We start from the raw sequence: 72,089 nt of genomic DNA on the forward strand, positions 1-72,089 counted from the left end.
TACTACGATTAGCACCATCGGCATAACCAACAAATGGTTCCAAAGGTTCCCACATCTGTAACAAATGCAAAGCAGATTACTTAACCAAATAAAAAACTCTAAAAGACACACTCTCACACACACATGCAATTAAAGCATATATATAGTGATTTTTACTACACTCAATTAAGCATAGTAACGTTTGAGATACAACCCATTTCGGGGTTGTGACAATGGAATTCCATCATAATCCACCAACTCGTAGGCACCTTTTGCCAAAACACGCTTGACAATATAATGACCCATCCATAGTGGTTCAAATTTTCCTACTTCTAGTTTATCATCTTCCTGATCATAAGCAAGACTAGGTCTCCTTCTGAGAAAACGTGAGGCTTGACATTTCTATCATATTGCGCCTTGATTCGTTTCTTATGTGCTTCATTAGCCAATGTGGCTTCATGACGAGTTTCATCTAGATGGATGAGTTCTAAGAAATGCACTTCTTCTTCAGAAGTGTCAGGTAACAGGTCAATCGTGAGTTTGAGAGATGAAATTTCACATTGTATCGGCAAGATTGCCTCCAGACCATACACCAATTGAAAGGGTGTGAATCCAGTTGCATTTCTCATCGAGGTTCGATATGCCCACAAGGCAGAGTATAGGATTAAATTCCAGTTTTGTTTATGAACCCCTATCATTCTTTGAAGCATTCGCTTCAGGACTTTGTTGATGGCCTCAACTTGTCCATTAGCTTGCAGATAATAAGGAGTAGAACTATCATGTGAAAGTCCTAAATTGGCAGTTAGCTCAGCCATCATGTGATTGAGAAAATGTGACCCATGATCTGTAACTATAGCCTGTGGTACACCAAACCGCACAACCATGTGGTTTAAAAAGAAAAGTGCAGTCGTCTCGCCACTATTATTTAATGTCGGCATCGCCTCGGCCCATTTTGTGAAATAGTCAACGACGACTATAATGTACCCATGCCCCCCAGTCGAGGTGGGGTTACATGTCATGAAGTCAATGTCCCATTTGGCGAATGGTCCAATAGCGACGATAGGATGTAATAGTGCATGTGGTAATCTAGCTTTACGGTCATAGATCTGGCATGCATGACAGCTTCTGACAGAAATAATGCAATCTTTGAATATGGTAGGCCAGAAGTAATCAGCACGGAGAGTTCTCTGTGCGGTAGCATAACCAGATAAGTGTCCACCACAAGCACCTGAATGGAAATCATTCAAAACTTTCTCGGCCTCCTCATGAGTGAGGCACCTTCATAAAATCGTATCGATACCACGACGGTAAAGGGTGTCGCCAACGATCAGATAATATTTGGCTTGGTGTTGGATACGTCACTATTGTGAATGAGAGGTATCAGGCCGGAAAGTTTGGGTCTGGAGATAAATCAGTATAACTCCCTAGCATGCGTCAGATGACGAAATCAAGAATAGAGACTCATCCAAAATTGATGGTTCTGATGTTGAATCAATGGTATTCGAGGGAAGATCACAAAGAAGCTCGGCAAAAACTAGAGATTTCTTTGATTTGGATTTGATGAATTCCAAATCAAATTCCTACAAAATGATGATCCCCCAGCAATTGACATGACAAAATATATGTCATAGGGTTGCAATCCAAAATGACAATGGTCTTTCAGAGCAGGATATGGTGGCGAAATATCTGTACAGCTTGAACAGCAACCAGAGCTAAATTTTCGACGTAAAAATACTTAACTTCTGTATCATTGAGATTGCGGCTCAAATAATATATCGGATGTTCAATCCTATCTTCTTGTTGGACTAAAACCATTCCAATGGTTGTATCTGCAGTGGCGAGATACAAGAAGTAGTCATTTTAATAATTCGGGGAATACATTAATGAAGCTCTAATCAAGGTATCTTTAAGAGCATTAAAGGAATCTTGCGCAACCTGATCCCAATGGAAGGGTATCCTTTAGCCATTTCAACGTAATTGGGAATGAACCTCCTCAGAAAGTTAGCCTTCCCTTGGAGTCTCTGTAACTGTAGTAGATTGGAAGGTGGAGGCAAGTCAAGAATTTCCTGAACCTTAAGTGGATCAAGTCGAATTCCCTCCTTAGACACTACGAATCCAAGCAAACGACTAGAACCAACACAAAACACACATTTGTGTGGATTGAGTCGTATTTTGTAATGTCAGCACCATAAAAATATAGCTCTCTAATGTTGCGGGTAATCAAACCGCTTTCGTGAATGAGCAGGTAAATCATCAAGGTATGGTTGAACAATATGTTTGATGTCATGGAAGGCATATTTCATTACCCTCTGAAAATTTTCCCCTGCATTCTTTAAACCAAAAGGGAGTTTTGTATAAGCGAATGCGCCCCATGGACAAATAAAAGCAGTTTTAGACTGGTCCTTTGGGCGAATATTGATCTAATTATAGCCAGAAAATCCATCCATAAACACTACAACAAAACCAGCGATTAGCGTCCCTTTTTACTTCTTTTTTTGCATCTAGAGCCCATTTTTGGTGCTATTTGCATCCATTTATCAAATATGGTGCAAAACTTGACACAAAATTTGCATCAAGTTTTGCACCAAATCTTACACCAAGTTTAGCACCAGGTATTGCAATAGGTTTTGCACCACGTTTTGCACCAAATTTTATGCCAAGTTTTGTGTCATCCTTTACACCAGGTTTTGTTCCAGGTTTTGCATCAAGTTTGGCACCTAATTTTGTTTGACATACTTTTGCATCCACCTTTTGCACCTACACTTGCATCGACTTTTGCATCGACTTTTGCATCCTTTTTTGCATCCTTTTTTAAATCATTTTTTGCATCCATTTTTTCATCCATTTGTGCATCCCTTTTGCGCCAAGTTTTACATCGTGTTTTGTGTCTAGTTTTGCATAAAATTTTGCATCTACTTTTGTTGCATCCACTTTTCCCTCTTGTTTGGCATCCATATTTACATCCTCTTTTGCATCTATTATTGTACCCACTATTGCATCTAATATTTTTGTGCCACAATTAGCGCCTAGTTTGGCACCTCCTTTTGCACCCACTTTTGATTATAATTTTGCATCCACGTTTGCATCCTCATTTGCGTCTAGGTTTTCATCAACTACTACATCTATTTTTGCATCCCTTTTTGTATCCAATTTTCGACCGGGATTTGCATCGGGTTTTGTGTCTCGTTTTGCATCTACTTTTGCATCGACTTCTATTGCATCCACTTTTGCACACAATTTTGCATCCACTGTTGCACCCATTTTAAATTTCACTTTTTGCATCCCTTTTTACATCTTCATTTGCATCATACTTTGATTCTTTTTTTGCATCTATCATTACATCCACTTTTGTTATGCCACAATTTGCACCATGTTTTGCACTCACTGTTGTATCCACGTTTGCTTCCAATTTTGCATCCATGTTCACATCCTCTTTTGCATCAAATATTGCATCTATTTTTGCATCCACTTTTATGTTAGGTTTATGCATTGGGTTTTGCATCTCGTTTTGTATCTACTTTTGCATCTACTTACATTATATCCATTTTTTGCATCCAATTTTGTTTTGCCTGTTGCATCAATGTTTGCTTCCACTTTTACATCCATTTTTGCATCTTATTTTGCATATTTTTTGTCTATTGTTACATCCACTTTTGTTGCACCATATCTTGCACCTACCATTGCAACCACATTTGCTTCCACGTTTGCATCCCCTATTGCATCCACTTTTGTTTCATCCATTTTTGCATATACTTTTGTTTCCGTTGTTGCATCCACATTTGTTTCACCACAATTTGTGCCAAGTTTTACACCTACCATTGGACCCGTGTTTGCTTCCACTTTTGCCTTCATGTTTGCATCCAAGTTTGCATTGACAACTGCATCTACTTTTGCATCCACTTTTGTGTCAGGTTTTTCATGTTGTTGTGCATCTACTTATGTTGTATCCACTTTTCATCCAATTTTACTTCTATTGTTGCCCCCATTTCTATGTTCGCTTTTGCATCCCTTTTCCAACACTCATCATATTTTCTGCATTGATGATATTCCTTATGGCATTGACAATTATGAACAATTGATGACAATGTCAATAATATTGACAATGATGAAAATGAAGATGATGGCGATGACATGAATTGTGATTATGATGATAAAGACGATAGTGGTTACAATGACAATGATGATGATGGCAATGATTATGATGATGACGATGCTAATGACGTTGGCGAATCTTCCCAATTTTAGATGTTGTCATTGTCATAATCATAAGCATTATCTTTGGTGTCATGATCATCATTTTCATCTAGGTCATCATCAAAAACAATAATGGCATGAATGATGATGATGCATGATTACAACAATGTCGATAGAAATTACATTAATGATGATGATGGGGATGATAAAAATGACAATGACGATGATAATGGTGGTGATGATGATCATCATCGATCATCTGTCAAAAATAGAGTTGTTATTTCTCTTACGTATATCAATGTGTCCTAAACAACCCTTTTCTAGCACTGATCACATTTTTTGGGTTGATGATATATCTTACAACATCTACAATTATGAACAATTGCAAACAATGTCCATAATGATGATGATGATGGCATGAATGGTGATTATGATGATAATGTAATGATGGCAATAACAATGACAAGGATGACGGTGATGATGATGACAATGATTATGATAATGAGAATGACCTTACAATCTTATGGATTCGTGAACAATTACTAGTTTCAATACCATCTTCTGGATATGTATTACTATCATACTTTTTAAATTTTTTGTCTCTCTTGAGGTATCTTACTATAATGGTGTTGTCAACACTAGAAAGATATCTTGTTGTAATGGTGGTTCTAATGTTAGCACTAGCAAAGTTTAGTAGGGAGGATGCTACTACAAGAGGAATTCCTTCTAAGTGACTATGGCATTCAAAATGAGGCTTTATGGGCTGCTTGTTAACACATGTTCTCATGCTCATATAAAATTAATGTGAAAAGTTGCTTTAATTGGTTCCCATGCATAATTGATATTGATAATGGGGTGGTATAAAATTGTAATGGGCATATCCGTTAGTTAGCTATGATGGGTCAACAACATTGAAACCATCCAAGTGACATTTCACCTTGGAACAATCGTCGCTCGTGCGAAAACATGAAGTTTATGTAAATGAAAGTTGTGATTGTAGTGGAATTAAAACCATCGAGAAATATCAAAGAAGACGCTGCCTACTAGTTTTGAAAGACACCCAAGGCATTGAACAACTATTTGCGTTAGGATGTAGTGAGGGAATCGAAGGAAATTTGGCAGCCCTAAGTTGCCATTACTATTGCCAATCACACATTCAATAGTAACCATAAAAGGTAGCCACATATAAACAGAACCTCGAGGTGTTGACAGTCAGAATCTATTGTAATAGCTTTGACGTATATATAGTTTTGTGTTTAGATGAGAATGAAGTGGGCTTCATCCAGGGTTCGGCTCAATCCTCGTCCATTCCATGCAGTGGTGTTTAATTCGCCAAGAAAGAGAATATTACGTGAGTGTTCAGAGTTAAATCAACAGAAATCAAGGACGTGTGATTGTCAAATTATTGCTCCTCCCTTATGATTGAGCGCTTGATGCGATGGTCATTATCCTTGGGTGATACTTTTATTCCCCATTTTCTATTGAAAAAGTAGTGTTTTTCTGTTCGATTATGATAGGATTGGATGAACGCCGGTTTGGGTGGATGTAGACCCATGTTTTTTTGTGGTGATCTTCAAATGTCTTGAGGATAAGAAAAAAATCCTTGACCAAGGTCCATGGTTTTGGGGATGAGTTGGTCTTCTAGTGAAGCCATGGTTTCCCAACTTCAATCCTCTCACTATGTTGTCGATGACTACTCTAGTATGGGTAAGATTCCCAGTTTTCCCATTCACTTTACCCATCTAGATCTCTTAGAAAAAGTGGGCAATTTCTTAACACGGGGTTCAAAATTATTACAACAATATACTCATTAATCACTAAATATGTCATTTGTAGGAATTGTAGTTAGGTGGGGAGGATAACACTCCTATCCATTTTTAAAGCTACACCCAATTAATAAGTTCTCCATGTGCCACAATAAATGCAATTTTTATGACTATAGTGACACATCCCTCGAGATTTCCTTCCACACCAACACTTTTATCCATGAACTAAAGAGTGACTATTTCATTATTATATTATACATACATGTTAATATAAGCATTAAAATTTGTATTCCTTTGTAAAAAATGCTAGTCCAAGAGATACATTTGATCACCTTGTCTTGTATCCAATATCCAATGTTGACCCCTATATCCTTAGATCTAGAGTGAAGGTTTCATTTCTAATGTTGTGTTTGAGCTTAAATTCTAATTAAATATTTGGGTTAGCCAAGGTCATTACTTAACTTAATGGCTTTGCAATATACAATGTATCATATTTTTTTTAAGTTCAATTGGTGAGATATGTCTGGGGGATTGAACTTTCGATCACTTGGATACACAAGGGCTTGCCAACATGCTTTTTTCCAATTGTGCTACTACCCTCAGAAAATATACAATGTATCATATTAACATCCACTTAAACCAAATTGACTTTTGGGACACATGTCTCTTTGATGATGAAGGGAATCCAATTATGTGATGTCAAACACATTCCCTCACAAACACTCACAAAGACCCTACACTTTTTAGGGTTCGAACCTAGGTTGTATGTTATGAAACCAACTCACAAAAAGATAGAAAAGATAGATCAACAACTTAGAAATCAGCCTCTTCGAGGGGGCAACCTCCTTTACATCACACAAAAGAACAATTATTGGATGATACAAATGACAAAGCCTCATTTCTATATATAGGAGTCTAAGGGGTCACAATATAATCAAAGTCAACATAACAATAATAATAGAAGGGCACAAAAATAACAATAGTGGGCTTCTATGGGGCACAATAATAACAATATGGGGACAATAAGGGCACAACAATAACAGTAAGGGCCACAATGACACTAGTAATGGGGGAATCACTAGTGTTATAGGGACCTAACATTGTCTATATGGAAACACTGTATAATTTTGAATTTATTTATTGTAGATTTGTACATAGATGGATATTCCTTTCTTTGCATTTATCTTTTAGACTTCTTGCTTTCACCAATTGATTTAGAGCTTATGGAGTCTCAAGTAGCACCAATCCCCTTGCTTCTATTGGATTGAATAACATGATTTCTCTTTTGAAATCCATAATATCTCATTCACATGCTTCCTATTTCTCCCATAAGACTTTAGCACAGACTCCATGATCATGTTTGTGACCCTCTTAATAACGCACTCCTTGGAAGGGGCCATAAAATCTTTTATTAGGACTAAACTTGGATGTCTCTTCTTTCTTGCCCTTTGATTCTTCATTCAATCATACCACCCATCAACTTGTTATTTTTCCATTTTTCTTATAATGACCTTTGTTGTTGGGAAGGTGCCTTTCAAGTATTTTGTCTTTGCATATAGATACACATAAAGTATCATTATTTTAATCTAATGGACGTGGTTGTTAAAATCACCAATATTTAATTAAATATGCATTGTTATACCTTTGCTCAAGTCAACTTCAATTCAAATTCTAACACATGTGTGTATACCCTTCCTTGCTTAGTTTGTATATTGTTGTAAGTCCCCAATATATTTATGTTGGCTTTTGAAAGATCATCTCATCCCAAAATAAGTAGGGGGGATTCAATATTCAAATCCGGCAGAGTGGGGTTGAAGAAATGGATATTGAAGATGGATTCAATTATAGAAACTATCTTTTGAAAAAAGGTTAGTTTTGCCCCAAAAACAAAGTCCCTCCTTTGAGACCTTGCCACAACTTCCATAGTTGTGAAATTTTACAATAATAGAACCTCTAGAGTAGAGGTTTACCATATACTTAGAACTTAGGTTGGAATTGATTTGATTCTTGAACTCTTTAGATGATGACTAGAGATCATTAAATACATAGTTTGAAGCGTTTGCTTGTAGTTATTAATGAACTTGTTAACCATCCATAGATGAATACTTCCCTTGCACATGTGCTTGATTTTGTCAATAATGAAAGAATCCTACTATGTTTTTGGTATATTCGACAAGACTACATCTTTAAAATCAAGAAGATTCAATTCTTAATGCTTTGCAATCCTGTAAGAGGGAGGGACAATCGAAGTCACGCAGGAGGAGGTATTCCCTTTGTTTAGCGAAACTCTACAGAGATAAAGCACTAAATGCAAGATTAACCCCTTGTTTATGTGATAATTAGGGAATATATATCTATTCTCTCAAAGATTAGTCTTATATATTCAAAAAGAATTTCTCATTTATTCTAAATAACACTTAACACTGTTTATAGAATAATTTCTCACCATTACAATCACAATAATCATTTTTCAAGGCAAAAAATACATCAAAACTTTTTGAATATGCAAGTAGATAATCTCCACAAATGAAGATGAAAACATATTTTGAGCATGTTTAAAGTGGATTGAGAATCTCCCACTCGTCATTACCAAACCTTCTCCTTCATCATTGGCATCAGCTGCACTGCTGAGGTACTTTGGTTGGTTGTCATTGGACTTGAGAGCTTGAAGTTTCAAATGATTATAGTAACAGACAGCCAGAAAAGCCAGTCCACACCCACTCAAGTTTATGACTGTAACCTTTTCATTTATTACAGACAAAGATTATGTTATGAGCAGCCAGTCCTTGATAAGACCAGCAACATTCATAGTCAAGGTTGAAGTCTTTCCTATCAGAAGAAACACTGCAAGATTAAGAGCCAAGGCACAAGCAGAAATGTCATGTAATCCAAATCAAAGGAAGAGACCCTGATTATCAGAAATGGGTATTCTACTAAGGCCCAGGGGGTGCTGAGAAAAACAAGGCAACAAGGAGCAACAAAGATGTGATGGGATTCAACTTAATCCCTTTTGATGTTCGTGGAATTTGTATGAGAACCAATTGGGTAGTCTCACATGCAACTGCACTTAACTGGAGAATCACCTCCCATGCATTCATCTTGGCCTCCCCATAAGCTGAAATAGTAACTCCAATGGATATGGCCAACATATTGGCCTCGGGCTCACCTTTATAAGCTTCTTTCTTCAGGGAAACCACAATCAAATACACAGTAATGGGAATTAGAGCTTTCAGCATTTGAAATAATGATACTGAGAGGAAAACATAGGCAGAATTTGAAAACCAGAGACCCAAAGAATACACTTATCAATACTATGGGTTCAACGAGCTTGAAGACTCTTACAATAGCAACAACCAGTGTTGAGTAGAAGCCCATGTGAATCATGGTGGGACTGATCACACTAAAGTTGTCAAGCAATGGCAACTCCAATGGATATGGCTAACATATTGGCCATGGCCTCACCTTTATAAGATTCTTTCTTCAGGGGAACTGCAATCGAATGCATATCAAATGGGCACAAGAGCTTTCAACATTTGAAATATCGATACTTTGAGAGACATGCACCAAGGGTTGCATCATTTAGGATTTGTACTCAGTTTAGGTGTCATATTCAAGGGGAAGTTGTTATGCTTTCCACCACTTCATAGATTGTTAGAGTGATGAAACAAAAGAGGCTCCCTCTTGAGGCTAGATTATGTCATTCATATCAGCTGTGTTGTTGATGTCCTAGCTCAGCCAGGTCTTGCCAAAACTCTGTTGAGGTTCAAAATTTATTATAAACTGAAATTTCTTCACAAGAATTGACCTCATAAAATGCCATAATCACAAGATATGCCATACATGGCTGTGATTATGGCTCGCAAGACCCTTAGACTTTGAGCAATGAGGCTCGCAACATCACTTATGATTATGCACTCTACAATTCTGTGACCAGCTGAATGTCAAACAATTGAACCGCGATTTAAATCCTATTTTGTCAGCAATAAGTACTATACTTTGTCTTTATTTAGTGTAGAGAACCAAGCACTTATTCTGCTCATCTATAGAAGGGACAATGGTTGTTTGCCTATGAGGTATAAGGAAATCCTATCAGATGTTTTGTATTTTCGTATGGAATTGAATCATACTCCTGCACACTGTAACATTCATATATATCAACCTGTAGAGGCTTTAATAACACCTGGTATTCTGGTTAGTGATTTTATTGGACCTCATGTGCATATCCTACATGCACAGGATGGACTATTCATATGTTACAGGGTATTATTCTTATTATTTAGGGTGCACATCTTCAGGTGCTCAAGAACGATTACTAGAACAGTCAATTAATTCTACAATTTAAAGGATGAAAAAGGAGGTTATAGGAGTCTAGTTTTGGTTCTCATCCACAATGTCACACTAGTCTGCCTGGGCATGGTTCTCATGGTTTAATAGTGACTTGAGGAGTCATAATACCACAGATCACTAAACATGAACAGCTAAGGTAGCCCAAGGACAATAGCCATCTTTACACATTAATTAACAGGTCTTACATTAATTATCCTAGGGGGTTTTAATACTTCCAAATGCTTAAAAAACAGTTAGCAGAGCATTCACATTACACATTCCAGCAATCTTTTTTATAAACCAACCAAATGCAGTCAGGAGAGCCCTCCTTTTAAACTATACAACCTTATTGTTAGTATGATCAACCTTATTTTAATATATAGTGTGACAAACCGTATGTGACAGGCAGGTTAATAGTGTATGTGTTAGACTTGATTTTTCTTCTAGTTGATTATGAGACTCTGTACTCAAGGTCATAAGAAAAAAAAATCCAAAACTTTTTAGCTAGTGAAGTATAAGTTCCTGAAAGTTAAATAGTAACTATCTCTATCCAATTACCCACTGTGTAGGCAGGCATATCATTGATTTTAGCAAGCCTTAGCATTTTCCTGTCTACCTGGATAAGGAAGCAAAATACAAACGAATAACTATCTTATCCCTGGTTGAACAGGACAGGTAAAAACCATTGTTTCCTTAAATTAGTTTCATCTTTTACCCCTCTAATAAGTTATTGTGTCAGGTTTCTGAACTCATCCCTGACACACATGAAATTCACATGCAGTTTCAACAATGGTATTGATAAATTATAACAAATTCCTGTACAAGAACATTCTTATAGTCGTTGCCTCTCAATGCCAAGCAGATGTTGCAATGAGAATTTTGTCCAACCATCCAAAATAGTAAATACATAGCTCCTCCTTCTTCCTTAGTCTTATAGCTATTGCAATATGATTAACAGAGCAAAGATTTAACCGTGTCCTTAACATTAGCACTGAGATGATATACACTAAATCCTGCCATAGTCACTCTAGCTCTCCATTTTCCTGTAACTTCATACCTCTCAATCCTTTCTTCTCCCTCACAAGCAATTATGTTCACTGTGTTGAACTCGAATGAGGCATCCTCTCAAGAGGGGTTATTGGCCCACATAACAAAGGCACACACAACAAGAGGGTTATTGAGCCTACACAATGAAGGCATACAACACAAGAAGGTTATTGAACCTATATATCAAGTTTTCCTAGGTTGGAATTAACCACAAACCGCTCTCATTCCCTCCAGCTCCTCGCTTTATTGTAGCATAGCCTCACACACTAATGTGACCTTCCTTCTAGAAGGTCGGCTTGAAACTAGTGACATTGTCATGGGAATCTATCACTTGTAAACTCGGTCACAACTCCAGATACCTCAACAACTATTGGCATCTCGTCCATGGGTGGCTCCTCCTCAACAGATGGCTCTATGTGTGTAGGCTCTATCTTCTCCACCAAGGTGTCACTTGGGGCTATCAAAGAGGTCTCTAATAAAAGTGACTCACGTGCCACATCAGGTATATCAATGTGATCCTCACCATCCCGTGGGCTCTCAGCATCATGCTCAACCTCCTCCTCTAGCTCTTGATATATGAATCTAGGTCTCCACCAACAAAAGTGCCCCCTGGTCTCACCCTCTAATTTTCTATGTCCTCCCTGCTCCCTTGTAGGAGATCTGGTACCCTGATCGCTTTCCCCACATGATGTAGATGGTTGCACCCCCATGGTCTGCACACCCCTCACGTCTCTGTTGTAAGGGTGAGGATGGGTTTGGTCTGTCACCCTCCTCAACTGGGACAACCTCTCATCGTTCCAATGAATTCTACCCCAGAATTTCTGCATACTGGGTTTCCATTGAGCCATGGGTTTGTCTCCGATTTCCCTCGTCATTGTGCACTCATACCCAAAGCTTCCATGATCTTCTAGCTAGTTTCTCACAGCTGGGCTAGGATCATGCTCTGATACCACTGTAATGTTCCAAACTTAAATAAACAGTGATATGCAAATCAAAAACGATTTACAACACAAAATTTTAAACAATCAACAAATGCTCATAAAAACTCCAGAAGTAAGAACTAGCTTTGCCATTTTATTAATCAATGGAGCAAATACAATAGTATGGAGAAATGAACCTAGGCTTGCCTTAATGGCAAGTGTGACAGAACCCAGGTGATAATATTGTTGAAAATAGCAACAAGAAATGATAAAAATAGAATCCATAATATTCGAATTTTAATCTGTCCTTGAATTAAAATTGTGAATTAAATTCGAATTTAGTCTCACCGGCTGCTTGGAAATAATTAATTAATTGATTATGGATTAATTAGTTAGAGAAATTCAAGTTAGAAGTTTTTTTGCAGTCATGCAATAGTTAATCCTTAAAATAAGGAGATTATCCATTAATTAAGGAGATAAGATTGAGTTATATTTGAGTTGTAATTAGTTAGCTCAGTTTACTGAGTTAAGTCCAGTTAAATTAGTTCCAAACTATTTGAGGAACTAATTGTGAGTTCAGTCAGTTAATGCATGCATCCAACTAGTGTACTCCAGATAATTGAAGATTCTCTCATCAAAAACTCATGCATGTCTACTCTGAGAAAGACCCAGTTGAGCTAAATGTCAAGGACACATTACTATCAGTTGCATGAGTTTTCCTGTAAAGGAAACTCATCCATGCAGAAGGAATAAGGTTCCTTGAGGATTGCGCAGTTTTACAAGGTGTGAGATCAGTGTGAGTGATCAATGTTACACTTGGTAACAATAGGATCAACTAGGAGAAACAACGCAAGGAAATAGGAGGCTTGGAGGGTAGAGGAGAAAGTTTGTGAGAAGCCTTGTTTGCCTGTGAGCATCCATGAGGATTGTACTGAGAGCTGGCTAGCAGTGGGAGCTAAGGCTTTGTGTAATTCTGAGATATTTCCACCTTGTATGATAATACAGATAGTGGGGTTTTTAGCTGAGGCTTTCCCCTGAGTATTCTTATGTGTTTCATGTGCATTAATTCTTCTTCTGGTTATATGTGTTCCGCTTGATCTTGCTCAAATCTATTAAGCTTCCGCAAGTTTGATTATAGAAGTAGATTAAAGTATTTTGCGTTAGTTATATTGCATTATTAGGTTGATCTACAGTCAAAATTTCTACAAATACAATGATTGCAAATGTTGGAAACGACTGCTCCTCTAATTCTCTGCGATACTAAGAAAACTACACTACTTGCTGGAAAGGGACTGTAAGAAACTCCACCTACAATGCTTAGAAAATGCTGCAAATTTAACCTCAAGCTCCTTGAACAAAACCCACAAAAAGCAAAAAAGGGTTCGACCTATCTCCGAGCCAAAGTTAAACCCACAAAATGGTGTGAATTCCCCAGTTAACTGGTAATTCACCCTATTATAAGAATTAGGATTTCAGGCCCTAATAACATCTGGAAAATTCTGAAATTTTAACCATGGACTCCTGTCAAGAAACCCAAAAAAACCCACGAAGGAATTTCGCTGGTTTATACTTCTGAAATTCGACCCCCTTGGAGCCCAGCTTCAGCAGCAACTGCAAAACTCGGCCTGCTGGAATTTGCCTGTAAATCTTCTCGGAAATGGACCCAAAGTGTTGGACTAACCTCTGTTATGAATCCTTTGACTTCCCAGATGGGCTTTCGGCCTATGGCATCTGCTCCTTAGATCCAAGAAATCGCTGGATTGACCCTCTACGTTGTCCCCAAGCCCAATAATTCAAATTGCTGGGATATTGGCTCTGCTGGCTCCAAAAATCATAAGAAATGTTGGCCCTTTGCTTCTCTCCCAATTCTCTAACTCTCCCGGAAAATGCTTGATCACTGATAGCTCCAAACTCCCCCTGCGTATTCTCTAGCTAGCCAGAAATATGCACTCCCTGTTGTGGCTAAATGGTAGTGCTATAACACACTCTCAAACTCCTGAAATACTTATGGAACTGCCTCTCTAGGGCGGGCACGGATGGTCCCTCGAAGTAGAGGTTGAATCTCTTGCTTGAGAGATTCATGGCTAAACAGCCGGTTGACTCAACTAAATAGCAGGGCGAACAATCAAGTAATTTTGATTGCAAGGTGTAAGAATGAATCCAAATGAGAGCTCCCTCCTCCTTTTATCCTTGTGGGTCTTGCTTGTCTCATGTGGGCCCCTCCATCCAACACTTCGAATTCCCTCTAAGACATTTGAATGGCCTAGTTCAAATTCTCATGTGGGTGGCCCCCACCTGCCACTAGCAACCAAATTAAGTCAAATTTCCTCCTAAGTCCCTAAGTCGAAAATGTTGGGTTCTTTCCCTTAGCCAAAATTGTGCAAAAATGCGTGGAAACACCCTGTTACAAATTTGCTTGAGAAGGGACATGACAATTTTTATCATTAGAGTTCTCATTTTGACGTCATAATTTTAGTTAAGTCGATGACTATGTTTTCACCTACCAACCAATAACAGAATAAATAAAACCTACTTTAAAAAACAACATTTTAATACTAAATTTCTCAAACTATATCAATATAAGGTAATCTAAGGTATACAACTTTGAATGACACCCTATATATTAACTACTCAATCATTGAAAACAATCCCTATATATGTCCCATAAGAATATAATGATGTATCTTTCAAATGGGTTTAGGTGGTTTCAAGATGGTTGGAAGGTATGTTAATAATGTATCTTTCAAACAAACCATCCCTATATGTGTCCCATAAGAACATAATAATGTATCTTTCAAATGGGTTTAGGTGGTTTCAAGATGGTTGGAAGGTATGTTAATAATGTATCTTTCAAATGGGTTTAGATGGTTTGACAAGATGGTTGTAAGGTATGCTTTTGCATTCTCCCTTCCTAAGTTCAAATTCTCGATTAGACTCTAGTTCATTATGAAAATGCTATCGAAGTAGATGCCCCTTGTGAGTGAAACCTCCTTTATGAATACATCTTTAAACATATCAAACGTTGCTAAGTCATACATTTCTTGCTAAACACCTCGCATCACTTCAGTGGGAAATATGATGGTGGAAAAGAACTGAATAAGCTTGGGAAGAACGGGTGTGTACATTTTGCACGTCTAGGGTAGTGGAATCAGAAAAACATTTCATTTTGGAATGTGATGCATTCAAAGACATGAGAGAAAGTTATGGGAATATGTTAACATTGGTTTATTGGCACTGTCTTTTCAACGATGGGATTGTTCAAAGGTTGAGCAAGCTCATCATCAATTTGAATAAAAAAATGGAATTGCAAAAAACGAAAAACAAAATACTAATAGCCCCATAAATTATTTTTAGTCGATAAATATTAAAATATCATTTCATTTCCTTTCTCAAACCAAGTCATAATTTTCTTTCAAAATGTTGTCACTAAAATAAGTCTATAATTACCTTAGTATCTACCCATTATTGATTCCTCGATTTAAAAAAAATAAAAATGTTTCAAACAAATATACCGTTAAAGGGGCTTGAAGTGTTTGAGCATTTCCTCCCTACAATTATATTAAATGTAAATGATATGCCTAAAGCATCCGGTACGAGGGTTTTAATCCCCTTCACCTATTTTATCTCGAGTAGAACTCCGTGTCGGGAGGTCGCGATACAACTCGAAAGGAATTGGATTTAGGACTTGTTCACTCTGCGGAGAAACAGTGAAATTGCAAGGCAGGCTGGTATGGATGACAGAGGGAACGCCGCTCCAGCTGTGCAAGAAGGCGGTTATAGGGTCATTGTGAGAAACAATGAAATTATAATAGAGAGAGGGAACGCCGCTCCAGTTGTGCAAATTAAGCATGAAGGCGGTCTCAGCGTCTTTTTGAGAGACAACGAAACTATAATAGAGAGAGGGAACGCCGCTCCAGCTGTGCAAGAGGATCGGATCCGTTTGATGGTCAGAGGCCAGGTATTTGAATTATAACCTTGATAAAAATAAAAAGAGGCCGACGATGCTTTTTTGGGCGAGGAAAGATTTTTAATGGTATTCTCAGGGTTTTTTTTTTGGGTCTAAGGTTCTGAGAAGCTTTTCATAGGTTGCCAAAGCTATAAATTTGTCTGCTAACCTTTTGCCCATATAAATTTCTGTTTTAATATAGTATCTAAGTTCTGGTTATTAATTCTACCGGCTTAATATCTTAAAAAAAGGGTTTCTACCTTGCTTATATAACCATCATGAATGCTTCTGGTGATTTAGCTTTTCTGTTTTGCTCGCATAAATTCAAAGCTTGATCTCATATTTTGGTGACTTTCCCTTTTATTTTGGTATTCTTCGAGACTTGTGTTACATATTGTTTTTCTATTTGTTCAGGTTCCACCCAATTGTTAGCTTATTTTGATGCTTCCTATTATCACTCTGTCTCAAGCATGTCTTCCCTATTCTAGGAATACTAAAATGTAGTGTAGACTGCTTTCAACACTCGTGGAGAATCTCTTGGCTTAAAAAGCTGCGGATGGTGGGTATTTATTCCGACAGTCATCAAAGACTCGCACCTGATCCCAACTGCTTGAAACGGAGCATTGAATGGTGAAATTGCCCACGAGGGTAAAACATGTCTCAGAGGGATTTGAACCTCCGTGGGTGTATGAAACACCCCTCTTTACGGGAACCAAGCTCCTATTGATTATTGTTAACTAATTGCTAAATTTTTGTCTAATTGTTGCTTTTTGTGGACTTCTGTCGAGTAATTTTACTATGATGAATCAACTAATATTACTTGCTGCATTTTATTTTGCTTTTGATCGATATTTGGATGCCATGGAATATCTTTTTTCTTTTTCATCTGCTAACAGTTATGTGGTTAACACAATAATTTTATTTATCAGTAATCATCTGGAGATCCAATTCCTCAGTTTTTCTTTTCTTTGTTTCTTATTGGACCTAGATCTTGCCCTTCTAGGAGATATTTCTATAGAAGGCCAAGCAAATAATTTTAGATAAGATAATTGATATATATGGGATATGAAGGGCATGCTGCTACCCTCTTGAGCCTGGCAACGAGCTTTTTTAAATTTAAGGAAATAATTTGGATTTTCATGAATTTTAAGTGGGATAGATGTTAAATGGAAACTTTGTTCTTTTTTTTGTATTAAATGCTTGCTTCTAAGTTGCATAAATGTGTAAACATCTGAAAGTTTCTGAAACGCCTGAAAATGTGACCCCTTCAAAATGGAAATGTGGGGGAAACCCCATATTTTTTTTTTTAACTAGAACGAGAACATTTGTATCAATGAAAATCTGCTTTGTGAATGCAGCAGTTACATCAAAGGAGGAACTATTTCCATTTGTTAATTCACAATCCTATCCATCTTTGGAATGCCCACTATGTCAAAATTTTGAGTTCCTTTATTTCAAAACTATTATTCCTATATGTATATACTATACAGGCACCAAAAGAACATACAAAATTTGAAAGCATTTACAGACCAACATGCTAATTCTCGGGAGGAGGGGTGACATCGCCGGGTCCAAATCCCCTCTTCTGAGGGGACACTGTTACATCTAGATCAGGAGAATCTTGAGCTACATTGCTAATGACATTGCTTGAGAAAGTGGATTCGGAGGTCTGCTTGTCGAGTGGAGTTTGTAGGCCTTCAATTTGTTGACGAAGACTAGAGAGTTCATCCTCAATTCTGTGCATCAAAGTTCGATGTTCAACCAATAACTCCATAGGAGTGGTCATACTAGATGAGGCACAAGGCAAAGAAAGTATTCTTGGGTTAAGGGTTTCTAGATAGTGGATAGCTAGAGGAGGCAAGTCACGTATGTGCATTTCAATATCCAAATTTTGTTTAATTGAACAGCTACATAGGTTTATGGTAAGCCATTTGTGGCCATAAACCAAATTATTCCTCTTGAATGTTTTGGCCTTGGTACAATTCCAACCCTTCCACAAGGTGACAGGGGATTGCAGACCTGACTTGATAAGGAGGGATTAAGGATGAGTTTATTATGATTGGTAAGCCTGAGCCAAAATTATTAGAACTAAAATTGAAATTGAGACTAGATCAAAAATCAGTAAAAAAACAATAATGAAGAACTATTCAATCTGTCATGGGACTGTGCAGGTGGGTTTAGGTTCATCGAACATTGGTCTGGATTGGACTCAGTTGAAAAGGTGTTGAACTACTCGGTTGTGAATTGATTTAGGACCCTTCACTTGATAATTGCTTCAAATTGGTTGAACTTGATCCAATCTAAGTGGTTTTGATAACCTTGGTTTGAACTTTGAATGACTCTTTTTAGCACAAGGCGAGTGACCTAGTCTTCAATTTGTGAGTAAAAATGCTTTTGTTTGTGTTAATGCCTCTTGAAAAATTGAAATATGTTTATCCTTAGCTTTTCTAGTTCAAGAATAGCTTGATAGCCTTCTAGGCTCTTCACATGCTTTGATATGGATAGGGATCAAAGGCCCTTTGATAGGGATAATGATAGGTTTTGCCTTTGAGCAAAAGGATAGGGATCACTATAAGGAGTATTCATCGAAAGACAAACCAAAATTGAACCTTTGGCCTCTCTATTTCAAGAATAGCTTGATAGTCTTCTAGGCCCTTCATATGCTTTGAGTGACAAAGGCCTTTTTTATGTTAACCATGGTTGAGATGATAACATGAGTTTGTAGTTTTAAGTCATACCATGAATTCATGCCAATAGGACAATTTTACACAAGAACCTTCGAGGCCTCATTTCTCTAAGCCACTAATAATTCAATTTTTGCACAAGGCCTAAGCTTGGGTATGCGTTTTGATAATCCCCATGGTCCCTAATCATTGGAATGCAATAAAGTTCTGATTTTTCTGTAAAAGCTCTTACTACCCTCCATTTTTACTCGTAGCCACAAATTGTTTTCTCCACTGATTGAGCGGAATTGGCAAGAGGAAGAATATATATGAATTGTAGTAAGGATTTTAGTAGAGATTTGGGATTTGGTAGCTAGGGTTAATGGCTTGGTGAATCATTTTCAATTTTCTTTTGAACTCTTTGGATGACCATCTTGTATAATTATTTGAGGGACCTTTGAAAGTTGATTAGGATGCCCAGAAACTTAAATATTTGACTTGAATGTATTTGAATCCCTTACTGATCTGTCATTCAAATAGAAATGTTGGCTTTGTCTAAAACATTTGGTTTTGGTCCACTAAATTATAGTTCTAGAGGCTAAGCCAAATATTTGAAGACAATTTATCATGTAGGTTATTGATTTCTATTCCCCAAAAAATCATCAACAAAGTCCCCATTGACTGGTTGCCCAATTCACTATTCAGGAGACTGATACCTTTAGTTAATCCTTGGCCCTTGTGAGAGATGAAATAACACAAGGCCCCAACTTCCATCTCACTTAGACTATAGGAGCTGATGAGTATCCTTGTTCGAAAAATTGAAAGAGTGCAACTTGTTCAAATTTACTACTGTTCATTGAGAGACATTCTTTCCTTTCAGAAAATAGTTTCCATGACACTAGGGAAGTTGGGGCCAACATTGAGGCCCTCGAGCATAGCGAGGATGAAATGCCCCTCAACCCTGTTATATGCTTTTTGAAAGTTAATTTTGATGAATAAAGCGTTGAGGCTCGAGAATCTGAATCACTTGAATAAATCATTCCCCAGTGAAGGCTATTTGTTCTAGGTGTATGATCTTAGTAAAATGTGCTTGACATGCATGGCTAGGCCTTGGCTAGAATCTTGTAAGAGACATTGAGGTGGGTGATCAATCTCCAACTTGTGATAAGGTCCCTAGACTTGGGGATGAACCAAATGACACCTTTGTTTACATTGTTCCCTTAACGATTGTTATATAGGCGTTTTTCTACACTTGAAGCAAGTTTGGCATGATAATGTCCTAGGATGCCTTATAAAATTCACACAAAATTATCCAATCTAGATGTGTGTGACTGCAAAAAATGTTGCAAGTGAGCAGTTTTTAGGTGATAATAGATGATTTATCCTCTGCCATATTTGGCAAGGTAGTTTTCAAAAAATTTCAGATCAATGACTACTCAAACATCCTTTTTTGGTTTCAGGAACCCTGTGAGCTATATCCATACAAAGTCTACATGACTACCTTTGTTCCTCAATAAGGCCTAGAGATTGAAATTCCATGTTGTAGTAAGAGACAAATTGTTGTTGATATCCTCCTATTTGTTGGGCTTTCCATTTGGAATACTGATTGTAGATATCTTCTTTGTAATCAATTTTGATGTTGAACACTTTCAAAACTGAATAAAGAGATGAGAATTGTTGTTGAGGAGGAAGAAGACAGGAAAATACAAGAGGTATAAGTCTTTTAAGATAGCAGAGATTGAATAATATTATTAGTAAAGAAGTAGCTAAGAAATCAGGTTAAAGGAAACACAATATAATACTCAACGATAGGAAGAAAAAGGTAAAAGAGAGTATTATTAAACATTGAAAAATAATCATAAAGACAAGAAGATTAAAAAGTTTTAACTAAAATAAAATTAAAATTGAATTGATGTTGAAGGTGAGAACGAGTAAACAAGAAAATGTAACTAAAAATAATATTCTAATTAACAAAGTTTGACATTGATAATGAATGAAAACGTGAATGGAATAAATAAACCAAAAGCGTTAATCAACAAGTAAATGAGAAACACGTGGGAAAGTAGAAGGGTAATAAAACATAAAGAAGTACCTAAATAACTTGAAAAAAATATGTAATGAAAATAACTAGGAAGAAGGGGTCAAATAATAAGAAGATAGGTAGATACTGAAAAGAGGGAGAAAGGATAGAATTGTAAAGAAAAGGGAAATAGATTAAACAAAAGATAGGAGAAGACAGAATGGTTATGGAGAAATAAGAATGAGGAAAAGGATGAAGCAAAGAGATTGAAAAAATAATAAATCTATTGAAGGGATAAGGAAAGTGGGAGAGGGAGGAGTGAGGAACAAGGCAAGGGAACAAAGTATGTGAGATCTTTATGGGCAGAAATGTGATAGATGGTGGGCTGCTAAGGTTGAATGAGCTTGAAGCCATCTTCGCGATTCAGGTTATTGGGATTTCTTTTGTTCTTATAGTTTGTTAGTGTGATGGTTAATTTTGGCTAAATGTGTTGGTTAAGCCTAGTTTTATTTGCATTACCAGTATGGTAATGTCTTTTAGACCATGGTAAACAAATTGTTCACTCACTATAATTGTAAAAGTCCTAAGTAACTTCAACACCAAATGGCAAAACCTTATCAAAACATCAATCTTTGAATCCTACAATCTACAAACATATACTGCAGAAAAATAAAAACAATGAGTACACATATCTCAACTCTCAATCACATCTATCTTCTATGGAATATGGAAAGAAGAAAATACATCATAACAACTGAAAACCAAAAAATCGCTAACCAACACAGTGGCGTGCTGTGTGTTTTCTTTATAGAATAGGAAGGCAAAGGAAGATACAATATATCTGGTCACATGCATGAAGTGCTCAAGGTAACTCAAACAAACCCTAACCCCCATCCAATCACCTAGTGTGCCCAGCTGCATGGATCCATGTGACAGTTAAGTATACCTCAACTGGATGATGAACTGGAACATGCAAGCGTGGATCCATGTGACAGTTAAGTATACCTCAGTTGGATGATGAACTGGAACATGCAAGCATGGATCCCTTTCCTTATGAACTGCACCCTTGCTCAACGTAATTCAAACAAACCCTAACCCTCATCCAATCACCTAGTGTGCCCAGCTGCATGGATCTGTGACAGTTAAGTATACCTCAACTGGATGATGAACTGGAACATGCAAGCATGAATCCCTTTCCTTATGAACTGCACCCTTGCTCAAGGTAACTGAAACAAACCGTAACCCTCATCCAATCACCTAGTGTGCCCAGCTGCATGGATCTGTGTGACAGTTAAGTATACCTCAACTGGATGATGAACTGGAACATGCAAGCATGGATCCCTTTCCTTACGAACTGCACCCTCTACCCAAACTGGAGTTTTACCCATGCAGGTATTTGTGCCCTACCTAAGAATAGACATCTGAAAATTCATTAACAGTGAACAATGGACAAGAATAGGAGAAAAATTGTAGACCAAGTACTCAAGATTTTTCATTAATATCAGACTGTTTGGTAATTACAGTCAAACCTGAGATTCAATCTCAGGGGCTCCAACCACGTTTCACTGAAGTTTTTACACTATTGAATTCTGTCTCCTTGAAAAATGCTCCCTAGGCCTGAGCATGCATGTACATGCTGTCCACAATAGGATAGAAATGAGGTGTAACTCCTTCAATATGCCCCACGCTGTCCACAATAGGATAGAAATGAGGTGTAACTCTTTCAATGTGCCCCGCATCAGAAAATGCATATTATCCATAATCGAAGGTGTCACCATTACCATGGCTGCTTGCCGTCATCATTATCTTATAATAACCTCTGCAAGTTGTTGTTTTCCATTGAATGAATTAAGAATACACACTCTTTCAAATGCATGTGTCTTTTCCACCAGATTGCCCTGAGATTCACTGTTCACTCGCTGCTTGAGGAATCTGATCTGAGGTGTCATCATTACCATGGTTGCTTGCCCTCATCAATCTCCCATAATAACCTCTACAAGTTGTTGTTTTCCATTGAATGAATTAAGTATGTGCGCTCTTTCAAAAGCATGGGTCTCTTCCATCAGATTGCCCTGAGATTCCCTGTTCACTCACTGCATGTGGGATCTGATCCTGCATTGGTGTACACTTCCACATTCCTAGCTCTTGAAAATTTGCAAAAGGAGGTTTGAAAGAAGTGTTTATACTCTTGACCAAAATAGCAGACTCTCTGATCCCTAGCTGATGCAAACTTTAGCTGAATTGAGATCCCCTGCAATTCATGCAAAATATAGTTTCCTAGTTTCCTTGCAAGCTTTGTTTAAGGAATGAAAAACTGATTTAGAAGAAGAAATCATCTGTGCATGTGTATGCTAAATTTTAATATATTTTTCTGCTATTTACTGTTTTACAGCTAGTGTGTAATGGTAGCTGTGTTCAGAATTTATATTTCTCTGTTAATTAAATTCTGCAATTGATTTATTTGATTGAAGAACACAAGGACAGCGTCACTGAGGGGAGGAAAATTTATAATAACTTGTGATTATTAGGCATGGTGCATTGTTGTCATGGCTTGGGAGGTTTGCATCTGTCAAACAACTCTCAATTCAAATAGCCCTTGCAACCATGGCAACAAAGAGTCATTAGAATCAGTTTTGCAACCATGGTACTTTAAGATAGATTAACTGGATTTTTTGAAGCACCTACCACTTGAAGGGATGTGAGGAGGCATCTGGTGGACTTAGAGGGGTCCTAAAAGAATCCTTTGGTATGCAGGAGAAGTAACCCATACCTCGTTCAGATTTTACATTTTAGGTTTATTTTGCTTGAGCAATTTCTTTTTGTTAGCTCCACTGGTGGAGCCTTAATAATAAATATTAAGGATGTGGGTCCAAAGTTTGAACTGTAGTCACTGCTGTGATGATTCTGGTTCTGTTTCTTGGAGAATTAATGCTATTCTCAACCAAAAATAATTATGGTCACTATTCTCCCAAGGATATAGGTAACCTACGGTGCCAAGAGGGCTGAAATCAGGAAAAGTGACAATACATCTTACCTAGATTATCATATTGATATTTACTGTGACTAGATTGATTCATTATCCTTTTGGCTGTACTTACCCATGGGTTTTATTTTGCTCTTATTACATTCCTGAAAGATTTGCGGAAGATCTCAAAGCGCTCTTCTTTGTTTAATCTGTTTGTAATGATTGTTTTCCAAAATATGCTTGCAAAAATATGCTTGATCTCGCAATTGACTTTTGCCCCCACATTCAGCAGAGTGGAGATGATATTATCAAAAGTTCATTAGATAAGAAAGCAGAGCATCCTCATTCGGGTGCCTCACATAGTATATCATACAATTGGATCCTTTCATGAGCTTGACAATTCCAACAATGAGCCAATAGCTTGCCCCCCCCGCCCCTACTCATCAGGGTTAGAGGACATTGACATCATCCCATCACTCTCTTTTGCTTAGCACCAAGCTTTCCAGATTACCAGTATAGACTCTCCAATTGTATCTCTATGTTTATGCTACTTTTAGATTTCCAGTGCATTATATATATATATATATATATATATATATATAATCAGTTAAACTATGTTTAGGTTGAGATCAGCTCCAATGGTTGATGGAAGAATGATTTGTCTAATTGTAGGATGTTGTCAATAGGTTTGTGCAAGGCTCTGTCTCACTAAGTTCCTTACAAAATAATTTTTACCCTTCACAAGTGGCTCCCACTCTCAACCCCTCTCCATTAAATCGACCCCTCTCCATTAAATTTGAACATGACATTTCATGAGTTAAATCCAACACAAACTACTTGATCCACACTAGATAGGTTTATTCTATTGTTAAATTTGAAAATGACATTTTATGGGCTAAATCCGACACAAACTGCTTGATCCACACTTGATAGGTTTATTCTATTGATATATATATATATATATATATATATATATATATATATATATATATATATATATATATATCTATCTATATATATATATCTATATATATATATATATATATATATATATATATATATATATATATATATATATATATATATATTTGTTTTTGTTACACTTAAACTACACAATTGTCATTGTTATATTTTTTTAACTTTATTTTTTCTCACTTTAGGAGTTACTTTTAAAACAATGCATTTTATTTATTCTATTGTTGTATATATATTTTTGTTTTGGTTACACTTTAACTACACAATTGTCATTGTTATATTTTTAAACTTTATTTTTCTCACTTTAGGAGTTACTTTTAAAAAAACGCATTTTATTTATATTGGATATATTTTTTAATTCCATTGATTTGTTTGTATCATCATTGGTTGAAGATCAGCGAAAGTAATGTGGTGTCCGTGGCAGAAGATGAGCTAATGCGCATTCTCATATTGATGCGAAACTTTGTGCCTGGATATAAGCAAATTGTTGAGGGTGATTGGAAAGTGGCAGCAATTTCTTACAGGTCATATGATTTAGAAGGGAAAACTATTGGTTCTATTGGTGCAGGGCGTATTGGCAAAGAACTACTTAAGCGTTTGAAGGTATTCATTCTTAGGATCTAGTACTACTTCATGATGTTGCAAACTTCTTTTCAAAAATCAGTGCTCCATAATTCTTACGCATGCATGTTGTTTGTTTCAAAATTTCAATCTAATAATAATAAACATTACATGATGTTGAATTGAATTGCGTTCCTTTGTACAGCCCTTCAATTGTAAGCTTCTTTACCACGACCGTCTTTCTATTGGACCCGAATTGGAAAAGGAAACTGGAGCAACATTGGAGACAAATCTTGACGAAATGCTACCTAAATGTGATGTACTTGTCATTAATATGCATCTTTCTGACAAAACTAGGTGCGCCTTATCACAATTTCATAAATAATCTCTCCCATTATTCACTCAAACATCAATAGCACCTATATATTTTGTACAACTTGTGAACAAAAACCTAATTATTGTTTCTCTTGCCCTTTCCTTTTGGTTACAGTAGGGGAATGTTTAACAAGGAAGGTGTTCTCTACCAAGCCTAGCTTTTCTCTCAGAATCTTAACATCCCCTTTGCAAAGGGTTTCATTAGAATGACAACAACCCGCATTTAAAGCATTTCTCCACCCATCCTAATTAGAAATACAATTTTGGGTTCTCTACTAATTTTCTCCACACCCATTTAATCTAACAATGGACATAGAGCATGTATATTTATACTTGTGTGTTGGAAATACCATTTTATACTTTAATGTTTATTATTTTTGTTTTATTATTATTACTTGAATTTCTTCTTAACAAGTGGTTGTGTTTCTTTTGGTTTTAGTGAAAGTATGGGCTCCAATGTTGGCTCTCTTATTATGGAGTATAATTCATCTTTGAGAATTTTTCAATTATTAAAGTAGGTTAGTCAATTGCTTAAAATATTAAATTTATTTCAAAAAGTTTTTGTTACTTTATAGGTTAGACACTGGCTTGAAATATTAAACTTATTTCAAAATGTTTTTGTTACTTTATAGATAAGGCGTAGATTTCTTGGCTCTATGATGAAAATAATGAAGGGAAAATACATGTTAATATGTTACTTGTGCTCTTTTACTGAAAAATACACGGTGAGAGAAAAATGTATATTATGCTAATTGAGGAATGTTTTTCACTTGTCGAACTTATAGTATTGAATTTAACACACTAACACTTTACAACAATGAACTAACAATATTCATGATGAAAATAGCAATATGGAAGATTTATCTGCATAATGAAAAAGGCAATATGGAAGATTCTGATCACGTTCCAAGGCATTTCTTAAAATGTGGATGTGACAAAAGGTTGTTGTGGAAGTTGTTGTTTGTATATGGAAAATTTCTTGATCATTGTGTATAATCCTAATGTTGATAGATATGTCTACTAAATGCTTCCAGTTAATGGGGCATTGATTTGAGCATTCAATATATTTTTATTCTTTATCAAAGTATTCTTTTGTTGTATTTGTATTTTTCAATTTATGCCTTACGGCGTTTCCTTTGCAACATCTGGTGCAAATGCTAGTATATCTTACCTCATTTTATGGTTAACATTGTATAACAAAAACATGTGTTGTGTTATGTAATTAATACTAACATGTAATATTGATTTTTTTTGTCAGAATGCTATAGGTAATGATTGCCAAGACGATGATCCAAATTATGTTCAACATATATCAGGAGATGATGAGGATGAGGATGAGGATGATGGTGGTGAAGGAGGAGATGATGATGATAGTTGCGGTGTTGGTGATGATGTGGATCAGAGTAATGAGGATGGTCAAGATGATCATGAGGATGATCTTGGTGGTGGTAGCTAGGCATGCACATGCATTGTTTTTTATGAAGAAATTATTGTGTAGAATGACATTGTTATGTTTAGATGGGTGTTGTGATTTTACCCTATATCAATGAGACATTTTGATTTTGTAATCATACGATGAGTTTGATTTATGTATGTTGTTAATTTATCGTAGAATAACGATATTCATGAAATATTTTGATTTGTTAATCATATTTGAATTTTACTTGTTTTGATTAAAAATAATACTGATTTTATTAGTATTATGTTGCTATTTTATACATGTTTTGAAAATTGTTAATGACACATTGTTATTTTTTGGATGGATGTTGTCAATTTTTCTTAAATTTCTTTACAAATGATTTTGAATTGTGATATCTGCTTTAATGATATTTAGAAACTATCATATATTTCACTATGAATCTATAAAGGGGGTCATATATGTAAAGAAAAATATACTCTATATAAGAAGTCAAATGCGGATGTAACCATGGATGCAAAATTGAAAGTAAAATTGGATGTTAAACTAGGAATTAATACAAAATGCAAACAATTGACATACAAAGTGTTTTAAATTAGAAGTGAAAAATTGTGCAATAGTTGACACAAAGAAGGGAACAAAACATGGCATACAAAAGGATATCAAATTGGGCAAAAACAAGGACACATAAATGGGCACCAAATTAGATGCAAAAAAAGACAACAACTAGATGTAAAATAAGATGCAAAAAAAGACAACAACTAGATGTAAAATAAGATGCAAAGTTGAGCGTTAAAAAGAAGCAAAAAACGTTACAAATTAATATGCCAAATGATGATGCAAATAATGGTGTAAATTTGGGATGCAAACTTGGGTGCAAAAAAGGAAAAAAAAAAAAAAAAAAAATGTAAGAAAAGACATAAAACAAGATGCAAAATGGGGCTGAAAAAAGGTGAAACCAAGGATGCCATATTGGATGTAAAAAATGATTCTTAATCACATGCAAATTTAGGCTCGAACTCAGACACAAAATTATATGCAAATGTGGACACAAAATGAGGCAAAAAAAGATGCAAATTTGGATGGTGAAAACGATGTAAAACTAGACACCAAAAAAATGCAAAATTGGATGAAAAAGTCGGTGTAAATAATGGTGCAACATTGGACACAAGTAGACACAAAAAAATGGTGCAAAAAGGGGCATAAAATAGCTTAAAATTGGATGCAAAACTTGGTGCAAAAACAAATACAAAAGTAGACGTAAAAAATGGCTCTAAATTGAATGTACCATTAGACACAAAATAAGATGCAAAGGTGGACACAACACATGACTCAACATAAGATGCAAATATAAATGCAAATTTGGATGCTCAAAATGATGTAACATTAGATGCAAGAGATGGTGTTAAAAATGATGCAAAATTGGATGAAACAAATGACGCAAAATATGGTGCAAAATGAGATGGGAAAAATGGAGACAAATCAAACGTAAATGTGGATGTAAAAAATGGTCCAAAAAAAGATGCAAAAATGGGCACAAAAATGGATGCAAAATTTGGTGCTAAATCAAATTCAACACATGGTGCAAAGATAGGCACCAAAGCTGGTGCAAAAATAGAAGCAAAAACTAGTGTAAGACTAGATACAAAACCTTGCATAAGACTAGATGCAAAAACTGACACAAAATGGATGCATAAAAAGACGTTAAATTGGATTCAAAATACAGTGTAAACTTGATGCAAATGATGGTGCAAAAATGGAAGCGAAGTATGACACAAAATAGGAAGCAAAAGAGAATGAAAAATAGATGCAAAAAATGACACAAAACTAGAAGCAAAACCTGTCATAAAATAAGATGCAAATCTTGGTTCAAAATTTGACACAAAAAATGATGCATAGTTTGGTGTAAAAAATGATGCAAAATCTAGCGTGAAAAAGGATGCAAAATCAGGTGCAAAAAAGGACGCTTTAAAAATTGTACAATAGAGCCAGATTTAGCGCTAGGTTGCTCATCACAATTACAAAAAAAATGCACTAAAATCTGGCGCAAATCGCTGGTTTTGTTGTAGTGAAATGAGAATATTTCACATCCGGCACATTCATCAATAATCTGTTCGATAAAGGGAGTGGGATAATTGTCTTTTGGACAAGCCTGATTAACATCCCTATAATCGACGCACACTCATATTGTCCCTTGTTTCTTCATGACAGGACAATATTGGAAACCCAATCAGTAAGAGGTACAGGGTAAATGAAACCAGCATGCAAAAGTTTTTCAACTTCTATTTTAATAGCAACAGCCTTCTTCGGATGAACAGGATGGAGGCGTTGTCGTATTGGTTTGACATCAGGATACATTTTGATTTCATGTTCAACTATACTAGATTCAATTCCCGACATCTCCTCATATGACCATGCAAATATATCTCGAAATTCACGGAAGAGAGCACGGCAAATATCAAGTTCTAATGCAGAACAAGATTTGCCAACATGAATGTTTTCTACAATGTTAGGTTTGGTCGAAATATTGATAGAAATAGTTTCTTTGATATTTGACAAGTTTCGCTCGGAATCTATTGTATCTATGAAAACAAAATTCGAAAGGAAATCGACAACTGAAGGGTGATTAAGTTCATTTGAATAATATTCTATGTGATCTGGAAGATGGGAACGATGATGATAATCTTCCCATGGTTCTCCTTCCGTCATCATTGATTGGATGATTCCTTCATCAGTAGAAAATATACATGAAAAAGGATCGGAGGAAGTACCATATTCTAATGAACGATCTACCCATACAATTGACGAAGATGGATTTGGGTTCACCGCACAAGCCAGAAAGATTGATTGCTATGCAAGCTCAATAGGGCTTAGCAACATGATTTCATTACTACTATCAACTTCAAAACTATTGGTAATCTTCCTTAAGTTAGATGAAGTGGAAGATATCATGTTGCAAGTCTCAAATTTTGCCACTTCCGCCAAGTTTGATGGTGGTGGTAGTGAAAAAGTACCCATTAGGGAAGAATCTTTGAAGAGACCTACACCAATGTTTTGAAGAGACAGCGGGGGTCCGTTAACTAACAGAATGCTTCCAATAGCCTGGGAACTAGAGGCAAAGAAGGTGAGTTGGTCGATAACTATGATTCCACCCTTATGAGGGAATGAAATCATACGAAAGTATGTTGAAACCACAGCATCCATAGCATAAACCCACGGTCTTCCTAGCAAAATGTTGTAGTCAAAGGGTCCATCAACAACCTCAACCTCAACAGTTATTGTTTTGCCTCCTAGTTCGATTTGCAGATTACTCAAAATTCCACAAGGTGTATATGTGTGACCATCAAAGCTTTTAGCGTTGTTGGTGAACGTGAAAAATGCGGTGAGCCAAGTGTTTTCCAGCAATTCATAGACATAATACAAGTAGATGCCCCCTCGTCAATAATGGTTTGATGAACAAGTTTATTCAAGGCATTTACTTGAATCGTGAATGCTAATTGCGCTGGTAACTGTGGCGCATAACCCACATGGTTGAAAACCATAAGATTGGAATCAGTTGGATTGATTCCACCAATTGCTGACAACAAATCCTGCCTTTGGGAGGGGCAGTTCTAAAGCACCTCAACGTTGACATAGTAGAAGGTGATTGAGCCAAATCTTCTACTATGTTATAATTCTATGCAGATCGAGCTCAAGGGTTAAATGTCGATTTATGTACAACTCCCTTAGGTGGTTTTATTGTTAACTCTGGTGCAATAGGTGGTGGAATAGGATCAGACGAAGTCGAAGTCGAAGGGTTAGGTTGATCAGCCTGGTTATTCGACAACGACGGTTGATTTCCATAATATTTACTTCGTGTTGACACCAAAATATCATTTTTCGGCTTAGAGGTGGATAGCATAAGCACTTGGGAAGTGGAAGCATGGTCTGTAGCAACCATATGTGTCTCCAGGTTCAGAAAAGGATCAATCAACACTGCAGATGTATTAGAAGTCTTCAGAAGCTTTGAGACTTCGGAGCAGTGAGGACAATCTCACATAAAATGCTCATCGTTACAGATCAAACATGGGTAACGAGGTTTCCTAGCCGAAGGAGAGGAAGCAGATGACTTCACTTGATGGGAGTTATTTTGTTTCTTCTTGTTTTTCCCCTTCTTCTTGCTTCCTGGTTGCTTTTCATTCTTTCCTTTTTCAAATGACACGACATTGATTTGGAAAGCAAGAGTGTTATCAGATGCATTTGGAGTTTGATTATAAATGGAAAGTGTTTGACCAGATGGTCTACTTGTCGTTTGTGTGCTCGAAGAACCAACCACATTTTCGCCGGCATGAGAGTCCTTACTCGATGGTGGAGGAGGAACAGTGAAAGTTGGTCGGGGTGCATTCGGGATCTTGTCATAGAGCGTGCCAGACTGTGTATAAATCAAGTCCAAATATTGGGCACAAGAAATTACTTTCTCTTTAGTGACAACTCCACCTTTCACCACATCCTCAGTGATAGATGGCAGCAAGGATTTTATAAACCACTCAGCTAAGAGCTGATCAGGAACATAAGTTTTAACCATTCGACAATGACGATGCCACTCATGAATATGATCAGAGATATGAGTAGCAGTAGTCTGTTTAAAGTTGGTTAATAGTTTCATTCCAGTTTCATATCGTATGGGTAACTGGAAGTGGGTTAAAAACGTGGTAGCTAAGGTAGTGAAGTTATCAAAAGAAGCTCGTGGTAACTCAATGTACCACTTCGCAGTCGGACCAGTAAGCGTTCTCTAGAAAAGACGAAGTCTAACAGAATCATCATTCAAGGAGTTTGATGAACACCATAAATGAAAAGTCATGACATGGTTGGACGGGTCTTCTCCAGGGTTTCCATTGAATTTTGGAATATCAAAAGGTAACTTATGAGGAATCACCAGCCACCAAGGTGCATAAAGAATTGGGTCATTGGTGAGCCGATTTAGATCTGGTAACTCAAGTGTTGCAACGAAAGACAACTGTCTATTGAGGTCAGGTTGAGCATATCCAGGGTAAGATGAGATTAAAACTAAGCAACACCTGGAAACCTTTAATTGAAATCTTAAAAAATCAATAATTAACTCATTATTGATTTATTAATTCATTAATTTATTAATTTATTAATTTATTAATTTATTAATTTATTAATTTATCAATTAACAATTAATTAATTAATCAAATAAAATACATAAAATTAAATCAATAGACATATTAATAAATAATAAACAATAAAATTAATTAATTAATCTATTATTTTAATCAATTAATCAAACAAATTAGTTAATTAATCAAAAAAATTAATGAATCAATTAAACAAATTAATTTTACATAAAAATAATAAAAATAATAATTAAATCAATAAATAATACAATTCATTAATTCATTTATCCCTTTAACTTATTAATTAATTAACTAATTAATTAATCAAATTAATAAATTAATAAATGAATAAACATTAATCAAATAAATTAATTAATTATTTAAACAAATTATTTAAATAATTAATTTTGTATAAAATTAGTAAAGATAATAACTAATTCAATAAATAATAAAATAAATTTATCCCTTTAACTGATTAATAAACAAATTAATTAATTAATTAAAAAAAAAATGAAAAACTAACAGGCCGACCAAATTTCATATAACTTTTCTTTAAAAACCTATATATATATATACCCTAAATAGAGCTCATGGATAAATCATTAATATCTGAGAATATCCATTGATGCATCCCCTGATGATGGACTCACTTGGTAGTTCGAAATGTTGGGTTCACAAAACTCTATAACAGGTCATTCCTCCTCTTCTAAAACTATCCTCACCTGTATGGATTCATTATTTAAGATGAGATTCCCTGGGAAATAGGCCTTGGCATACCAGCATAAGGCATCTGCTGTTCGTAACCTTGATATGGGTAAGTTTGTTGAGCAAAACTGGTGTAAGGTTGTTGTTGAGCACCAGGATACATTTGTTGGTGTCTAAACCCAACATAGGCTTGTTGACCAGGACCTAGATAAACTTGTTGTTGACCAAACCCAACATACGCTTGTTGACCAAGTCCAGGTTGAGGTTGGTATTACTGGAATTGTTGTTGTTGATAATGGGGCTGCCAAGGCTGTTGAAGCAACTGTTGTTGTTATTGATACAACGATTGTTGATTTAATGGTTGTTTCCCACCAATGTAAGCTTGACCAAGTTGTGAATACACTAAACCAGTGTAATTCGGAGGTCATTCCAATAAAAAGTAAACTACCCTAAAATTGTTGGATTCCAGACACAAGTGGTTGTTGTAAAACACCTGAGCAGGCTGGATCTATACACCTGAAACTTGGGGTCTAAGGTAGAAGGACCATCTTGCATAGGTTGAGATACAACAATCTGAGCTTGTGACTACGGTAAAGTTGTAACAACAGGTATTGTAGGTATGGATGAGACAAATTGCATAGGTTGTGATGGATACACAAGCCTAGGTTGAACGAGCATTGTTGGCTGCCACTGACAGACAATCATTCCAGGCTGACCTAAAGACGACAGCATACTGATGTATGGTTGCCCCCCAGAAAATGGAGGATAAGGAGAATGTGCATATTGTTCTCCGTATGGGGGTAGTCCAGTGTAAAACGAATACATAGGATGGTAACCAGATGAACCAGCTTGATATGAACTTGATGGGTCCAGTTGTTCGGTATCCGTTAATGAGGAACCAGATAAAATTCTAGTAGAGGACATTGGTGAAGACCAAGTTTTAGAAGCAACACCTGAGTGGGTTCCAGATAAATATTGGTAACCCGATGGAATGGACGGAACACCATACAAGTGTGACTCAGGTGTCATAGTAAACATCGAAGAGGTTGCGACAGAAGATTCTACCATAGCCGTAACAGATGGTATGGTCTGGGATGTTGACTCTGCCATAGTCAAATGTCCAAATAAGTTTCTTAACGAATCAACGTGTGTCTGAAAGTAATCAAGATCAAAAGGAGTCAGTAAAATGAGGAGTATGAGGATACAGATAAAGTCCAGTTCCAAAATGGAATGGCGTTCTGGGTGATTCTACCTCGGGTTCCTCTTCTATCGAAATCAAACCAGGTGGAAGAATTTCACCATCAGGTCTGTAATATATTTTCTGGTATTTGTTCCTGAGATAAATAGGAAGTCTCGACAGTTACGGATGTCTGAGGATGTACCGGTCGATCTTCTTCTGGTAAGGTAACAACTTCTGATTGTTCAACCTCCATATCCAAATGTTCTGGTAAAAGAACAGGTTCAGGTTGGGCTTCGTGAACAACTTCTGGTTCAAAAGTAACTTCTGATTGAACAGTGATAGGTTCAGGATCAACCTCTGGTTGAACAGATTCAGGTTCAGAAGTAATTTCTTGTTGAACAACTTCAGATTGAGAATCAACTTGTTGTTGAACAACTTGGGTTACCGTTTCACTAGATTCAGTTCTAGTTTCCTCAGGTAATTGTGGAGATTCTACTTCAGTAACAAATGTACCAGTAACTGTAGGAGTAACCGGAGTCACAGTACTTACCGGTATAGGTGTTTCTGGTAATTCAGATGAAGAACCAGAATTTTTTGAAGTATTGGATCCAGTCAAACGAGATCGCTTCGACCGGATAGGTGTAACTTCAGGCGGTAAAGGCAGTTTACTCGCTGCTCTCCGCGAACAACGGGGTAAGGGTTGATTTTCCTCCACGATTGCTGATTGATTTTATTACAAAAAAGAAATAAACAAAAAGGGGTAAACTAGGCAAAAGGTTTACCAAGCAACTATGAACTGCATAATACCTCCTGGCGAACCGAGAAGTACGGGAAAGCAATCTCCCCGAATGTTGTGTTCGGTGTATCACAGTGTACAAGGCGGCCAACTCGGTTACCTAAGGATGGATAGAAACCTAGTGTTGTCCTCCCATATATACCCGAAAGTACGTGGAGGCCCAATCCATATTAGCGATGTCTAATGCGAAACCGCACAGTGAGAGCATTCCTTTATACTTTACGTACTGTAACACCGCCCTATATACCTGAAGGTATGTGGATGAGCTACGATATACTCACGTACGTGGAATGAGGTATCACACTCAGAATGTATCGCAGACAAGTTAGTGACAGCTGTTATGTTTTGCGACGTTGGAACACGTCTCTAGCCTAGAACCTCTAAATGTTTTGCGTTAGGTGACAATGCTCCATTAGGTTCATTGATCAAGCATTCGTCCGATCTGACTTGAGGAGCACCTCTACCCAACGGGCTGATCTATCGCCACTCCATTCTGGAAAATTCCAAGCACAAGCAGCAACATGATAAACATCAGGTACCACACAAGTTTCAGGTGGGCAACAAAGTCTGATTGCATTTGCAGAAACAACGCCTTATAAGAGCCCATCAGAAGCTCTGACCACACTAATATGGTCCTTACACCAGTACCAAGGTTGTGGGAAACAATGCTTTGGACCACAGCATTCCCCCATTCCTTCGCTTGCACTGAGTATTCAATGTGGACCGCCCTCGACCAAGCTTCCCACCATTGCTGGACACATCAGAGGTTGCAAAACAATTCACCAGGGACCAAGTTCAACAAAAGTTTCCTCATCTCATGGAGGAACTCAACGCAATGGGGACCATTGCTTCCTAACGGGGGAGAAATGATCCAGGTGGATTTTGGTGGCCACCCACCTATCCCACTTGGACCCTCACAACTATCTCTTTCAGTTTTTCAGTTTCCTTAATTGTAGCACAGTTTACTATTTTTAGCAGTTTTCCGGGTTCTGAACTTCCGAAGTCGTTTTGAGGCCCTAAACGACGTTTTTTGGGAAAACTAGGAGCAACATGGGTCAATAGACAAATTTTTCTAACAAGGTATTGTGCGCGTCAAATGGAGATCATATGCCAAAGTTACGACCCCGGGAAGTTGATGTACCAATTTACCAAAAACGGGGCCCATAGTTTGGCGCTTCATCTCCTAGGGTTAGGTTTTTGGATGTTTAGGGTTTTCCATTGTTTCTTAACAATAAATAGGCCTTCAAGCCTCATTGTAAGATAGTTTAGAGGCATGTATCCGCCACATCTCTTCTCAGAGATAAGCTAACATCGCCCTAGCTGGTTTATTTCCATTTTTGTTTGTAAGCATATTTCAATATTTTACATTAATGAAATGAAGTATTATTTCCATTGCATCTTTGTATTTATGGTTATTTCTGTACTTTATTGCGTTCTTGTTTAAATCTGGATCACAGTAACCAGTGGTACTTTTCTGATCCACTGAACTTCCTGCCCAATCTGCATCAGTAAATCCACTCAACCTTATATCCTTCCCCTTGGTGTATAAGAGCCCATAATCAATTGTTCCCTGTAAATACCTGAGAACGTGTTTGGTTGCTGCCCAGTGTGCCCTCTTTGGTTCCACCATGAACTGACTGAGGGTGTTGACAGCATAGCAAATATCTGGCCTGGTATTGACCAAATACATCAGGGACCCTATGAGCTGCCGGTATAGGGTGGGATTGACATCCTTGTCTTCTGATGCATCAATCTTCTTCCAGTTGGTGATCATTAGCGTAGCCATAGGTCCATAGTCTCCCATCCCAAACCTTTTCAGCATTTATGTAGCATACCTCCCTTACCCAAGGAATATTTCTCCTTTCTGCTGCCAAACTTCGAACCCTAGGAAGTATTGCATTTGTCCCAGATCCTTCATATCGAACTCTATGGCTAGATTCTTCTTGCAGTCCTCAATGAGTCTAGATGATCCTGTCAGAAAGAGATCATCCACATATAATACTAAGATAAGTGGCTCGTTCTCTACGACTAGATAGTAGATATTCGGATCCGCGTCACTCTTGACAAACTCCATCTTCTACAAGTAGCCATCTATTCAACCATACCACGCTCTCAGTGCCTACTTCAGCCCATACAAGGCTTTCTTCAGTCTGCATACATGAGACTTCTTCTGTTATGGAACCAGCTCACAAAAAGATAGAAAAGAGAGATCCACGCCTTATAATTCAGCCTCTTCGAGGGGGCAACCTCCTTTACATTACATAAATGAACAATTCTTGGATGATACAAATGAAAATACCTCCTTTCTATATATAGGAGTCTAAGTGGTCCCAATACAATCAAAGCCTACATAACAATAATATTGTAGGGCACAACAATAACAATAGTGGGCTTCTATGTGGCACAGTAGTAACAATATGGGCACTATATGGGTACATCAATATAATAAGTGGGTTGTACTAATAACAATAAGGGGTTACACTAGTAGTATAGGGGCCTAACATGCCCCTCTCCTTCAAAAAGCGTTGTCCTCAACGCTTGAGTAGTTCTTGATGCTTCTGTATAAGATTCTTGTCCTCCCATGTGGAATCTTCAGCGGGTAAGTTCTTCCACTTGATGAGATACTCTGAAATTGATCGATTTCGTAGTTGTTGGGTTCTTGTTTCTATGACTGCTCCAAGTTCCAATATGATTTTTCCTTCTTCTTCAATTTCTGGCAATATTGTTCGAATTGGGATCTTTTGCAACTTTTGAATAAATGGCCATACTTCTTCGTACTTCTTCCCTTCATCCCTTGCTTCGTTTATCCAATCTAGTTGGATAATAGAAATAGCACAAAACAATGCTTCCACATCCTCATCCTTGAAGAGTCTTCCCATTCGGTAAGGTCGCCATTTTTTAAGTGCACATAGTATTGCCAACATTTCCTGTTGTTTCATTTGATTTTGTACAGAAGTGGCGCTATCCTTTAAAAGTTGGAGAACTTGTTGTTGATGCTCATTGTGATCTTTCACTGCTTGAACCTTTTTCTTCTTGATATGTCCTTCTATCTTTAGAGTTTGAGGAGTGGTAATTTCTTCCAATCCTTTACAAGATATGGTCGGATTCATTTCTTGACGCTTGATGTGATCTTTCACTTCTTGAACATTTTTCTTCTTGATATGTCCTTTTGTCTTGCTAGTTTGAGGAGTGGTAATTCCAACCAGTGAAGTACAAGATATGGTTGGATTCATTTCTTCATTCTTGATGTGATCTTTCACTTCTTGCACCTTTTCCTTCTTGATATTTCCTTCTATCTTGAGAGTTTGAGGAGTGGTCATTCTTGCCAATAATTTAAAACATATGTTCTGATTCATTTCTTCTTTCTCTAGGGTGGTGTCCTGGCGTATATCGTCTTCTTTTGATGTTTCTTGATCCTTTTCTTCCTCCTCTTCATATTCTATGTAAAATAATTTCTTCTCAGCACACCTATGACCTTTAGTGAATTTGCTATCACAATTGTAACAAAGCCCTTTTTCTCTTTTTTCTTCCAATTGTTGTGGTGTAACCCTTGTAGGTTGTGGAAGGCTGGGAGAAACAACACTTCCATCTTTATAGTTGTGAGGGGTATGCTTCCTGGTTTCCAGAATTTTTCTTTCCATTATGTCACAAAGCCCTTTTACTCTTTCCAATTGTTGTGGTGTTGCTCTAAAGAAGGTGTTGCTCTTTGTATCCTCATAATGTGCTATCATTTCCTCGGTGAAAATTGACCACGTAACAAGTTTTTTACGAGAACAAAGCCCTTCATACCATAAAAATTGATCTGGTTCTAAATATTAAGATGCAATACATACCTTTTGTAACAGTTGTACACCATGTATATCAAAATATTGCTCCATCTGAAGTATCCAATTTACCGGATCCTTGCCATCAAACTTCCTCATCTTGCTTTTTCTTGATTTTAGGAGCTCTACCTTGAAACGACTGTAACTCTGTACTTTCAGATCTTTAAGTTTTGAACTTGGGACCTGTAGTAGCTCTCTATGTCTTCTTTCCAATGCCACAAGGCTGATCCAAATTGGATTCTCCAAGAAAAAGTTATGCACAATCTCCCGCAGTGACCTGATTATAGACTAGTTCAGTAGAGCGAACTTGTATGAAGTGCCACGTGTCACTGTTTCAACCTTTGACTCTGAAAAATATATAAACAGAAACTACAGTCCGTCTTCTTTCTGTACCTTCTTACGAAATTTTAATCCGATGCTCAGAAAGAAAGTTATGACGATTTTCCCCAGGTCACCTGTTTTGAGTGTAATTCAGGAGTCTGCAAAAAGACCAACTTCCGCAGATCATATCTCCGAAAATATCGTGCGAAAAGATCTGAAATTCGGACCCAAGGTTCAGCGCCAATTCTTCTCAAATGGGTTTTTTTTGCGACTTCTGAAACATCACAGAAAAAAAGTTATAGTGACAATTCCACGATGACCTGTTTGGAGCAGCGAAACCCTAGAATCCAAAGCTCTGATACCAAATGTTATGGAACCAGCTCACAAAAAGATAGAAAAGAGAGATCCACGCCTTATAATTCAGCCTCTTCGAGGGGGCAACCTCCTTTACATTACATAAATGAACAATTCTTGGATGATACAAATGAAAATACCTCCTTTCTATATATAGGATTCTAAGTGGTCCCAATACAATCAAAGCCTACATAACAATAATATTGTAGGGCACAACAATAACAATAGTGGGCTTCTATGTGGCACAGTAGTAACAATATGGGCACTACATGGGTACATCAATATAATAAGTGGGTTGTACTAATAACAATAAGGGGTTACACTAGTAGTATAGGGGCCTAACATCTTCTCATGAGTTTCAAAGCCCTCTGGTTGTTCAATGTATACCTCTGCTTCTATTACCCCATTCAGAAATCTCGTCTTAACATCCATCTAACGGCTCTCCCATCCCATTTGGGTTGCAAGAGATATCACTGTCCTAATAGATGTATACCTGGCTACCGAGGCAAAGGTTTCCTCATAGTCAATCCCTTCCTTTTGAGCATACCCCTTAGCCACAAACCTTGCCTTGTATTTCTCAACACTGCTGTCTGCAGCATATTTCATCTTGTAGATCCATATTGAACCTACCACAGATCTATCTTGAGGCTTTGACACCACCTCCCAAACATCGTTCACCATTATGGATTTATACTCTACCATCGCATCTAGCCAGACCTGATGTTGAGCTGCCTCCTTGAAACTGGCAGGCTCTCCATCCTGAGCTACTAACGCCTGATATCTGTCTGGCTATTTTCACTCCCTCTTGTTGTTCCTTGGCTCACTGATGAAGTTCTCTGCATCACGCAGAATCTGACGAAGTTCCCTCCTAGTTCTTCCTCTGCTAACAGGTGCTTCTGTTTGCTCCTCCTCCTCATCCTGAGAATCTTCCTGACCTGAGGAAGAATTCCACTTCCGTTGGTTGAAGAGGCATGACCAACGGATCCTCTTTCGACTACTCCTCGAAAGGCATTTCACGAGATCTTCTGAAATCTTTGTCCTCCATGAACTTTACATCTCATCGTACTACTACCTTCCTGCTCCTTGGAAGATAGATTTTTTATGCCTTAGCGTTCTCGCTATATCCCACCAGATATCCCTTTTCTGCAGTATGATCTAGCTTCTTCCTCTTTTCTTCAGGTATGCGGAAATATGCTAAACTCCCAAATATCCTGAAATGACTAACTTCAGGCGTCTTCCCAGTGAAGACTTTCTCTAGAGTAATCTTTCTCAATGTCCGATGAGGAGTCTTGTTTTGAACGTAGACAGTTGTGTTGCATGCTTCCGCCCACAGGAATTTTGGCATATCCTGATCATACAGCATGGCCCTAGCTGCTTCTACAATAGTCTTGTTTTTCCTTTCTGCCACCCCATTTTGCTCCGGATTGTAGGGAGTTGTCCACTCTCTTCTGATGCCCTCCTTAGCGCAATAATTAGTGAATTCCTTATCGACATACTCTCCACCATTATCTAAGCGCAAGACTTTTATTTTCTTCCGAGTCATATTCTCCACCAAAGCCTTGAACTCCTTGAATCGACAAAAAACCTCATCCTTGGTTTTCAGAAAATAAATCCAAGTTTTCCTTGAGTGGTCATCAATAAAGGCAAGGAAATACTCGAAACCACTAAGAGCTTTGACAAATATAGGTCCGCAGATATCTGAGTGTATCAATCCTAGTACACTCTTGGCCCTGTGTTTTCTCCTAGGAAATGTCGCCTTGGCATACTTTCCTAGAGCACATCCCATGCATACATCATCTCATTCTGTACTAAGATCTGGAACTCTTGTTACAGTGCTCCTGAGAATTCTCAGAGCTCCATGGTGCAAGTGACCCATCCTTCTGTGCCATAGTTCGTTCAAGTCCTTGTCCCCATGACTGCCTATTAGTGCCATTGGTGATTCTAGTTGCAATCTATACAACCGACTACTTTTGATCCCGATCTGCACTTTCTTTTCCAGCTCGGGTGTTTGACGTATACCTTTTCCTTGATGAAGTAGACGTCATAGCCCTTGCCTTGTATTTGTGACACAGAAAGTAAGTTCATCCCCAATCCTGGTACATGCAGCACATTTGTGGCACGGAACCACTCTCCCAATTATGTCTGAAAAACTATGGTACCCTTTCTTACTGGAGTACACTTTGCCTTGTTCCCCATAGTGATCTGAAAGTTCATCTTATCTTCTCGATATTCTAAGAAACACTCATTGATTCCCATCATATGCCATGAGGCTCCACTGTCTATATACCATACTTCTGATGATGCAGCACTAGTCATGCATGCCACTTCTTCTTCCAGCCTAGAAGCCAACATAGAGAAATCGAAATCTCTTTCTCTTGTGCAATCTTCTAAAAATGTCCGTGAGTCCCCTAAGGTGGATGCCTCTGCATCATGGTCTCGACCCATAACTGATTTTCCCTTTCTGTCTCTGATTACTTCCTCTGATACCATGTGAAAATTCTATCACTACAGCAACTGATTTACTTTTCATACTTATTTCACCATAAGTTATTCATGAAATTACTTCAATAAACATTAAAATAAATATTGTTGCAGATATCACTCCATAATACAGAAACAAACATATGCACAAGAATCAACACATTGACACATTTATTTTGGACTAATGTCCCCAGAAAAAACCAAATGTGGGAAAACAGGTGCAGCAAGGGAGGATTTATTATTCAACAATTTTCTAGTACAACTGGGTGCCAAACTGGCTTGCCCACAAATAGACAACTTTTCTAGCACTTATTTTGAACCCAGCATCAGCCCTACTGACCTTTGTGTGACCTAAAACCCTCTGCGTCAGCCTGTTGAGACTCTGTGCAGCCTCTCTGACCTTCTACATCACTCTTGTAGCCTCTGCGTGGATGACGCAAGCCCTGCTGGCTCTGCACGGTCTCTGCTGCCTCTGTGTGGCTTCCCCTAGCCCTGTGTCTACCTTTTATACCTTTGTGCTGATCTCCCATCTCTTTGTTCTGTACTTGCTACCTCCTGACTGCTCTCCAGACCATTGGTTCAATTTCTCAGCTAACCCCGCTCCAGAAATTGAACTGACTGGTCTCCATCTATCTATTCTCCAAGTGACCCTAAAACCTCCTCTTATACTTTTCTCGTTGACAAATCAACGGCTGAGATTAAGTCCCTAATCAACGGCTAAGATTAGATCTAGATTGATCCATAACTTTTGGACCATTCTAATGCAGTTTTATATTAATACACATTAATATTTTATTTTCCCTGAGTTTAGACTTAGGGAATCCATTATTCCAAAACCCTTTCTGGGTATTGTAGATCTTGTTAGCGCTCGAATTTGGTCTCAGGCTGAAAAAGACAAAATCCAAGGCAACATCAAACCACTTAGCCTCGTAGCTAGCCCTACGAGGACAGGAGAGGGCTCTCTCTGGGTCTATCTCGGCAAAAGGTCTTCAAAGGGCTGAGATGACCAATTAAGAACACTGATTTTAGGCTAGTAAACTGATAGGGAAAGTTTGATTTCAAATTTTTAGGGTTTTGTTGGAAAACTGAGCACGGCAATTTTGGGTGCGGGGATGAGACACAGTTTTTGCAGAGGTTTTTTTGGGGCAAGGTAGGAGATTGTCTTGATGCCTTTGAAGTAAGTGAATGGATAGATATGACCGGTGAGGAGCTAAGGAGAGCAAGAAACCATCAGGATTTCTCCTTAAACAGATGAAAACATAGATATTAAGCAAACTTAAAGGCAGAGCATAGAAACCATGAATTCTACCTTAAGACTTCATTTACTTAATTTGCAGAAGAGAAGAGTAGGAAAATGATACACATAACAAACTTACAAGTACATGAGAGAAACACACCATCAACACAAATCACCACAGGAATCCCAAATAGTGCTGCAAAACCCTGGTCTTTCCTTTGCCAAAATTGCAAAGATACAAAGAGTAATATCGTCTAAGCTTATCCCTCAAGAGTCCAACCATGAAAATGACTAAGAAAGTACATAATATAGGCAATCTAACACATTTCCTTGCCTCTAGGGGTCGAGCTCATCATCCTAGGAGCTGTTTCAACCAATTCTAAACTGAGCACTACAATCTAGGCAATCAAAACAACTTGCCTCTATAAGTTAGGAAACCAATTCATTCATTAAATTTTTGCCATTTTATGAATGAATCTTCTAGAATAGGTAAATAAGTGTCATGTCAACATAAAATTACATTAATTACATCAAGGAGGGTGAAAAATCCCACCAAAAGTCAAAACTGGTCAAATGTTGCGTTTTCCTGAGCTGAAGATGAAAAATTGAGAAAATGTCTTGATGCGTAGCGCGCCATTTCTCAACGTGTAGAGCGCATTTGAGCCCTCTTTTGGGGAACTTCCCAGCATCCAAATGAGGCTCAAGTGGGCTTGTTGGAAAGGTCTGGATGTCTACTCTCCAGCCCAAGTAGAATTTCTCAATTTGGTGGCCATTTTCCCTTCCAAAAATGCAATATCCCAAGACTGCTTCCTGTGTGTCCAAAAAGTGGCAAAAGGTCATTTTTTGCTTGTTTTTTGACCTTTTGGGGGCTCAAACCTCAATGAAATGTCTTGGCAGTGGCTGAGCAAGTGTAATTTGTCATGAAAAATCCAAAAATGTAGAGTTTTTGTGAAATGGACCTCCCCATCTTCAGGGTAGTGCGCGGCACGCTACGCGTTGAGGGCAAAAACCTGTTTTTAGCAAAAAAAATTCAAAATTGACCAAAATTGCTCCAAATTTTCTGAATTTTGAGCTGGGGGTGTATCATTGAGCACCATGCTCCTTCAAGGAGGCTTCAGCCAAAATCTGAAGTGGATCGGGCCTTTTCCTCCGTTTTAGTGCCTTGGCCAATCGTCCTTTGAGTACCTTCATTTTCGCTTTGCACACATGCATGCGGGCCCAATAATGATTCTTCATGTGGCGGAGCATATCTTTGTCCCTGTTTTCCTTGGCTAGAAACTTCTCTAAATGAGTGTTCACCCGGATGAGCATAGACCCTTGCTCAATAGGTGTCAAATCACCGGGTCTCTTGCGAGCCAAGTTCCGGTCTTCTCGGATCCTCCGCAACTCATCAAGAGTGTGTTCATCCTCTAACTGTTTGTTGCGCTGCTCTAAGTATGTGATTGTCCAATTTGCCATTTCCAACTTCTGCTGCAACAAGTGATTTTCAGCCTTTTGTTGCTGAATGATCTCCTTTAGCTCCGAGCTAGGAGAACTGATGTCAAGGTCAATAATGTCTATGTCTGGATCACCTGATGGTCCCTCATCAATCATGGGCTGCTTGCCTCTCTCATGTACCTGTGCTGCTGTCGAAAGCGAGGCCCCTTCCACCTGATGTGGAGATAACACTCGTTGTGCTGATAAAGAAGGCGACACCCCTTCCACCTGGTGTGGAGATAATACTCGCCGTGCAGATGCAAATAAGGCCCTGTGGCCTCTCTGGTATGTAACACATGCTGGAGTGCTGACATGCTCGGGCTCTGGAATGTGAAACTGATGTGAAGGCCCTCCCTCATCATGGACAATCTCAGGAGGTGGCTGTGGCACCATGAAGAAGTCGCGAGAGATGAAATCCTCCCAAGCAATACCCTGCTGTGCCAACTGGTGCATCACTATGATCTCGATCAGTGCATAATGATATATACTTTTGTGTTGCTGTGTGGGGTTCTTCCTTTGCACTACGGGCACCATCCTCTCTATATTTCGGCACATGAAAAATGGAATGTTCATCATTCGTACCCAGGTGAAATGCATCAACAAACGGATATGGTACGAATATAAACGTGAAAATCTGCCTTCACAAGTGAAATAGCGCATAATGAACCTCATCAAGGGTGCATACTCATCCCTTAGGAATCTGAAGGGAAAAACAGCAGTTAGGTGTCTCATACACCCGGGTTTGATATATGGTTGATAATGAAAGCTGTCTAGCTGTTGGCGCTTGTTCCACTCCTCCCCAACATTTGGTATCCCGGTGGCTTGAGCAACAATTTCGGATGATGGGGTGAAGTCTACTCCTGCAAGGTTCACATGACCATTGTGTAAATGTAGGACAAACAAGTGGACTAGTTCTCTGTTGTGTTGAATTTGTGAGATCCTCTCACAATATCCAAAGCATGATTGATACTGAAAACATGTCATTGCAAGTGGACAAGCTTGCAAATGAGCCAAAGAAGTGGGCTCCTCCCTGACATGCCGACCACCTTTACCACCCTTGTGATGCCTCCTTGGCACTTCTACCTCTGGTGTTGAATCACTGTCATAACTCTGCTGATAATCTGATTCGATTTCTGACATGGTTTTGAAGGCAAGATGGCTGAAATGTATTGCTGACTTTGCACCCAATTAACTGTTGTTTGACTTTTTCAAATGTTGTCACCAAGGGGACATAAATACAAGGGAATTGTTAGGGATAGGGGAACATGAGGGAATTAGGGACAACAACATAAATAAGGAATTTAGGGAAGGCAACATGGGAAATCACAAAATTGTGAGATCTTAAGGTGAAGAAGGGTTTGGGAATTTAGTAGGTTTTAGGGATTTTAGAGAGGAAAATTATGAAATTTTATTGGAAAATTTGAAGGAGAATGTTGATGAAAATGAGGGAAAAGAGGGATCACAAATGGGCAACCTTGGACAGCAAAAAAAAAAAAATTGAAACCCTAACACCATTAAGTCTTTAAATCTTCCACAGCAATGTAGGGTTTTGATTTCTCATTTTCATGGCATTTAAACATATTAATTTCTCATTCATCTTGCAAAACCAAATCTAGCCATGGAGGAGAGGCCTACCTGAAATTTGCTTGAGAGAAAAGAGGATTTGATAGCTTGCTGGCAGTTTGTTGGGCGAAAAACCCAACGCGTAGCGCGCCTCGCCCAACGCGTAGCGCCCCTCTGACGCGTAGCGCACGAGCAATTTTGTTCTGAGAAAGGCAGCCTGATGCGTAGCGCGCCCCTGACGCGTAGTGCACCCTCCCTGATGCGTAGCGTGCCTTTGAAACTGCCCAATTTGTTCAATGACTCTTGAAATCGCCTTTGCAAGGATTCACTTAGCTTATGAGAGGCAAATGAGTTGCTAATGAAGAGTGATGTGCTTTTATAGGCTCCCTTTAGATTTTTATTTGCCCAAAACCCACTTTATAATGTTTGAGTGTTGACACTTTTTGAATAAATTGGCTCTGACTTCTGGTTTCCTTTCTTTGAAAAAAAATTGGTTGAAATGATGATTTCTTCTGAAAATTTTTGCAGGGATAGCTTCTAAGATGCTTTGGCAACGGAGACCAAGGCTGCGCTTCAACATTTGGAGAATCTGAAATTTTTACAATTTTTACAAAAACGAGATAATGACCTTTGTTTTTCAAAAACAGAGTTTTGAAAACAAGGTGAAAATTTAGCTGTACAATAGTGAGAATTATTGAAATGGTGTTTTATGAAGGACATCCCTCTGGCCTGCTGGTCCTTTATGACCTCTCAAGACAAAAATTGACTCAACCCTAGACCTACGACCTCGAAATTTAAAACAAGATGAATGACCCTTTGAAGATTTTATTTACTTAAACAAACCTGAACCAGCAGTGCCAAACAGGAGGGGAATAAAAAACACAAACTCCCTCCACCGGGATTATGGCATGCCTAACGGAATGCAACATTATCACACTGATGGGACACCTAATCATGAAATGCAAAGAGCTTTGATCTCTGGTGGAGGGCTACTAGACCGACTCTAACATTGGCTCCAATGGGGATGGTAGCTCCTTGGAGATGCCAAGAACCTCAGACCTCTGGGAGAGCAGACTAGTGCTTTCAACCATTGGGCGATGGAGTCATTATTTACTCATTTGACACAAGCTCTGACAGCTTTAGTGACTGCAGATTTGACTGAAAATTGGACACAACTTTGACCCAAACTAACTCAATTTTGGACAGAAAATGGACTGATAAAAACACCTTGACAAACCTCAAACCAACCAATCTTCATCTTCAGAATTATAGCCTTCACCGCGGGCCCCAGACTGAGGATGAAAGATCAGTACACACATGCGATAAAATAAGAATAAAACGGTATGTACAATGATGGTGACAAGAACAGAAAATGCTCAGACATGATACCTCTTTAGCAGCCGACCATTGATCGACCCTCCGGGATAATCATCTCCGTTCATTTCCTTGAGAAGAAAAGCATTTTGGCCACGATATGCTGCGATCTTGTAGGGACCCTTCCATAAATTGTCAAATTTGTCGTGCTTCCCTTTGTCTTCATTCCGAGCATCCCACCTCAAAACCACATCATCTATCTGGAAGTCATCTGGTTTTGCTTTCCCGTCAAAAAATTTCTTTATGCGCTCTTGCAACTTGAGAGTATTGTGAAGAACTTCCTCCCGTGTCTGCTATAAATGAATCATTTGATTAATCCGCCTCTGCATGGGATCTTCCTCACTACCAGCTTCTTGAAGCAATTTGACCACTGGAATAGCAAGCGAAGTAGGAAACACTGCGTCTGTCCCATACACCAACTCAAAAGGAGACATGCCAATTGACTTTTTCTGACTTACCCTATCAGCCCACAGTGCATTCACTAACTTTTTATGCCAGCTCTTCTTATTGATTTCCAGCAACTTTTTAATGATATTTACCAAGGACTTATTTGAAGATTCTGCCAACCCATTTCCTTGCGGATGGTAGGTGGTAGAATGCCCCAAGCTGATATTGTATTTGTAGCAAAAGTCAACCATTCTCTTTGATTTGAATGCTGCTGCATTATCTGTAATTAACTTACTCGGACAGCCAAAACGTGACAGTATATTATTTTCAAGGAAAGAAATAATTACCGCATCCGTGGCCTGCCGGGTGGGAATGGCTTCAATCCATTTTGTGAAGTAATCTGTAGCTGTCAATATCCATCTATGCTGTCCTGATGATGCTGGATGAATCTCGCCGATAAAATCCAAGCCCCACTGCTAAAATGGTGCGCTGACCTCAATTGGTTTGAGAGGCAATGGCTGTAATTTCTGTTTCCCTTGAAAAATTTGGCACTCGTGACAATTCTTGACAGCTTTATATACATCTGAAAACAATGAAGGCCAATTAAAACCTGCCCTTAGGTTCTTATTTGCTGTAGTCTTCCAAAACAAATGACCCCCGCAGTCACCTTTATGAAAATCTTCCACAACTGTTTTGGCTTCCTCCTCGATCAAACAATTCAGCAATATTCCACCGGGGTCTTTCCAATATAGTGCAGATTTGAGGATGCAAAACTTGGCTGCTTTCAACTTCAATGTCCTACTTTTATTTCGAGGAATCCCGGGAGGTGAAGACAAATTTTGAAGTACATATATAATATCAGCATACCAAGGAGAAGAAATAAAGATGTCAGATACCTGTTGTGCTGAATTCTCCTCATCTTCATCAGACATGGCAGCCATCAAATTGATATCTAGGACGTGGAGATTTGTTTCAGCCATCAATTTGGCAAGACCTTGACCTTTGATCAGCTTAGTGGGTTTAATTTCCACATCATACTCTAATAATGCAGCAATCCACCTACCGCGCCTTCCTTCCAGTTCTGCCTGTACTAAAACATCCTTTACTGCTGCGTTAGGAACATATGCGATAATGTGGGAATTCAATATATACACATGGAAATACTTCAAGGCATTCACAAGTGCAAGAGCTTGTTTTTTGATGATGTTATACTTCAATGCTCCGTCCCTTATAATACGGCTAAAAAAAGTAATAGGCTTTTCAACTCCATCTCTTTTTTGCATTAGTACAGCTGCCAATGTGTGCTCAGAAGCAAATGAAAATAAAATAAAATCTTGTGTGTAATCCGGACTGATTAGAGTAGGGGTTGAAGATAGAACCAACTTTACCAAATTGAAAGATTTTACCGCCTCTTCGGTCCACTTTAGCTGGCTGTCCTTTTTTAGCATGTTTGTGATTTCTCTAAGATGCTCAGCAAGATTCGGAATGAAGCGACGCAGAAAATTCAACTTACCATTAAAGGACTGTATTTCTTTTTTGTTCCGAGGCTGCTCGATTTGCTGAATAGCTTCAACGCATGCAGGATCTATACGGATGCCATCTTTGGAAATGATGTGGCCCAAGAGCTTGCCTTCACTCATGGCGAAAAGACTCTTCTTTGGATTCAGCGAAATACCATATTTTCTGCACTTTTGAAAAACCATTTTCAAGTGATATAAATGTTCTTCATCAGATTTCGAAAATACAGTCAAATCATCAAGGTAAACAACTAAAAAGACATCTTTCTCGTTGGCAAAGGCCATATCCATCGCACACTGAAAAGTGGCACCTACATTTTTCAAACCAAACGGCATCTTTGCATAATGAAATGTTCCCCATGGAGTAGTGAATGCAGTTTTGTCACGATCATCCTCATTCACCAAAATCTGATTGTACTCGGAATAGCCATCGAGTAGCGACATCCTTGATGCTCCAACTACTCGCTGCAATATATGATCCATCTTGGGCAATGGATAATTGTCTTTTAAAGACACCTTGTTTAAATTTCTGAAGTCAATGCATAAGCGGATCTCACCAGCCTTCTTTCTTACGGGCACCAAATTGGATATCCAATCGGAAAATCTGATAGGTACTATGATTCTAGACTTGTACAACCTATTCACTTCTTTTTCTATCAATGGCAGCAATTTAGGATTGATTCTCCTCAATTTTTGACGGAAAGGTTTCTGATTTGGCTTTATAGGAATAGTATGCTGAATGATATTAGTGTCATATGTTTTCAGATCTGAATAATCCCATGCAAAGACATTAGAAAACGAAGATAACAATCTGACATACTCCTTCTTTACCTTTGGTGTCAACGACTTTGATAGCTTTACCATCTTGGGATTCTCAGCTGCTCCAATGTTTACCTCTTCAACACCTTCTTCAGTTGGTCTCAATGTCGGTTTGCGGGCCACATCATCTTGATCAAACAGCTCTTCCAAAGGAATCAATCCTTTAGGAATAAAGTTTTCCTTAAGTTGCAGCACATCCATTTGATTTACTTCATCTGGTTCTATATCTATGGAAATGTCTTTAAACTCACCTTCAATCTGCAGAAAATCTTTAATTTCTTCATCATCCTGAAAGACTTGCCAACATCTTTGATTATCCGGAACCGTGGGGTGGTGTTTCACATAAATCTCAAATTTGTTGCTGGAATTCATTGGAATTTTTAAGTTACTTACTGCCTTGGCCAGCGCATCCGCAACACCATTTTGTATGCGAGGCACACATGTCAAAGTATGTTCAGAAAATAACTTCAAAATATCTAGGACAGCATTTCGATATGCCCTCATACGAGAATGCTTGGCCTGAAACTCACCTTTAACTTGCTTTATCACCAACTCGGAATCACCATAAACTGCAATCTTCTTTGCTTTCAACTTGCGAAGAATTTTAAGGCCAGCAATGAGAGCCTCATATTCTGCCTCATTATTTGAACAATCGAATGCTAGTTTATAAGAACACACTCTCACCTTGCTTGGGACTTTGTCTCGGGCAGAAAAGGGACTTCGAATCCACACACCGATACCAGCACCATCGCTGCCCACAACGCCATCAAAATCCATGGTCCAAAGACCATCTTCATCTTCTTCCAACTGCTGAAACTGTGTTGCCTCTGTTTTTTCTGTTTGCTGCCCCTTAGCTTCAGTTGTTTGCTTCATGGCAGCTGGCTTTTCTTCTCTTTCCTTTTGCAGAACTTCTCTAAAATTTTCAGTAATCTCTGGTATATCCTCTGCCTGAACTAACTGACTATCTATCTCATTAAAATTATCAGCAAACAAAACAAATGACTCCAAATCTGTATGTACATAATCTATAGGATGATTTATTGGCTTTTCTTTGCTAGTTATCATGTATTTCATCTTTTGCTCCCGATATAACTTTCTCATTTGACCGAAGACTGGAATTGTAGCATAAGAAAAATCTAGCTGAAGTGTACCTTTCAACTTAGCTCCCCAAGACCTTGAAAGCAACATACCAAAACGCGGAGGAATATCCGCCACAACCACATCCATCAAGACATTCTTAGCTGGAATTTGATCTAGGCTTACCACCAAGTCCTTGATCAATCCGATACACTTTACCCGGCTGGAATCAAATGAATACAAATCATGATATTTTCTTGTGATGTCTAATCCCAGCTTTTCCATGATTGCTTTCGGCATCAAATTGTGCGAAGCACCCGAGTCAAACATAGCATTATGTAAAACATACTCGTGCAACCTCAAACTGATATAGAAGGGAGGAACATCACTTTCAGGAGACTCACCATCTAAAGCAGGCCCAAAAATTAATTCTGGCTGATCTTCTTCTACATTTACCGTGTCAAGCATTGGATCAATATTCAGAATTTTGGAAATTTGACCTCGGTAGCTGGTGCTTTTCATGATTTCAGTCAATGGAATAGACACTTTTAGCTTTGAAATTTCATTCTCCAAACTAAATTCTGAAACCTTTTCACCTTCTTTGGCCGGAACTTCTCTTCTTTCAACTTTATCCCTCATTGTGCTTGGTGGCTGATTTACCTTATCTGCTGAAGATGATTGACCTGCTAGGGGATCAATTATCTCTTTTCCTTTTTCCTGTGGGGAAGCAAAATCATTTTTTGCTGAAGTATCTTTCTTCTTCTAAATGGGATTTATGGGAATAGCTCGATTTCTTAATTGTTTCTGCTGAGCGGACAAAGCATTGAGATATCCTCTTTGGTACTCTTCAGATTCCTCCTCAAGCGCTGCATCATTTGATAAGATATAATTCTCATCTTGATGGATGATGGAGTTTCTCACAAATTCTTCTTCTTCTGTAATATAGGTAGGCAGATCATCAGGAGTGAAAAATTGATTTTCCTCCCCTATAGTATCACCTTCATCCTCGGATTCTTGGCTAACAAAATTCTGCTGAAGAGGAGGTTTTATTTTCTGTTGAACTTCTGACTCTTGTGCCCTTGTTTCACGCTGCTTAATTCTGTATTGTGGCTGCTACGGACCTCGGAAATTAGGATTGCGAATCTACGATTCCGGCTTGTCGAGATGAGCCTTTTCGAGCATCCTTTCTACCTTTTCTACCTTGCGAAGGAGCTGATCCGATGTAGAAGCTTCTTCTTTGATTGTCACTCGTTTTTCGACTTTCATCCTTGCTCTTTTATCATTCAAATTCGCTTCAACACTAACGGCGATTTTCTACATATCCTCCAAGGTAGGCGGATCTCTATCTCGCAGTGAATAAGCCATCTCCGGATCAAAGCCATCCGGGAATTTGAGAAGAGCTAATTTTCTAGATGGTCTTAAATCATCTGGAATAGCATTGTAAACTGTGTTAAATCTGATAATGTAATCTTGGACAGACTCACCATGATTGCGTTTGAGATTGTTGTACTCGGCATTGGTCTGAAGTGGATCCTTTCTGATTTCCCATCGATCTAGAAACTGCTTCTGAAGTTCATCCAATGTGGGTATGCTTCTAGCTGTCAAACCTCTGAACCATTTTGTTACTTCTCCTCCGAATGTTTGCACAAACAAACGCATAGTTACATCTTCTTCATCTATCTCATATAGATCAAAGAAAGTTGCCGTTTTGTCTATATGCTACTGAGCGGAAACACCTTGAGGAGTGCCATCAAACATGGGAATTTTACTCTGATAATCAGCCGGCATATCATGCAAATTTTGAGGAAGAGCAAGAGGGGCAAACTGGGCAGCCATTGCTTTAGGTAGATTGGGTCTAGGAGTAGTAGGTGGAGTAGGTGTAGCTATAGTATGAGGGGGATAGGGAGGTGTAGGCGGAGGAGAAGCGATATGTGATGAAGAGGGAGAATTGACTGTAGATTCAGGATGTGTAACTATAGGGAATATAGAAATAAAAGGAGGATTGGTCTGTTCGTGCGGAACTGAAGCAGTGATAGTAGATCCAATATTGACAGATATAGTTTCGAGGAAATCAGCAAGATTAGTGACTTGGATATCTGTCTGAAGGTGTCTTAGGATGAAATTTTCAACCAATTTATTGTGTCTCTCGATTTCAAGGGCAGCAGCAAAATCAGGGTTGAGAACTAGAGAATCAAGTGCACTTTCAGATTTGGTTTTGAACAGGGACAACTCGAAGCTCTCGTCAAAATCAATGTCTTCAAGATACTTAAAAATAGCTGGACATGAGTGAGATTTGAATATATGACTAGAATCTGAAGCCAGCTTGGATATCAAGGAACAAATAGCCAATCAGCCTGTGAAAACTCTCAACTTATCATCAAAAGTTCAGAGTTTACAAATGTACTGGGGTAAAATGCAAATGAAGTGCTGTATTCACAAGCTCACGGAGATGGACTGAAGCAGCGTTTATCTACTTCCGCTTATGCAAAGCAAAAGCGTTTCGAAGGCTACCTGGCATAACTTCAGGCTCCGTCTAAGACTTATGAAATAAACACATCAACCCACAAACAAGTTGTTCTCCCCAGTATGGTCGCCAATATGTTAGCGCTCGAATTTGGTCTCAAGCTGAAAAAGACAAAATCCAAGGCAACATCAAACCACTTAGCCTCGTAGCTAGCCCTACGAGGACAGGAGAGGGCTCTCTCCGGGTCTATCTCAGCAAAAGGTCTTCAAAGGGCTGAGATGACCAATAAAGAACACTGATTTTAGGCTAGTAAACTGATAGGGAAAGTTTGATTTCAAATTTTTAGGGTTTTGTTGGAAAACTGAGCACTGCAATTTTGGGTGCGGGGATGAGACACAGTTTTTTCAGAGGTCTTTTTGGGGCAAGGTAGGAGATTGTCTTGATGCCTTTGAAGTAAGTGAATGGATAGATATGACCGGTGAGGAGCTAAGGAGAGCAAGAAACCATCAGGATTTCTCCTTAAACAGATGAAAACATAGATATTAAGCAAACTTAAAGGCAGAGAATAGAAACCATGAATTCTACCTTAAGACTTCATTTACTTAATTTGCAGAAGAGAAGAGTAGGAAAATGATACACATAACAAACTTACAAGTACATGAGAGAAACACACCATCAACACAAATCACAACAGGAATCCCAAATAGTGCTGCAAAACCCTGGTCTTTCCTTTGCCAAAATTGCAGAGATACAAAGAGTAATACAGTCTAAGCTTATCCCTCAAGAGTCCAACCATGAAAATGACTAAGAAAGTACATAATAGGTGCAAGATAACACATTTCCTTGCCTCTAGGGGTCGAGCTCATCATCCTAGGAGCTGTTTCAACCAATTCTAAACTGAGCACTACAATCTAGGCAATCAAAACAACTTGCCTCTATAAGTTAGTGTTGAAGCCCCGAAAATCGGGTCAACAACAAGGGGGATACCCACCCGGTCCGGACCTTGGTTGGCAGCTCCTTATCCGTTTGGTATAGCGGGTCCGACTGGGGATAATGGGACCAGTTTCCCAATCTAAGGGGTGTGTGTGTGTGTAGAGTTGGATGATGTTGATCTAGGAGTCTTTTAATCTAATTTAATTCAAACTTCTAAACTAACTCTATTCTATTGTAATCTAAATAAAAAAAACAACACATCTAATCTACGCTAACCCGGGGTGTATTTCTTCTATTATGCGATCTAAAGAGATTTCGAACAATAACTGGTAATAAAGATCATTCAGCTATCATAAGAATAGAAATCAATTAAGATAAACCATTCTGCATAAAAATTTAGGCAAAACAGTTGTGAACAGCATATCGCATAATAATTTATTCATATATCAAACACAAATAAATGACTCCACCGTACAAAAATGCCAAATGGTAACCCACACATTCATGCATTAACATATAAACAACTAAAAACTGCATATCACTTTAAGAATATAAGCAGAAATTGGTCAAGAGATAAAAGTACCATTTATGACTGGTTCCACTCATAAGCTTCAAGCAATAACGATTTATCTCTACTTGTTCTAACATCTACTAAGAGTACAAAAGTGCAACATCAGTAGCAGACATTAAATGCAAACATTGATAAATCTCGATCCATCCATTCACCAAAAACCCCCTCCGAGGGTGCAAAAGTGCATGTTCTGAGGACAAGTTTTTGACAAATTTCTGGACCCTTCTCCAAATGCCTGAGAAGGGTTTAAATACTGCTAACTAATTAATCTTAATTACATAAATTTAGGACACGGTTTCAAATGACCGCCCTTCTACCAAAGCAAATTTATTTCTAAAAATTGAATCTAATTTCTAACCGTTTCTGTATTTGCTCCTTAGTGTCGTAAGCAATGCAACATTCACCTGGGAAGAGTCGGCTGGTTGTCTTCTCCTTTCGTTTGAGCTACGAAAATAGAAATAACAAGAGCTGGCACCACTTTCTGACAATCTGGAAGATATTTTCCTCTGGCTTGGTGTATTCACTGTGTGTATACTTGGTAATAACCCAAATTTCTCTCAAACTAATTGTGTTGTTGCTATTTCGGTTTCTGGCCTTGCGAATGACTGAATAAGTTAGGGACTTTGCTCTCTGAACAATTCTCTGTATTGAAAACTGCTTCCGTTCTTTGTTCCAGGCTTTTCTGGTGTGTTTTCCCTCTTTAGCGTTTTTCTTTTTGCTTTACCCAGTCTAAGCTTCGGGATCTTTTGTAAACATGCTGCTTTTGTGCGCCTTTGACTCTGAGTCTTGGATAGTCTATTTCCATCAGTATCTGTCGAGTGATACTCTGGAATCCGCGGTCCTGCTGCATGCGGCATCCATTTGCGAAGGCATCTCTTCTCTGTTCTCCGAGTATTGACGCTTTCCCCTTTTCCTTAGATGTTTCCTGCACATTGATTTATGTTAGTTGTTGTCTTACAGTTTACGCAAAGAAAAAGAATAATGACGAAAAGATTGACATGAAAGCTTTAGCTCTAATGAATGCATAATCATGACACTCATAATGAACTGACTCTTTGAAAAACACAACACAATCCTTCTCGGATACTTTGGCATACAATCATTAAATTCTTTTAAGGCGTGCGCCCAATTTTGGTCTACAGACAGCTTTCCTTGAACACTGTGTCGAGGAAATTTTGCGATGAGTAATTTCTGCAACTCGCATCACAGTATCGAGGATTGCGTCGTCAAGATGTGTCATCGCAGGAATTGATGATCGCATTCATCGCAGATCGCAACGTCGCAGATCGCAAATCGCAGATCGCAATATCGCAGATCGCAATATCGCAGATCGCACTTAATCATCCAATCATTGTGTGCTGCTTATGCGATGTTGCGATATGCGACGTCGCATATCGGCCGTCGGCGATTCCTTAAGTTTTTTATTTAAGAGCGCTTCACAATATAAGCGATGCGATGAATTTCGCGTCGCTTCTTCGCAGCTTATTATGCACATAGGAAAACGTCTCACTCTCTTCTCGCGATGCGATACAGCTTTAGGGAGTCAAAATACAAAAATTTTGATAAAATGTTTTTTTTTTTGGATTTTTTGTTAAGGGTCCCCATTTGCTTGGTGTTATTGCTAATACCAATCAAAGAGGGGGGGTGTTGGTGACCACAACAATGGCGATTCACTGTGAAGAACCAGTTATCTCTGTTTTTCTATATTGAATTTTAACTTCCGAAGCAGAAAAATTTTCATATGTCTAAATTTTGTTATGGACAGATAGAGTATATTACGCCTTATCCTATCATTGATACTTCGTCTCAACCTTTTCATATTCCAATTGTTTGTTTCCTCAGGCTTAGTTGTTGTATTCACACCAGACATTACTTGGTCTTTTAAAGATAAAATAAGGTCTTCTCTGTGTGCTGGCTCTTAAAATATGCTCATTTGTCGTAGGTAGAGCCTCTGCTGCCCGCAAGCGTCCATAGCCTCGACAGGGTTACCTGTTACCCAGCAATGATCCTTTATCCTGCTTGAGGTTATTTACAACCTTTTCAGAGGAAAACCCTTTTTGACACTTTTTCCTTTTTTATTCTCTAAAGAACAATGTCTTGGTTTGGTGGCCAAATTATGACACAGTCATTCACTTGATTTACACTTTTGCTGAACAAGCCGGCTCGTGATGAGACCCCTTGTCTTTTGATTGCAACAATCTTGAGTCGTTGCCCTGTTTTGGTAGACAGTATTGGCAAAGTCAGCAAGTTATAATATCTGTGATCATGATAAGCCAGCTCGTGATGAGACCTCTTATTCTTTGAGATACAGTGTTTTCTCGGGTTGTTCCTCTGAATGCTGCGATTTCCTTTAGCAGGGAGGAAGTCATTGTTTTTCCTTAAGAAAGCTCTGGACGACAATAATAGAGTTTGAAAACAGCAGCTTTACAGAGAATATTTGTTTTATTATTGATACCTTTCATTGTACTGATATAAAACAATTTTTTTACCAAAGGTTGCTTTCATCAAATTTTTGAAGTTGAAACTAGTATCATGTCCAGGCTAAAGTTAACTCTACCTGTCAATAATAAAAATCAGATTTTTCGAAAAAAAATTTGCTACTTGTACAAGCGAAAATCTCAAAATCTGATAGAGAATTGGTGTCTTTGCATGAACCCTTTTAGTGACCATCTACAACCGGTTTTATTTATAAGAAAGAGAAAAACAAATAAAAACTAAAACTATCCTACAAAAATAGAAGAGTGATCTTCTATGGAAAATATACTTTAAGAATCTGTCCATTAACAGGCAAAGAATCTCTTCTACCTGCTAAATCCTGCAACACAAACGTCGATGGGCCTATGACTTCTACAATCTGAAAAGGACCAAGCCACAGTTTCTGAAATTTCGTATGTTTTCCCTTTTCTTCATGAGCTTTATCCCATTTCAAAACTAAATCTCCCATCTGAAAATTCTTCCTGGTCATTATGCTTGAGTCAAAAGAGGATTTTATCAGCGCTTGGTGATGAGCATGGGTCTTCTTAGCTTGTTCTCGTCGTTCTTCTAATTTAATTATTTCCATTTGTCTTAGTTGTATGGAGGAGGTAGATACCTCATCGATGTGTTGTACCAAAGACAAAGAGGGGATGACTAAGTGAGTTGGAATAACCACTTCTTTCCCATAAACTAAATTAAAGGGAGAAGTGTCGATTGAAGCTTTCTTCGTTATTCTATCTGCCCATAAAGCATTTACCAACGCTTTGTGCCAATTCTTTTGGTTTTGGTCGACTATTCTTTTAATAATCCTGATCAGGTTTTTGTTTGTTGATTCAGCCAATCCATTACCTTGCGGATAGTAGTTGGCCGAATATTTCAGTTTGAACCCTCTTTTAAGTGCAAACTCAGTCATTGTATTTCCAGAAAAGTATGAAGCATTATCAAATCTTAAGGCCGTTGGCAATCCAAACCTAGTGATTATAAATTGATCTATGAATTCAATAATGTTTTCAGAATTAGCTATCTTGAGAGGAACTGCTTCTACCCATTTAGTAAAATAATCTGTTGCCGTGAGGATGTACCTATACTGCTTAGAAGAGTGAGGAACGATCTCACCTATTATGTCCAAGCCCCACTCGCTGAATGGTTGCTCGATGTTTACCGGCTGTAGTGGCATGGACGGTTTCTTTTGTTTCCCTGCAACAGTCTGGCAGACTTGGCATTTCCTCACGTAACTGTGTGAGTCTTTGAACAGCGTGGGCCAATAATATCCTGCACGTAAGATTTTATGTGCAGTAGCATCTCCAGCATAGTGTCCGCCTGCTGGTCCATCGTGGAGTTCCTGAAAAACCTTTTCGGCTTCAGTTTTCTCAAGACACCTAAGAAGCACAGAATCGTAATTCCTTTTAAACAGAACATCATTTATGAGCTGGTATTGTTTAGCTTTCAACCTCAGAGCTCTTTTCTTGGTATGATCTAGATGTGATGGAACATACCCGTTCTTAAGATAATAAATGGTGTCAGCATATAATGATTCTGCATCGTTTAGGCTTACCTCATACGTATGTACCTCTTCAAGTGAATTCTCAGGAATTTGCGATGCTCCAGCCAACATTTTGCAGAAGCCTTGACCTCTTACAATGTTTGTTGGTTTGATCTCAAGATCGTATTCTTGTAAAGCGGTGATCCAATTTGCTCTTTTTTCACCCACATCCTTATGTATCAGAAGGTTTCTTACCGCTGGAAACGGTACTATGACCTTAGTATGGGCTTTAAGTAAGAAAGGTCTGAAATATTTGATCGCTTTGAAAACAGCATATGCCTGTTTCTCCACGTCTGAATAGTTGAGTTCAGCACCTTGTAAATTCGAGCTAAAAAATGTGATTGGAGCTTCCGCTTTCTCTTGATTTGCTTGAGTTAGAATCGCGACATAAGATTTCTCTGAGGCAAACATGTATAAGATAAAAGATTCTGAAAAATTCGGGGTCGCTAAAGATGGAGCGTTAATGATAGCTTGTTTGATCAAGTTGAATGCTTCATGCTCATCTTGACCCCATTTAAAATTTGAATTCTTTTTAACCATATTTTGCAAAGGAGAAACAATACGTGAGAAATCTGGGACAAATCTCTTCACAAAATTGATTTGACCAAGGAAAGATTGCATGGCTTTTTTGTTATGAGGCATGGATATTTCAGAAATTTCTTTGATTCTGTCAGGTTCAATGTGAATACCAGATTTTGACACTATGAATCCTAGAAGTTTTCCTTCACTTAATGCGACAAAATATTTCTTTGGGTTAAGTGAAATCCCATACCTTAAACATCATTGAAAGATTTGTTTCAAGTCTTTGAGATGGTCGCTTCGCTTCTTGCAGTACACTGTTATATCATCCAGGTAAATCACTACAGATTTATTGACTAAACCTTTGAATGCGATGTCCATGGCTCTCTGAAATGTAGCGCCGGCATTGATCAAACCAAATGGCATCTTTCGATATGCGTATGTGCCCCATTTAGTTCGGAATGTGGTTTTTAACTGATCAGCGGGATGTACCAGCACTTGATTGTATCCTGAAAATCCATCCAAAAAGACATTAATTCTGAGCCTGCTACTGCCTGTAATATCTGCTCCATAGGTGGGAGGGGAAAATTGTCTATTTTACAGGCTTTGTTGAGATTCCAGAAATCGATACAAATTCTAATATCTCCGTTTTTCTTTCTAACGGGTACCATATTGGAGACCCATTTGGAATGTCTGACGGGGAAGATTATTCTGGCTCTCAATAACTTATTTAGCTCAGTTTTTATCTGATTTTCTAAATTGGGGTGGATTTTTCTGAGTTTCTGTTGGACAGGTTTTTCATTGCCAATCATAGGGATAGTATGTTGAATGATAGAAGTGTCGTATGTCTTCAGCTCATCGTAATTCCAGGCAAAAACATTTTTGTATTGTCTCAAAAGACGGATATATGCTAATTTTTCATCAGGGGCTAGGTCGTGGCCTAGATTAACGTTTTGTGGTTTCTCATCGGTTCCTAGGTTTACTGATTCGTAGTTCAGAGTCGAACTGTAGAGCTTAGAATTGGTAGACCTTTTAAACCGACTTTTCAAATCATATAAGTCTTCTAACTTAACCACCGACTTAGGTATAGCATTATCAGTGCTATTTTGTTGTATTTGGTGATCATGATGGTTTTCGTCAATTATTTGATTTGAGTAGGATCCTTCAGAAGTGAGGAAATTTACAATGTTTGGATCGTCATTGAATACTCTCCAGTTTGTAATGTTGTCAGGGATGGACGGTCTAAAGATTAATTCTATTGAGAATCTATCTGGACTAAACTCTTCGGAGGGAATAAGTCTAGAGGCCACGTTAGCTAACAGGTCTGCGCTCGCATTTTGGAGTCTTGGGATTGATGAAATATTGAATGCTATGAAATGTGCAGTCAGATCTTGTACTAAAGATTGATAGTGCTTCAAATGACCTGATAGGCAATGTATGGTGTTACGTACCTATTTGACGACAATCTCAGAGTCTCCGAAGACTTGAAGGTACTTAACGTTCAACCCAATTGCTTTGTATAGGCCTTGCACCAAGGCCTCGTATTCCGTTGTATTGTTTGTGCAATCGAATTCAAGTCTGCACGTAAGCATGGTCTTATTTCCGTCTGGGCTAATCAGAACGCATCCTGCTCCTGCTCCCTCGTTAGATTTAGAGCCATCAAAATATAATTTCCAAAACAAAGATGTATTTACAGGGTTATCTAAAAAATTAACACACTTCGAATTATCGGTTTGGGAGAAATTTTCGACTTGGGACAAAACTGAATTTTCTAAGTAAGGTGAGGTATGAGCATTGAAATTACCGAGGAAATAATCTACCGAGTAATTGCCTATGATACTGTTGTTGTATGCTATTGCTTCATTTTCTCCCTCCAATTCCGTCACTATGTACTTCTGGTGTAGCTCTCGTTCAACCTTTATTTGATTCGGTTTACCATTGTAGGGTAACCACATGTGCGACCAGTCGGTTGAGAAGTATCCATGGAGTTTTTCAGACCAATCCCTGCTAATAATTAAGCCATAGAATTCAGGGATATCAGCTACTAGAATGTCAATAACCTGACATACCTTCGGGTTAGACGACAATCTTATGGTCACTTGATTAAGTTCACCAATCACTTCGACTTGGGATCGATCAAGCTGAACTATGTGCACTGCGGATTTTTGCGGTTGAACATTCAACTTGGCACATATTGATCTGGGTAAAATATTCGTTGAAGCACCAGAATCTACCAAACAGTTGTGCACGTTTTTGTTGAAAATTTCATAAGTGAGAAGAAAAGGGGGAGTGTGAGACCTTGATCTTCCTCCAATCAAGGCGATGTCATTTGGGTCAACCTTATTGATCGTGTTGGTTGGAGGTTTTCCCGTGTTGTGGGAAGCTACAGCTGTAGGCAAAGATGTAGTAGGCACGACATGTAATTCTTTCATCATTATCTTCTGTTGATGTTTCAATTTGCTCAACTCATAAAGAGTGATATTAGCCCTAGTCTTTTTCATGTCATCAATAATGTTGTACTCCATTTCATCCGACACAATCAGTGTTCTTGATGGAGGTGTTTGATCTGATTGGACTGGGCTAGATTGAGTCGCTTTAGCGGTTGTTTTCTTTGTTGCGACTTTATCTTTTGCTGCAGGGGTAGTTTGGGGAGGATCAAGTTGATTTTTGCTTCGTGTGCTAACCGGAAATGCTTCTTGATCTTCTTCTTGCGGGAGGATGAAATCCCACATTCCTTGTAGTTCCACAACTTCTTCGTCATCGGTCTGCCCTTCAGTGGTATTCTCTTCTTCTTCTTCTTCTTCGGATTCGACGTTTGAGATAGCGTTGGGTGGTTTCACCTCCATTAAAGGATTTCTTTTAAAAGCTCTGTAGGGCTTTTTCGAAGAAGTTTCTGCTACTTGTTTTTTTATGTCAATCATCTCATTGGACATGGTTTTTAACACTTTTTGTAATCCTTCCAAATCGAAAGGATCTTTCGATTGTTTCTTCTTGGGGTCTTCCTTGTAGGAGACTTTCTTAGATTTGCGTTCCTCTATCGCAGATCTTTTTTCCAGGGCTACGACGCGTTTCTCTACTGCTATCGCCTCTGTCAAGTTTTCAACTAAGGTTGTCTTATTTTCCCTATCCACGAAGATTTCCAAGTTCGATGGTAAGGCCGTAATATACCATTCACATCTCACTTCTTCGCTGGGCTGGGAAGCAGCAGGAATTTTGTTGAGGATTTTATTGAACCGTAAATTGAAATCTTTGATGGGTTCTCTAGCCTCGGCTTTAAGATTGGATAGGTCATTGATTAACGTCGCCGTTGATCTGTCATCACCAAATTTGGTAAGGAATTGACTTTGAAAAATGTCCCAACTTGTGATAGACCCGGAAGGTAATGAAAAGTACCATGACCCGGCTGTTCCTTGCATTGTGTAGGGAAAAAGCCGGACGACAGCATCCTCGTTGGTAACTCCGTTGAGATTAACAGAAAGCATGAAATTATTAATATGCTCTTCAGCTAGCATGCCTGCTTCTGGATTGAATTTGGGTAGCCATTTCTCAGGATGGGCCGGTATTGGGCTCAGGGGTGGAGGCATTAAAACTGCCCCAGGATTGTTCCATGGAGACTGGGCCATCGTTGAGCTGCTAGTAAATGAAAGTGCAGAGGATGATCCCTGATGCTGGGAAGATGAAGATATTATGATCTTTGATGATTGAAGAGGAGGGGTTGTGGAAGATGGATGAGTGGTTTGGAATGAAGATGTGGGTGGCTGACTTCGCGGTGAGGGAGTTGAGATGGACGACGTAGATGAAAGAGTCTCACTGTCAGACTCTGGTGGTGTTTTCCTTGCTCTTTTCCTGGTGGGGAGAGGGAATTCAGTTGGCTGGATGCCAAATTTTTCACTCTTTAATCTAGTCAGGGGATGAGCAGGATTGTACTGCGAAGTCACGCTGCTTTGAGATTTATCAGACCTCTGAGTAAAAATAGAAAATCCCTGGAGTTTGCGAATCAGAGTTTGAACTTCAGGGGGTTCAATGATAAATTGATCTGAAATATTAGGGTATGTAGCAGTGGTTGATACTCAAGCAACTTCTGACTCTGGATTTAAACGTACTGGGGAAGTCGGGGGAGTTGATGAGGGCGATTTACTCTTAGAATGGTATTTATATTTTGATTTAGGTGCCATTCATAGTTCGGGCCCTCCTTCTAGCGCCAAATATGTTGAAGCCCCGAAAATCGGGTCGACAACAAGGGGGATACCCACCCGGTCCGAACCTTGGTTGGCAGCTCCTTATCCGTTTGGTATAGCGGGTCCGACTGGGGATAATGGGACTAGTTTCCCAATCTAAGGGGTGTGTGTGTGTGTAGAGTTGGATGATGTTGATCTAGGAGTCTTTTAATCTAATTTAATTCAAACTTCTAAACTAACTCTATGCTATTGTAATCTAAATAAAAAAAACAACACATCTAATCTACGCTAACCCGGGGTGTATTTCTTCTATTATGCGATCTAACGAGATTTCGAACAATAACTGGTAATAAAGATCATTCAGCTATCATAAGAATAGAAATCAATTAAGATAAACCATTCTGCATAAAAAGTTAGGCAAAACAGTTGTGAACAGCATATCGCATAATAAGTTATTCATATATCAAACACAAATAAATGACTCCACCATACAGAAGTGCCAAATGGTAACCCACACATTCATGCATTAACATATAAACAACTAAAAATTGCATATCACTTTAAGAATATAAGCAGAAATTGGTCAAGAGATAAAAGTACCATTTATGACTGGTTCCACTCATAAGCTTCAAGCAATAACGATTTATCTCTACTTGTTCTAACATCTACTAAGAGTACAAAAGTGCAACATCAGTAGCAGACATTAAATGCAAACATTGATAAATCTCGATCCATCCATTCACCAAAAACCCCCTCCGAGGGTGCAAAAGTGCATGTTCTGAGGACAAGTTTTTTGACAAATTTCCGGACCCTTCTCCAAATGCCTGAGAAGGGTTTAAATACTACTAACTAATTAATCTTAATTACATAAATTTAGGACACAGTTTCAAATGACCGCCCTTCTACTAAAGCAAATTTATTTCTAAAAATTGAATCTAATTTCTAACCGTTTCTGTATTTGCTCCTTAGTGCCGTAAGCAATGCAACATTCGCCTGGGAAGAGTTGGCTGGTTGTCTTCTCCTTTCGTTTGAGCTACGAAAATAGAAATAACAAGAGCTGGCACCGCTTTCTGACAATCTGGAAGATATTTTCCTCTGGCTTGGTGTATTCACTGTGTGTATACTTGGTAATAATCCAAATTTCTCTCAAACTGATTGTGCTGTTGCTATTTCGGTTTCCGACCTTGCGAATGACTGAATAAGTTAGGGACTTTGCTCTCTGAACAATTCTCTGTATTGAAAACTGCTTCCATTCTTTGTTCCAGGCTTTTCTGGTGTGTTTTCCCTCTTTAGCGTTTTTCTTTTTGCTTTACCCAGTCTAAGCTTCAGGATCTTTTGTAAACATGTTGCTTTTGTGCGCCTTTGACTCTGAGTCTTGGATAGTCTATTTCCATCAGTATCTGTCGAGTGATACTCTGGAATCCGCGGTCCTGCTGCATGCGGCATCCGTTTGCGAAGGCATCTCTTCTCTATTCTCCGAGTATTGACGCTTTCCCCTTTTCCTTAGATGTTTCCTGCACATTGATTTATGTTAGTTGCTGTCTTACAGTTTACGCAAAGAAAAAGAGTAATGACGAAAAGATTGACATGAAAGATTTAGCTCTAATGAATGCATAATCATGACTCTCATAATGAACTGACTCTTCAAAAAACACAACACAATCCTTCTCGGATACTTTGGCGTACAATCATTAAATTCTTTTAAGGCGCGCGCCCAATTTTGGTCTACAGACAGCTTTCCTTGAACACTGTGTCGAGGAAATTTTGCGATGAGTAATTTCTACGACTCGCATCATAGTATCGAGGATTGCGTCATCAAGATGTGTCATCGCAGGAATTGATGATCGCATTCATCGCAGATCGCAACGTCGCAGATCGCAAATCACAGATCGCAATATCGCAGATCGCAATATCGCAGATCGCAACGTCGCAGATCGCAACGTCGCAGATCGCACTTAATCATCCAATCATTGTGTGCTGCTTATGCGATGTTGCGATATGCGACGTCGCATATCGGCCGTCGGCGATTCCTTAAGTTTTTTATTTAAGAACGCTTCACAATATAAGCGATGCGATGAATTTCGCGTCGCTTCTTTGCAGCTTATTATGCACATAGGAAAACGTCTCACTCTCTTCTCGCGATGCGATACAGCTTTAGGGATTCAAAATACAAAAATTTTGATAAAATGTTTTTTTTTTTTTGGATTTTTTGTTAAGGGTCCCCATTTGCTTGGTGTTATTGCTAATACCAATCAAAGAGGGGGGGTGTTGGTGACCACAACAGTTAGGAAACCAATTCATTCATTAAATTTTTGCCATTTTATGAATGAATCTTCTAGAATAGGTAAATAAGTGTCATGTCAACATAAAATTACATTAATTACATCAAGGAGGGTGAAAAATCCCACCAAAAGTCAAAACTGGTCAAATGCTGCGTTTTCTTGAGCTGAAGATGAAAAATTGAGAAAATGTCCTGATGCGTAGCGCGCCATTTCTCAACGCGTAGCACGCCTTTGAGCCCACTTTTGGGGCACTTCCCGGCATCCAAATGAGGCTCAAGTGGGCTTGTTGGAAAGTTCTGGATGTCTACTCTCCAGCCCAAGTAGAATTTCTTAATTTGGTGGCCATTTGCCCCTCCAAAAATGCAATCTCCCAAGACTGCTTCCTGTGTGTCCAAAAAGTGGCAGAAGGTCATTTTTTGCTTGTTTTTTGACCTTTTGGGGGCTCAAACCTCAATGAAATGTCTTGGCAGTGGCTGAGCAAGTGTAATTTGTCATGAAAAATCCAAAAATGCAGAGTTTTTGTGAAATGGACCTCCCCATCTTCAGGGTAGCGCGTGGCACGCTACGCGTTGAGGGCAAAAACCTGTTTTTAGCAAAAAAAATTCAAAATTGACCAAAATTGCTCCAAACTTTCTGAATTTTGAGCTGGGGGTGTATCATTGAGCACCATGCTCCTTCAAGAAGGCTTCAGCCAAAATCTGAAGTGGATCGAGCCTTTTCCTCCATTTTAGTGCCTTGGCCAATCGTCCTTTGAGTACCTTCATTTTCGCTTTGCACACATGCATGCGGGCCCAATAATGATTCTTCATGTGGCGGAGCATATCTTTGTCCCTGTTTTCCTTGGCTAGAAACTTCTCTAAATGAGTGTTCACCCGGATGAGCATAGACCCTTGCTCAATAGGTGTCAAATCACCGGGTCTCTTGCGAGCCAAGTTCCGGTCTTCTCGGATCCTCCGCAACTCATCAAGAGTGTGTTCATCCTCTAACTGTTTGTTGCGCTGCTCTAAGTATGTGATTGTCCAATTTTCCATTTCCAACTTCTGCTGCAACAAGTGATTTTCAGCCTTTTGTTGCTGAATGATCACCTTTAGCTCCGAGCTAGGAGAACTGATGTCAAGGTCAATAATGTCTATGTCCGGATCACCTGATGGTCCCTCATCAATCATGGGCTGCTTGCCTCTCTCCTGTACCTGTGCTGCTGTTGAAAGCGAGGCCCCTTCCACCTGATGTGGAGATAACACTCGTTGTGCTGATGAAGAAGGCGAGACCCCTTCCACCTGGTGTGGAGATAATACTCGACGTGCAGATGCAAATAAGGCCCTGTGGCCTCTCTGGTATGTAACACATGCTGGAGTGCTGACATGCTTGGGCTCTGGAATGTGAAACTGATGTGAAGGCCCTCCCTCATCATGGACAATCTCAGGAGGTGGCTGTGGCACCATGAAGAAGTCGCGAGAGATGAAATCCTCCCAAGCAATACCCTGCTGTGCCAATTGATGCATCACTATGATCTCGATCAGTGCATAATGATATATACTTTTGTGTTGCTGTGTGGGGTTCTTCCTTTGCACTATGGGCACCATCCTCTCTATATTTCGACACATGAAAAATGGAATGTTCATCATTCGTACCTGGGTGAAATGCATCAACAAACGGATATGGTACGAATATAAACGTGAAAATCTGCCTTCACAAGTGAAATAGCGCATAATGAGCCTCATCAAGGGTGCATACTCATCCCTTAGGAATTTGAAGGGAAAAACAGCAGTTAGGTGTCTCATACACTCGGGTTTGATATATGGTTGATAATGAAATTTGTCTAGCTATTGGCGCTTGTTCCACTCCTCCCCAACATTTGGTATCCCGGTGGCTTGAGCGACAATTTCGGGTGATAGGGTGAAGTCCACTCCTGCAAGGTTCACATGACCATTGTGTAAATGTAGGACAAACAAGCGGACTAGTTCTCTGTGGTGTTGAATTTGTGAGATCCTCTCACAATATCCAAAGCATGATTGATACTGAAAACATGTAATTGCAAGTGGACAAGCTTGCAAATGAGCCAAAGAAGTGGGCTCCTCCCCGACATGCCGACCACCTTTACCACCCTTGTGATGCCTCCTTGGCACTTCTACCTCTGGTGTTGAATCACTGTCATAACTCTGCTGATAATCTGATTCGGTTTCTGACATGGTTTTGAAGGCAAGATGGCTGAAATGTATTGCTGACTTTGCACCCAATTAACTGTTGTTTGACTTTTTCAAATGTTGTCACCAAGGGGACATAAATACAAGGGAATTGTTAGGGATAGGGGAACATGAGGGAATTAGGGACAAAAACATAAATAAGGAATTTAGGGAAGGCAACATGGGAAATCACAAAATTATGAGATCTTAAGGTGAAGAAGGGTTTGGGAATTTAGTAAGTTTTAGGGATTTTAGAGAGGAAAATTATGAAATTTTATTGGAAAATTTGAAGAAGAATGTTGATGAAAATGAGGGAAAAGAGGGATCACAAATGGGTAACCTTGGACAGCAAAAAAAAAAAATTGAAACCCTAGCACCATTAAGTCTTTAAATCTTCCACAGCAATGTAGGGTTTTGACTTCTCATTTTCATGGCATTTAAACATATTAATTTCTCATTCATCTTGCAAAACCAAATCTAGCCATGGAGGAGAGGCCTACCTAAAATTTGCTTGAGAGAAAAGAGGATTTTATAGCTTTATGGCAGTTTGTTGGGCGAAAAACCCAACACGTAGCGTGCCTCGCCCAACGCGTAGCGCCCCTCTGACGCGTAGCGCACGAGCAATTTTGTTCTAGAAAGGCAGCCTGATGCGTAGTGTGCCCCTGACACGTAGCGCGCCCTCCCTGATGCGTAGCGCGCCTTTGAAACTGCCCAATTTGTTCAATGACTCTTGAAATCGCCTTTGCAAGGATTCACTTAGCTTGTGAGAGGCAAATGAGTTGCTAATGAAGAGTGATGTGCTTTTATAGGCTCCCTTTAGATTTTTATTTGCCCAAAACCCACTTTATAATGTTTGAGTGTTGACACTTTTTGAATTAATTGGCTCTGACTTCTGGTTTCCTTTCTTTGAAAAAAATTGGTTGAAATGATGATTTCTTCTGAAAATTTTTGCAGGGATAGCTTCTAAGATGCTTTGGCAAAGGAGACCAAGGCTGCGCTTCAACATTTGGAGAATTTGAAATTTTGACAATTTTTACAAAAACGAGATAATGACCTTTGTTTTTCAAAAACAGAGTTTTGAAAACAAGGTGAAAATTTAGCTGTACAATAGTGAGAATTATTGAAATGATGTTTTATGAAGGACATCCCTCTAGCCTGCTGGTCCTTTATGACCTCTCAAGACAAAAATTGACTCAACCCTAGACCTAAGACCTCGAAATTTAAAACAAGATGAATGACCCTTTGAAGATTTTATTTACTTAAACAAACCTGAACCAGCAGTGCCAAACAGGAGGGGAATAAAAAACACAAACTCCCTCCACCGGGATTATGGCATGCCTAACGGAATGCAACATTATCACACTGATGGGACACCTAATCATGAAATGCAAAGAGCTTTGATCTCTGGTGGAGGGCTACTAGACCGACTCTAACAGATCTCATGTGCTTTAGCCTCTCCACCAATTTTCGTGGCTAGAGCACATCTAATGCTACCCCAAATCAACAAATATCTGGCACGCTCTACTGAAATTGCACTTTTGTACTCTTAGATGATGTTGGATTGATTGGAATTAGGTCGATATTGCTGAAACACATGAGCAGAACTTATCATATATGGTACTTTTATCTTGTGATTCTGTTTTATTTATGTATCAGGCAATAAATTTTCTTCAATTTTTTTATGTATGAAAGTTTGAATTACAGTTAGCATTATTGCACTTTTGTATGGTGTTGGCTTTAACTTTATGCTGAATATATGAACAATTCCATATGCGATATATCTTTCACAATCGTTTTGGATAACTATTTATCCAAAATGATTATTGTTAAATGATTTCACTTCTTATTACAATTGAATGATCTTTATTACCAATTGCTATAGGACATTATTGTAGATTGCATGCTTTACTTTATTCTCGACATAGTTATAGTTTAATAGTGTTCAAACTAGGATATATGCATGTGTTTAATAATTTAGATTATATTACACTTAGCTTAATCATTCCCCCGTTACATCATATATCACCCCATCAACACTATCAAAATCTATTTTGGGAAACTGGTCCCATTATCCCCAGTCGGAGCCACTACACCAAACAGAAAAGGAGTTGCTAACCAAGGTCCAGACCGGGTGGTTTTCCCCCATGTTGTAGCAACGATTTTTGAGGCTTCAACATTTTGGTGCTAGAAGGAGGGCCTAACTATGAATGGCAAGTAAATTCAAACCAACAGACCATTCTAAGAGTAAAACTCCCTCACCCTCACCTCCAACTTCTCGAACGCATTCCAAATATCCCAATCCCAAGCAAGAAGTTGTAAAGAAACCCTTAGAACCCACTACTGAAATTCCAAAGAAGCCAGATCATTCTTCTTCTATAGAAACCCCTGAAGTCCAATCTTTGATTCATAAGTTACAGGGGATTTCAATATCTCAAGAAGAATCTGAGTTATCCCAAGCTAGTGTTACTTCTCAGTTTCCCTCATCTCAAAGGTTAACTAGAGCACAAAGTGAAAAGTTTGGGATCCCCCCATTCGAATTCCCTCTACCAAACTGTAAGAGAGCTAAGAAGACACCATTTGAATCCCATAGTGAGGTTCTCTCATCATCACCTCAATCATCCTCATTCATTCCATCTGTTTCATCACAAGATCAATCACCCACCTCACAACTCCAGATCGTGATTTACACAGGTACTGGAGCACAAGCCTCCTCTACCCAATCACCTTCAACCACTAGAACATATTCCTCTATGCAGATACCAACGATGGCTCAAAACCCTCCAAGGCCATGGACAAATCCAGGAGCTGTACGGATGGTAGGGCCTTTACATCAATTGCCAGCCCATCCCAAAAAGTGGCTACCAAAGTTCAATCTTGATAATGGCCTACCAGCTGAGGAACACATAAACAATTTTATGTTGTCCATTAACCTAAACGAAGTAGTAGAAGAAGATGTAGTTGTAAGATTATTTCCTTATACCTTACAAGGATCAGCAGGATCATGGTACTTTTCATTACCATCAGGTTCTATTAATAGTTGGGATGCCTTTCAAGAGCAGTTCCTAACCAAATTTGGAGATGACAGATCCACAGCTACCCTTCTCAATGATCTCTCCAATTTGAAAGCCAAACCTAAAGAGCCGATTAAAGACTTCAATTCTCGTTTCAATAAGTTATTGAATAAAATACCAACGGCATCCAAGCCTAGCAATGAAGTCCAAAATGAATGGTACATTTCTTCTCTCCCTTCAAACATTGTTATTTTTGTCTATAGAGTTGCCAAACCAACTTTGGCAGAAAACATGAAAGAAGCAATAGCTATAGAGAAACGAATTCTAGCCTTAGACAAGAAAAATGCTTTAGAAGAACGAAAATCCAAGAATGTTACTTTTAGGGATGAATCCAAGAAAAAGCCACCTAAAGATCATTTTGATCTTGAAGGTTTACAAAAAGTCCTCAAAACCATGTCTAATGAAATGGTTGATATCAAGAAACAAGTAGCAGAGACTTCCTCAAAGAAATCTTTCAGACCATATAAAAGGAATCCCTCTGCTGATCC

General features: G+C 38.5%; 1 protein-coding gene across 1 annotated transcript; it reads left to right on the forward strand.

The window, feature by feature from the left end:
- Nucleotides 1-15,962: 15,962 nt before the first annotated feature.
- LOC149185795 (uncharacterized) lies at nucleotides 15,963-27,437 on the forward strand. The gene is made up of 3 exons (XM_089409140.1): nucleotides 15,963-16,190; nucleotides 25,195-25,404; nucleotides 26,996-27,437. The coding sequence occupies exons 1-3, from the start codon at nucleotides 15,963-15,965 to the stop codon at nucleotides 27,191-27,193; spliced, it is 636 nt and encodes a 211-aa protein (XP_089265266.1). The 3' UTR covers nucleotides 27,194-27,437.
- The last annotated feature ends 44,652 nt before the right edge of the window (nucleotides 27,438-72,089 follow it).

This window comes from Pinus tabuliformis, chromosome 3_1, assembly GCF_031772625.1.
Source record: "Pinus tabuliformis cultivar Carrire ecotype Pingquan chromosome 3_1, CPIR1, whole genome shotgun sequence".
Classification (NCBI taxonomy): domain Eukaryota; kingdom Viridiplantae; phylum Streptophyta; class Pinopsida; order Pinales; family Pinaceae; genus Pinus; species Pinus tabuliformis.

What these genes read in the sequence shown, in the direction of transcription:
- LOC149185795 (XM_089409140.1), top strand. Translation starts at nt 15,963, where the DNA reads ATGGATGACAGAGGGAACGCCGCTCCAGCTGTGCAAGAAGGCGGTTAT. An exon ending in GTTTGATGGTCAGAGGCCAG is followed by an intron (nt 16,191 to 25,194) that starts GTATTTGAATTA and finishes CATTGGTTGAAG; the next exon opens with ATCAGCGAAAGTAATGTGGT. An exon ending in AACTACTTAAGCGTTTGAAG is followed by an intron (nt 25,405 to 26,995) that starts GTATTCATTCTT and finishes TTTTTTTGTCAG; the next exon opens with AATGCTATAGGTAATGATTG.